The 60,468-nt window shown below is 33.8% G+C and overlaps 2 protein-coding genes across 3 annotated transcripts; one reads left to right on the forward strand and one right to left on the reverse strand.

The window, feature by feature from the left end:
* Window positions 1-15,668: 15,668 nt before the first annotated feature.
* LOC127705484 (uncharacterized) lies at window positions 15,669-24,539 on the reverse strand. Its single transcript, XM_052209802.1, has 8 exons — window positions 24,522-24,539; window positions 23,292-23,424; window positions 21,060-21,137; window positions 19,923-20,098; window positions 18,375-18,462; window positions 17,069-17,182; window positions 16,123-16,241; window positions 15,669-15,762 (listed from the first exon to the last, which is right to left on the reverse strand). The coding sequence occupies exons 1-8, from the start codon at window positions 24,537-24,539 to the stop codon at window positions 15,742-15,744; spliced, it is 747 nt and encodes a 248-aa protein (XP_052065762.1). The 3' UTR covers window positions 15,669-15,741.
* A 17,260-nt stretch (window positions 24,540-41,799) lies between these two features.
* Window positions 41,800-46,773, forward strand: LOC127706476 (60S ribosomal protein L15-like). Of its 2 annotated transcripts, none has more exons than XM_052211130.1 (4): window positions 41,800-41,845; window positions 42,968-43,146; window positions 44,097-44,233; window positions 46,344-46,773. In XM_052211130.1, the coding sequence occupies exons 2-4, from the start codon at window positions 42,975-42,977 to the stop codon at window positions 46,647-46,649; spliced, it is 615 nt and encodes a 204-aa protein (XP_052067090.1). In that variant the 5' UTR covers window positions 41,800-41,845; window positions 42,968-42,974; the 3' UTR covers window positions 46,650-46,773. The 2 variants fall into 2 exon arrangements, with proteins under 2 accessions (XP_052067090.1, XP_052067089.1); XM_052211129.1 differs by having other exon boundaries at window positions 41,826-41,918.
* The last annotated feature ends 13,695 nt before the right edge of the window (window positions 46,774-60,468 follow it).

Raw genomic sequence — 60,468 nt, forward strand, 5'->3', positions numbered from 1 at the left:
GTAAACACGGATTTCGGTGAACAAAACTGGTAGGAACAGGTTAGAGATAAACAGGTGAATGTGGAATCGTTTTAAGATATACAGATCTTTCTCTAGTATTTTCAGTTTTGTCCGCCAAACGTTTTTCATGTTTCTCAGGTTGAACTAATCGCTGTTTCTTCGGGCAAAAAATTGCTCTACACACGGATATTAATAAAACTATCACCAATACAGCAAAGCATATTCCAAACGTTATACCCAAAGCAAGGGCTGGTGTGCTGGAAAAGAAAACAATTTCTTACAATATTTTCTAATCCGATCATCATTGAATTTACTTTTTCTAGGAGGCGATAATATGTTTATTTTTTTTTTTGTAATACAAGGAGCAAAAAACAAAAAGAACAAAAGATAAACAACAGTATATATACACAAAACACAACATAGAAAGCAAAAGACTGGGCAACACGAACCCCATCAAAAACCGGGGTGTGTGGGGATAGGGTGATTTCAAGTGTTCCGGAAGGGTAAGCAGATCCTGCCCCACAAGGGGAACCCCTTAAGAAGGATTTTGGTCATAACCTTTGTTGTCGGTAGCGATTTGTTTTTCTAAAACCGGTATTTGAAGTCTTTAAAGCTGAAATGTGTCACCAAGCTGCTTTGACTTTTGATCGATGCATTTTCTGATCGGTGTATAGTGTTATATTCGAACTTTGTGTGATTTACTTACTGATAGACGTAGTTATATTCGACTTGTGCGTGGTGTAAATGCTGATAGACGTAGTTATATTAGACTTGTGCGTGATGTAATTACTGATAGACGTAGTTATATTAGAATTTTGTGTGATGTACTTACTGATAGACGTAGTTATATTAGACTTTTGTGTGATGTACTAATTATAATAAGTGATAGACGTAGTTATTATATTCGACTTGTGTGTGATGTAATTACTGATAGACGTAGTTATATTAGAATTTTGTGTGATGTAATTACTAATAGACGTAGTTATATTCGACTTGTGTGTGATGTAATTACTGATAGACGTAGTTATAGTAGACTTTTGTGTGATGTAATTACTAATAGACGTAGTTATAGTAGACTTTTGTGTGATGTAATTACTGATAGACGTAGTTATAGTAGACTTTTGTGTGATGTAATTACTAATAGACGTAGTTATATTCGACTTGTGTGTGATGTAATTACTGATAGACGTAGTTATAGTAGACTTTTGTGTGATGTAATTACTAATAGACGTAGTTATTATATTCGACTTGTGTGTGATGTAATTACTGATAGACGTAGTTATATTAGAATTTTGTGTGATGTAATTACTAATAGACGTAGTTATATTCGACTTGTGTGTGATGTAATTACTGATAGACGTAGTTATATTAGACTTGTGTGTGATGAAATTACTAATAGACGTATTTATATTCGACTTGTGCGTGATTTATTTACTGATAGATGTAGTTATGTTCGATCTTAGCGCGATTAGAGTACTGATAGGCGTAGTTAGTGTCAATAAATAAAGATACTGTCCATTAAATAATGTTTGACATTGCTCGCTTCACTTAAAATATTGAAAACATATATGCATGATGGTCTGATGGGGGTCCTTCAACTCTGTATTCTTTAATTTTTTAAATCCCATTTTTCTCTATTCTTTATAGATTTTGCCTATGTTTCTCTATTTTTCATATTTAAGCATCCCCATTATTCTCTATTCTTTATTTTTTTATATTTAAGCATCCCCATTATTCTCTATTCTTTATTTTTTATATTTAAGCATCCCCGTTATTCTCTATTCTTTATTTTTTGCCTGTTTTTCTCGATTCTGTAAACCCCCGTCAGACCCTCATACACATAGGGGATAATAAAAAATAGAATGAATATCCCCCAACATTATCTATGAAGTGAAATATGCAAAAACTAATTTGGTGTCCCTTTTATAATATTTCGCACATGAATAAAATATCATTTTTAAACAAAAAGCTGTATACGGAATTTTGAGAAATCACAATTTTAAGCAAAAAAAAATAATTTTATTCTATACATTTTTAGGGACTATTTGATTCTGATTGATTGTATATCTAGAAATGTATTTTCTACTTATATTCAATTTTCGATATTCAAATGCATACACAATTTAGTAAAATTTCGAAATATCGCCCAATGACGTTTACTTCGTCTAAAGTAAAGTCAGTTTATTAGATGTTACTCAGAGGCGGATTTAGAGGGTTTTCCAGGGGGCCTGCCCCCCTTTTTTGTATAATAGTTTATGTACTGAAGAGTCTACAGTGCAATAGCTAAAGTAATTCCATGTCTGTTCCCTAGCTGCGGAACCATAGCTCTTAGGTCCTTATGATATTTTTGACAATTTGCATATCTATGGTCCGCAAATTGTCAAAAAAATAATATATAATTTGTTTATGTAGTTATTCATTATGTTTTAGTTTTTGTATTTTCCTGGTGACAATTAACCTGTATGATAATTTGAGATAATACGTCATGCATTTAAAGCTAAGTTTGGTGATTATTTGATATGCATAGCATTGGCACATATAGATATTAGTTATGGGGTAAGAGCGAAGGTGTGCTAGTGACCTAATACGATATATATGGGTTCAGTAAATTCCATATGGGGTGAGAGCGAAGGTGTGCTAGTGACCTAATACGATATCTATGGGGTCAGTAAATTCCATATGGGGTGAGAGCGAAGGTGTGCTAGTGACCTAATACGATATATATGGGGTCAGTAAATTCCATATGGGGCGAGAGCGAAGGTGTGCTAGTGACCTAATACGATATATATGGGGTCAGTAAATTCCATATGGGCCACGGTAAGAGCGAAGGTGTGCTAGTGACCTAATACGATATATATGGGGTCAGTAAATTCCATATGGGGTGAGAGCGAAGGTGTGCTAGTGACCTAATACGATGTATATGGGGTCAGTAAATTCCATATGGGGTGAGAGCGAAGCTCGAATGTTTTAGTGACCTTATACGATATAAATGGGGTCAGTAAATTCCATATGGGGTGAGAGCGAAGGTATTCGTTCACTAGCACACCTCGTAACGAATTTATCTTACCGACTATCTTCACATATGGTATTTAGACTAGCGGCCGCCTATCAAAGTGATAAAGTCTTCAATACTTAGTTTTAACATGTTTAAGAACCTACTTCCATTTGTCTATACAAAAAACAAATGCAAACAATAACAACGTATTAGCCTTAAATTTGTTTTATGAATGTATTTCCATCGTTCATTATCAGTTTCTTCGTCTGTTTAAACCTTTCAGATTTCATTTTTGTTTTGAAAGGGAAGTAACTCCTTACTAACCCTATATGGTTGCTAACCCTATATGGTAACTAACCATATATTTTTTAGGACACCCTATATCAAATATATATAGTCACCACGTTTAGTCCATTAACCAATCATGTCCCCATAAATCTATAGGAGGTAAGATAATATGAACCTATTTAATATATATATAACTTTATTTCCTCTATGATAGAGATTTGGTGTACATGAAATATATAAATCAGAAAATTAAAAAACAAAGAATTTAAATTACTGTTTCAAGTTAATGAAGAGTAAACATGAGCACTGTCAATAACGAACAAATCTTCTATCGATTGTGGAAACCTCTGCAGATTTTTTCCACATGACGAACACAAATCTTAGAGAAAAAAGTTAATTCGTCATTTCCTAATTCTTATGACGTATTGCATGAGAGAATTGTCGTTGTGAATTCATGTGCCGAAAGACTGTCCATAAAACACTGAACTTAATGGGATTAACGTTAATAATGTCCTGCCATATATCATCTCTTTTGTTTTGTATAAAATCGAATGACACCAGTAAATGTTCAACAATATTCAAGAAGAACTTGCCACATTTGTCACAAAGTAAATGTTCATCTTCATAATGTACTACAGAACATAAGTCAATAACATACTTGGCAGAGGCATGAAGTTCAGGAAACTGTTTAGCAATTGTCCATGCTTTATGCGGTTCGATTGCAGAATGAATATGTCTAAACATATAAAAGTCGTTGTTGCATGAAATTCGGTATAACCACCATGTTTCTTCAGTTGCTTTTATATTCCGGTTTACAATAACTGACCTAGGTTTTTTTGATGGAAAAAAGAACCAGTATTTGCAAAATTCACAATATAATCTGTAATATTATATTTTTCGGCTGCTTTATAGATGTCAGATATAAAACCAAGTTGTTCTGGAATGCATTTATGTTTGAATTCCATTAGTCTACTTATCATTATTCGTTTTGGTAACGCAGAAGACTTCAACCTACATAGTCTACCAAACAATAAAAGTTTACACCTGTTGATAATGTTTTCAATTGAAAGCCAACCAAGAAGACTTGTACATTTGTCAGAACGGGTCCGTTTTGGAAGTCCTTGGATGATTTTGCACACAAATTTGTGAGATCTTTCTAAGATAGTAAGTTCTGTTTGAGTCAAATTGTCCCATAACTCACACCCATATAGGGCTTGACTGTAACATATTTCAAGAATAATCTTGGAACACGTTAAAGGGTTTAAAATTGATGGATGAATTCCAGTTTTTAGAACTGAAAGAGCAGTTGCTCCCAACACTCTGCACGCATTCAATTTCTGGTCCATTGATATAAACTTACAGATCAGAAGAATACCGACATGTTTGGCAGACGTCAAGAGTGGTATAATGTCATTTTATAAAGTAATATTGCTAGAAACTCTCTTTTTCTTCTTTGAATAAATGTAAGATGTTGCTTTTGGTCGGAGAAAACTGGAATGCCCAATCCTCGCTATATGTCTGACAAATGTTAAGAAGATGTTGCATTCCCTTTTCTGTTGTTGAGAGTAAAGCAATGTCGTCGGCCTGAACCGAGCTACTTACACTTATATCTAGAAGAACGCATCCCCATTTAGAATCTTCAATGTCACATAAAAGATCGTTTATATGCACTAAATATAACAGAGCTGATAGGACGCCACCTTGAAGAACGCCGCGTTTTAGTTCAAACCAACGAGATAGTCTATTATTGAATAAAACACAACTGTGCATGTCATTGTATATTTTATCTATAAGCAGCCATAAATCACCGATAACTCCATATTTATGCAGTTTATATAACAATGCATCTTGTCATACGGTATCAAAAGCTTTCGTGTTATCTAACAGAACAACAATTACGTCACTGTTACGTGCGATATTCTTGTAAGTTAAATAAAGCGTGAATACTTGATAATTCCTTTTGATATGCCACCTGAGATTTATGTGGAAACTTTGTGTGTAGGAAGTCGATGATACAGAGATTTTTCGAATATCTTGGCCATACAACTTGATAACGATATACCGCGGTACGAATTGGGATCAGTTTTCTTTTATTTCAACCTTTGAATAACAGTATAATTACACTAGTTTTCCAGTCTAGAGGAGTATAACGTATTTGTATAATAAGATTGAATAGATTACATAAGTGTTTTTGCAATGCTTTACCAACATATTTTACATGCTCATTAATGAAAAGGGAAAATATCAGGGACTAGCATTGGCCTTCCTCGACACGATAGACCTTGTCCCAGATGCTCAAGCTCTAAAGTTGAAGATGAAATGCATTTCCATCTTCATTGTACTTCACTTAATAATGAGAGAAGCACACTTTTACTGTGTCCTAGGGAATAGTTGGCTAACTTTGATAAATTTACTACCAATGATCAGATTATTTTATAACTGAATAATGAAAAAAATCGATTGCTTGTTTGAAATGTGTGCTTTTTTTTGAAATAATGAAAAATCCTCATAATCTATTCCATTGTCTTTAATATTTTTTTCTTAGAGCATTTGGACAAGTTTTGATAGAAGATACAAATAGACAATAAAAATTGAAGAGAGATATAAAGAAAAGCGAAAAATAAAGACACGACAAAGAACAGGCTACAAAACACAAGATAAATAAACCAACGACACGACAAACAACAGGCTACAGAACACAAGATAAAAAAACCAACGATACGACAAACAACAGGCTACATAACACAAATAAAAAAAACAACGATACGACAAAGAACAGGCTACAAAACACAAGATAAAAAAAACCTACGACACGACAAACAACAGGCTACATAACACAAATAAAAAAAACCTACGACACGACAAACAACAGGCTACAAAACACAAATAAAAAAAAAACAACGATACGACAAAGAACAGGCTACAAAACACAAATAAAAAAAACCTACGACACGACAAACAACAGGCTACAAAACACAAATAAGAAAAAACTACGATACGACAAACAACAGGCTACAAAACACAAATAAAAAAAAACCTACGACACGACAAACAACAGGCTACAAAACACAAGATAAAAAACCTACGACACGACAAACAACAGGCTACAAAACACAAGATAAAAAAACCTACGACACGACAAACAACAGGCTACATAACACAAATAAAAAAAAACCAACGACACGACAAACAACAGGCTACAAAACACAAGATAAAAAACCCTACGACACGACAAACAACAGGCTACATAACACAAATAAAAAAAAACCTACGACACGACAAACAACAGGCTACAAAACACAAGATACAAAAACCAACGACACGACAAACAACAGGCTACATTACACAAATAAATAAAAAACCAACGACACGACAAACAACAGGCTACAAAACACAAGATAAAAAAACCAACGACACGACAAACAACAGGCTACAAAACACAAATAAAAAAAACAACGACACGACAAACATCAGGCTACATAACACAAATAAAAATAAACCAACGACTAAACAAACAACAAGCTACAAAACACAAGATAAAAAAACCTACGACACGACAAACAACAGGCTACATAACACAAATAAAAAAAAAACAACGACACGACAAACAACAGGCTACAAAACACAAGATAAAAAAACCTACGACACGACAAACAACAGGCTACATAACACAAATAAACAAAAACCTACGACACGACAAACAACAGGCTACATAACACAAATAAAAAAAAACCAACGACACGACAAACAACAGGCTACAAAACACAAGATAAAAAAACGTACGACACGACAAACAACAGGCTACAAAACACAAATAAAAAAAAACAACGATACGACAAACAACAGGCTACAAAACACAAGATAAAAAAACCTACGACACGACAAACAACAGGCTACATAACGACAAACAACAAGCTACAAAACACAAGATAAAAAAACCTACAACACGACAAACAACAGGCTACATAACACAAATAAAAATAAACCAACGACTAAACAAACAACAGGCTACAAAACACAAGATAAAAAACCTACGACACGACAAACAACAGGCTACATAACACAAATAAAAAAAAAACAACGACACGACAAACAACAGGCTACAAAACACAAGATAAAAAAACCTACGACACGACAAACAACAGGCTACATAACACAAATAAATAAAAACCTACGACACGACAAACAACAGGCTACATAACACAAATAAAAAAAAACCAACGACACGACAAACAACAGGCTACAAAACACAAGATAAAAAAACCTACGACACGACAAACAACAGGCTACATAACACAAATAAACAAAAAACCAACGACACGACAAACAACAGGCTACGAAACACAAGATAAAAAAAACCTACGACACGACAAACAACAGGCTACAAAACAGAAATAAAAAAAAACAACGATACGACAAACAACAGGCTACAAAACACAAGATAAAAAAACCTACGACGTGACAAACAACAGGCTACAAAACACAAATAAAAAAAACAACGATACGACAAACAACAGGCTACAAAACACAAGATAAAAAAACCTACGACACGACAAACAACAGGCTACAAAACACAAATAAAAAAAACAACGATACGACAAACAACAGGCTACAAAACACAAGATAAAAAAAACCAACGACACGACAAACAACAGGCTACATAACACAAATAAAAAAAACCCAACGACACGACAAACAACAGGCTACAAAACACAAGATAAAAAAAACCTACGACACGACAAACAACAGGCTACATAACACAAATAAAAAAAACCTACGACACGACAAACAACAGGCTACAAAACACAAATAAAAATAACCAACGACACGACAAACAACAGGCTACAAAACACAAATAAAAAAAAACAACGACACGACAAACAACAGGCTACATAACACAAATAAAAAAAAACCTACGACACGACAAACAACAGGCTACATAACACAAATAAACAAAAAACCAACGACACGACAAACAACAGGCTACGAAACACAAGATAAAAAAACCTACGACACGACAAACAACAGGCTACAAAACAGAAATAAAAAAAAACAACGATACGACAAACAACAGGCTACAAAACACAAGATAAAAAAACCTACGACGTGACAAACAACAGGCTACAAAACACAAATAAAAAAAACAACGATACGACAAACAACAGACTACAAAACACAAGATAAAAAAACCTACGACACGACAAACAACAGGCTACAAAACACAAATAAAAAAAACAACGATACGACAAACAACAGGCTACAAAACACAAGATAAAAAAAACCAACGACACGACAAACAACAGGCTACATAACACAAATAAAAAAAAACCAACGACACGACAAACAACAGGCTACAAAACACAAGATAAAAAAAACCTACGACACGACAAACAACAGGCTACATAACACAAATAAAAAAAAACCTACGACACGACAAACAACAGGCTACAAAACACAAATAAAAATAACCAACGACACGACAAACAACAGGCTACAAAACACAAATAAAAAAAAACAACGACACGACAAACAACAGGCTACATAACACAAAAAAAAAAACCTACGACACGACAAACAACAGGCTACAAAACACAAGATAAAAAAACCTACGACACGACAAACAACAGGCTACATAACACAAATAAAAAAAACCCAACGACACGACAAACAACAGGCTACAAAACACAAGATAAAAAAACCAACGACACGACAAACAACAGGCTACAAAACACAAGATAAAAAACCTACGACACGACAAACAACAGGCTACATAACACAAATAAAAAAAACCAACGACACGACAAACAACAGGCTACAAAACACAAGATAAAAAAACCTACGACACGACAAACAACAGGCTACATAACACAAATAAAAAAAAACCAACGACACGACAAACAACAGGCTACAAAACACAAGATAAAAAAACCTACGACACGACAAACAATAGGCTACATAACACAAATAAAAAAAAACCAACGACACAACAAACAACAGGCTACAAAACACAAGATAAAAAAAACCTACGACACGACAAACAACAGGCTACAAAACACAAATAAAAAAAAACCAACGACACGACAAACAACAGGCTACAAAACACAAGATAAAAAAAACCTACGACACGACAAACAACAGGCTACAAAACACAAGATAAAAAAACCAACGACACGACAAACAACAGGCTACAAAACACAAGATAAAAAAAAACAATACAACGACACGACAAAGAACAGGCTACAAAACTTAAGATAAAAAAAAAACCAAAGACTAGGCAACACGAAACCAACAAAAAACTCTTCAGTATATATTAGGTGTTCCAGAATTGTAGACAGATCCTGCTCCACATCTGTCAGCTAACTCTACGCAAAAATCACCTAATACCATTTCAATTTTAAGACCAAAATGTGCACGCCAAAAAAATGTGTAAAAGTTACAAAAAGATGAAAGTACTTGAACTGATCGAAATATTAGAAACACAATTATGGTACAAAATGGATTCTTCAGAATTTTCCTTTACACATTTTATACGGTATTGTTATTTTGTTAAACCGTTTTAAAACATTACTTCAGTCGTCATTTTCAGTTAAAATAATTTAATTGGTTAGAAATATGGAAGATACGCGTAGGTCGAAGAAATACTGATAACGACAAGGCAAAAAACGAAAAAACAACGTAAAGATGAACAAGTCCACAACAGAACCCCATTACAACCGTGGGTAAACTCAGATGTCCCAAAAGGATAGGCACTTCCTGCTCCACATGTGGCATCCATCGTGTTGCACATGCAAGTAAAAGAGGACGAGATAATTCATTGTGGTTTCGACAGTTGGAACAAATCCGACGTGGTCATCTGTGACAGATACTCCATATCGGTAAACCAACTAGTGGTGCTTTCGAAGAGATGACTTAACAAGAGGCTGAATTGCTCACTTGGTAAAAACTATGTCATTTAATATTTATTTTCTGTCCTTTATTGCACTCAGTTTAAAGGCTATTAATCCTATTACTAGTGTGACAATTTGACCATGTTGACTTACTTGCAGGTCTTATTTTGCTGATCTTTTTTTTATTTTTAAATTTTCTCTCCAACTCCAATAATGGTTTTTGACAAACAAAGATGCAAAGAATGGACACAATCATCATTGAGGTGAAATAGCTTCTATAAGGAGTTTGTTGACAGTTTCGGCCATGATGATGATTTGAAAATCGTCTTGAGCTCAACAAGTTTGCAATTTTTACTGTTTATCCCTATCTATTCAAGTTCGAGCAAAAACAGCATAAATGGAAAAAAAACATCTTTCAAAGGCATAAAAGGAGTTAGTTGACAATTTCAGCCATGTTGACCTATTTGTTGATCTAATTGTCCTAAACACCTTTGCCTTTACAATTTCTCTCTATTTATAATGATTTATGAAAAAAAAAATTAAAATTAAAAAACAACATCTTTCAACGGCAATAATTCCTGTAAGCAGTCAATTTAAAAAAAACAATTTCGATAAAGATGACTTATATGTATATGTAGATCTTATTTTGCTGAAACCTTTTACCATTTAGAATTTCTCTTTACCTATAAATGTTTCTGGAAAAAAACGCATAAAATGAACAAAATTAGTCTTTCAAGGGCAATCATGTTAGTTCCGAAGCACTACCACCTGAAATGATGATACCCTCAGGGACTATCAATATAAAAATAAAATAGATGTGGTATGATTGTCAATGATACAACTCTCAAAAAGAGACCAACTGATATAGAAATTTGCAACTATTGGTAAAAACAATAGATAAACCAAGACTGAAAAGCAAGCTGTAAAGCTATCAGTCGACAATCAGGGCAAAGAAAAAACATTTCCTTTAATACAATAAAGTCCGAGAAAATGCTTTTATAAAATGTAAATGTGTCTGCAAATACTTCTCTTTCCACACATATTAATACAATAGTCAACTAGATGACTGGTTTATTTATGGTTACATGTATTTTTTATGTTTTTTTATTAACGTATTTTTAAGCAAGACGTATCCCCTTTGACCATGTTTGAAGTCAACCTGCACAAATTCCTGCATAAATTAACCAAAATCAACTTAAAACTCACCGCTATACTGAAAAGTATTTTTTTGTTTCAGAAAGAGAAGCAAAAGGTACCAAAGGATAATCAAACTCATAGGTCGAAACTGGCCGTACTGTTGCCTATACTTGCTTTCATCAGCTTCATCTGAACTTTGGTGGATAGTTGGCTCATTGGCAATAATACCACATCTCCTTATTATCATACCATGACATCCACATCATTGGTCTATAGTGGACAGTTGTCTCACTGGCAATAATACCACATCTCCTTATTATCATACCATGACATCCACATCATTGGTCTAAAGTGGATAGTTGGCTCATTGGCAATAATACCACATCTCCTTATTCTTTTATTGACCATGCAATGGCAAAAATGAAAAACGATCAAAAAAAAATAATAGTATACATGTTGCCTTTGTTGGTCTTGTATCATTTTTAATTTCAGTTTCTTGTGTATAATTTGGAGTTTAGTATGACGTCCATTATCACTGAACTAGTATACATATTTGTTTAGGGGCCAGCTGAAGGACGCCTCCGGGTGCGGGAGTTTCTCGCTGCATTGAAGACCCATTGGTGGTCTTCGGCTGTTGTCTGCTCTATGGTCGGGTTGTTGTCTCTTTGACACATTCCCCATTTCCATTCTCAATTTTATGTACATAGTAGTCCTTTGTTAATTTATGTATCATTGTCATTTTTCTTAGTTTCTTTTGTTACCTATTCTGACATCGGACTCGGACTTCTTTTAAACTGAGTTTTACTGTGCGTATTGCTATGCGTTTCTTTATTCTACATTGGCTAGAGGTATAGGGGGAGGGTTGAGATCTCACAAAACATGTTTCACATTTTTGCGCCTGTCCCAAGTCAGGAGCCTCTGGCCTTTGTTAATCTTGTATGTTTTTAAATTTTAGTTCATTTATATGTTTTGGAGTTTAGGGTGATGTCCATTTTCACTGAACTAGTACACAATTTTATTTAGGGGCCAGCTGAGGACCACCTCCGGGTGCGGGATTTTCTCACTGCGTTGAAGACCCATTGGTGGCCTTTTTGGTCTTTGGTCGGGTTGTTGTCTCTTTGACATATTCCCCATTTCCATTCTCAATTTTACAAAACACAACATAGAAAGCTAAAGACTGAGCAACACGAACCCCACCAAAAAACGGGAGTAATATCCGGTGCTCCGGAAGATTACGCGTATCCTGCTCCACATGTGGCACCCGTCGTGTTGCTCATGTAGTAAGTACAACCATGTGATAAGTCTAATTCGGTAGGTCACTTTTGAGGAAATGAGGACGGAATTATGGTTACGACAATTAGAACGTATCCGTCGTCAACTGTGAAAAAGATATTTCAACTAATTTGTGATGGCGTCCGTAAAATTTTTGAAGGGGGGTGATTTCGACTTGGAACTCTTGGTTTAATAGCTTCCTTGTATTAAGCAACAAACCTTTATCACGGAAATTTTTCTTGTAAATGACATCTCCACGATGAAGCAATGGTCTTCAATCAGATTTGATTGCAGCATTTGACATATTTTAGTTGACTTTTTTGCAAATAAGGAAATGAAGCAGTTTGTCCTTCAACAAATGACATCCAATTCATGAGAATTCTTTCAAATGAATGACTTGGCCTGATGAGAACTGAAAATAAATAACTTATCACAAGGAAGGATGACAACGAATTTTCTGCAACACGAAATGCATGAAACAAACGTGTACAATTGAGAAAATAAATGTTTTAGCGGAAAAAAATCAGCATTCCCAACAAAGGATAAAAAAGATAAATGATCAATCGGGGGGGGGGGGGGGGGGGGGGGGGGGGGGGGGGGATTGGGGGGGAGGGGGGTTGTCCTGTGTCCGGATCCCCCTATAATATATTAAATGTATTAAATGGTCGTCCCCAATGATAAATTTTAAGAAAATAAATTATACCCATACATCCACTCACAGTGCTGTACAGAAGAATCCCTTCATCATGATTCAAACTAATGCCATAAAAAACTACTATTTTGCACAAGTCTATCTAGATCTATCTACAACGAATGGTTGAAACATTTTCTTTTCTTTTAAAGTTTTATTGAGATATGAGTTGTTCGAACTGTCTTAGTATTTGGTGAATATCAACTTTGTCCTCATAAAGTATGTGTGTTTTATTGAGAAAAAAATATATATTCTTAGACTAGAATGATGTCTTATGTGCACAGTTTATTTTTACCAAAACCTGAAACAGTTCGAACAATACTAACTTAGTTTAATAAAACTTCTGCGTGTATTTGTCGCATTTTTACTTTGTAAATAAAGGCAACAGTAGTATACCGCTGTTCGAAATTCATAAATCGATTGAGAAAAAACAAATCCGGGTTACAAACCAAAACTGAGGGAAACACATCAAATATAAGAGAGAACAAAGACACAACAGAAACACTAAAATGCAACATACACAGAAACGAACTATAAGATAACAATAGCCATTTTCCTGACTTGGTACAGGACATTTTTAAGAAAAAATGGTGGGTTGAACCTGGTTTTGTGGCTAGCCAAACCTCCCGCTTTAATGGCAATGTTAAATATAACACTAAAATGACAACATTACATGACAGGACTACAATACAAATAAATGAAAGAACAAACAGGACAGAGAAACACACAAATAAACAATACAATAGAACATTACGACAGGCTAATAGTTATCAAAGGTGCCAGGCCTTAACTCAATAACCTAAAGATGAAGACTGAAGAGCATTGGTGACCCAAAATTCCAAAAAGTTGTGCCAAATACGGCTAGGTTATCTGCCTGGGATAAGATATTCTAATATCCTATTTTAAATTAGGGAGCTACCATTTAATTTTTATGGGGGGGGGGGGGCTAGGATGAAAAATTTTGTCCTGCATTTTTTTTTAGTTGTAATCTCTGTCCTGCCTTTTTATTTTTCACTCCATTCGGTCCTGCCTTTTTTTTTATTAGTTTATCCTGACTTTTTTTACATAAATTGTCATCCTGCCTTTTTATTTTGCCAAGTTGCTCATCCTGCCTTTTTTTTTCACTCAAAACTCCTGTCCTGCCTTTTTTTTTTCAAATTTCATCCTAGCCCCCCCCCCCCCCCCCCCCCCCCCCCCCATAAAAATCAAATGGTAGCTCCCTTAATAAGTCTTATGAGGGTTTGGATTGAGGGGGGGGGGGGTGTTCATTTCTTTATTCTTTAATATTTTAGACTATTTTTTCTTTTCTTTATTTGATATGCCCATTATTCTCTTTTCTTGATATTTGAGCACACCATTCTCTATTCTTTATTTTTTTTATTTTTTTTTTTGTCTATTTTTTTTCTGTTCTTGATTTTTTCCTCTTTATTCTGCACTTTTTGTCCGTTATTCTCTATTCTGATAACCCCATACAGACGGCCCTCATAGATAGGAACATTGTTTGATATTGTATGCTATTTTCGAGTCAAGTCATTTCCTGAACTGTTAATTGTTATTGTAACAGTTACAAGTTTCATGTACCTAGAGTTACTCCGCTGATCGAAATTATAAGGAGACTTGAGTTCTATCAAAAAACAGTACCCATTTGCCTATCCCAAGCAAAGAGCATTGTCAGTGACTTTATATGTTACACCTAGGTTTTGGCGCAAAGACGTCATACAAATGAAAACTTACAAACTGAAGGTTATTACGTTACTTCTACGATTCAAATTTGCAAAAATCACATTAAAACGGCGATTTTGAGGTAGGTGTTGTTTTATTTTCGATAATATCGTAGTAATCGAACATTTGTTGATCCAAGCAATTCAAAATGGCGGGTCCCTCCTTAGTTACGACATGTCAACTGTGGATTTGATGGTAACTTTTAGCCAATGAAAAAAATTGTTACATTAAAATTCGCTAGAATGACTTATGTTACACCTAGGTATTATATTGCTTGTCTGGTTTGGGGTTTTTGGTTTGGGGTTTTTGTTTGGGTTTTTTTTTTGGGAGGGGGGGTGTAGTGGATGAGGTTAATTTCGTTTCGATGACAGACCATAATTAGTCACTTAAATGTTGTATGTTCTCATTAATGACGAGTGTTTGTTTCACTTTAGATGTTTTCTGTTATTTTTGTCGAGGGGTCGTCTCATTGAATCTTCCCCTCGTCCTCTTGTATTCAAATTAATTTGATGCTATATATTTCTTTTATGGTGAAACGTACTATCTACTAGTATGTTGGTCTTTTACAAGATATCCAACTTTCAATTGGATTTTTAAAGCGGGGTAAATTTAACATCTGCAGAGCATCACACGGACCAACTAAAGAAGAACTGAAAACAATTACAGTTGTTGGGTTATTTATTTCACACCTCCGTCTTTGCCTGAAAACAATCCATCCAAGCTGACTAAACAAGAATCGAAATAGGCTCCTAACCACCAGCATTGCATACCTGAAAACAAATTATAATGCATTATAAGTAAATTATGACCAATAATAATTTACACTACTTTTTAAAATGCTATTGAAAGCTGACTTTAAGGGATTTACTGCGAAGAAATCAGAACGATAAAAAATAAAATTTTAAAAGTTAAAAAATGTCAACTCGAGGTTGAAAGAATTTTTGAAAATGACCCTACCTCTATGATTAAATGGTTGATTGGTTATAATTGTATGTTCCAAGCTATATCCGTCGATATATCTTTTTAATGAAAAAATGCTTTAAAGCGTCGAATTTACGTTTGGTCAATCTAAGTTGAAACTAAGAGTACAACACATAGATGTTGACTTTCAATGCTATATTTTTACTTACTACTGGTAACTCGCAAATATAGCTTTCTAAATCAGCACAAGCATCAGCGTCCCAACCCCAAACACCGTCACTGTTAAGTTCTATTTCTACACAGCTACCACGCATGTCCGGTTCATTTTCTAAAAACAGAAATAAAAATACAAATTATCTTAAATATTTTAAGATGTTTGTAGTTGAAAATTATTTATATTATGTCCAAAAGCTGATGTTTTACAAAAATCTATAAACACGAAAATCGGATATTAAATTAGATATTGAATTCTTAGGTATGTAAGGCCTACAGTTCTTTTATTGTTGAGACTGGTTACCTGAAAATTGCAATATAGAGAATATTTAATGACAAGGTAGACAGTTATGATGACACCACCGTCCAGACCCTCGTGTATTTCCGTTTGTGATACACCTCTCTGTGTGTGTGTGTGTGTGTGTGTTTGTAAACCTTTGTTAAGTTACTTCCCTTTGAAAGGGGGACTGTTACCTTGTAAAACAAAGGAGAAGATACCAATCACAAACCATAAGTCCGACAGAAATAGTAGTCAAGAGACAATCTAACAAACAATATTGAGAATTGTGAATCCTACCAACAATCGAGGATTAAAATAAGGGTAAAACGGGCTCAGAGAAAACAAACGGGTCATGCACGCTCTAGTGTTGCTTATGGGAATTAAAAATCCGGTGATGTCGTAAAAGAGGGAAATGAAAAGAAGTTGTGATAACGACAAATTGAACATATCTCCCAGCTTTGAACAATTGTGACAAAAATAGATTTCCTGAACGGTCAACTGAATCAAGATGGCGTCTGTGAAATGTTTGAAAAAATGACTTCAACTTTACTGTTATGAACCTTAAGCTTTGTAAACTATGACAATCCGTTTTCATATCATTCCACCATATTCTTGTATTAAATATCTGTTCAAGCTCAGAGTTCAATTGTCGTTATACTAACCTACTCCAAATGGTAGAGCGTTGAAATCAAACTTTTTGTTGTTTACTTTAAACATAAAGTTCCCGGAACTCCTTAAATCGTTGGCATCAGTCCAAACATCCACATCGTTGTCACCTGGATGTAAATAAATGTAAATTACATGATTTAAATAAAAATTGAATGCTTTTTTTGTAATTTAACATTGTTGTAAGAGACCAGGGTTATTATAGAGCAAATTGTTATTCAACATGCTGTCTCGTGTTGTTTCAGAGACCAGGGTAATTTCAAAGCCACTTGTTATTCCACAGCCTCGTGTTATTTCAGAGACCAGGGTTATTTCAGAGCCAATTTTTATTCAACATGCAGCCTCATGTTATTTCAGAGCCACTTGTTATTCAACAGCCTCATGTTATTTCAGAGCCAATTTTTATTCAACATGCAGCCTCGTGTTGTTTCAGAGCCACTTGTTATTCCACAGCCTCGTGTTATTTCAGAGCCAATTGTTATTCAACATGCAGCCTCGTGTTGTTTCAGAGCCACTTGTTATTCCACAGCCTCGTGTTATTTCAGAGCCAATTGTTATTCAACATGCAGCCTCGTGTTGTTTCAGAGCCACTTGTTATTCCACAGCCTCGTGTTATTTCAGAGTCCAGGGTTTTTTCAGAGCCAATTGTTATTCAACATGCAGCCTCGTGTTATTTCAGAGACCAGGGTTATTTCAGAGCCAATTGTTATTCCATAGCCTTGTTTTTTTTTCATGAGACACGTGTGACCGTTGATAATCACATTATCGCTGCTTTAATTGTAAAGGAAAAGTAGACATTAGGCCATTTTAACAAATGGCGGAAGATACCAAAAAAGGACTCCATTGAGAAGTAAAAAATATAGAATATAAAAAGTACAAGTTCATAGCTTGATTGAACATTTCATGGTCTTGTGTAACGATGAATACATTCATATAAGTCATTAGCGCAGGTTACTGACACTGGACATATATGTCCTTAGGCATCTACCAATTATCTTTTGGCTACATATTATATAATATCTTTATTCCTATACAGCTAATACATTGCATCGGTACAGAGATTGTACCAGGGATGGGAGGCATGGTTTTTTTAAAGTAGATTTCAAATCTTTTCAGAAAGATAAATGGTCAGTGCCATGTATAGCCTGATCAGATGCCATCATGGTTACCGCTTAATCTAAATTATTCATAGAGGATTTACGAAATGTATGAAAGTTAATATATCAAACTGATTAAATGAGTTTACCTCCCTTTACTAATGCCCAACTTTTATTAAAAAGAAAAAAACGAAGACACACTTACCGATGCCAAATTTCCGTCGGAGAGCTTCAATCTCAGCTAGACTATCAGGTACTAAGAGATGAGCTCCATTAGTACTGGTACATACGGCCTGAAATTTAAAAGGAGTTCAATTCAACTCATTCAAAGCGTAACAGACTAAAATATACTTTATACTTTCTCTCGTTTGAATTAATTTACATTGAACCCTGTCAGGGCCTTTTATAGCTTACTAGTTACTATACATTATAGGTTTTGCTCATAGTTGAAGACCGTACGGTGACTTAAGGATGTTCGCTACTCTGTTTCAAAATAACAAGCTTTTTATAAGAATGTTATAAATTGGTAGTATATGAATGAAGAAACTTAAAAAACAGAAAAAATGAAGGGTCCGTGTGCTTATTTTCGAGATATAAGCCATTGAAAATTTGGCGGGAAATAATTCTCCCCAGGTTTTTCCTACATTTTATATTAGCACCCTTTTCTTTCAAAAACATTGACAAAATAAGGATTTTATAAGATTTTCACAGATGACATTTTAAACTATAATATATAATCAAATTATGGAAAGAAAGAAGGGGTTAGTGTGCAAAATTTTTAATGGCACTACATGGATAAAACCAGAGGATTCCCAATATCTGGCAAAATAATAAAAAAAACTAGAGGAGCAAACATCCTTAAAGTTGGTAACGTTCACATCATTTGGTCTCTGCATGGTAGGTATAGTTGCATCACTGGTAATCACTGCATCGTTAATATACTTACCTCTGTATTGGTTCAATTCACTTCCCGTCCTGAATTTGAAGTTTTTTGACGCTGGTCGATTTGCAAGCAACAATCAATTCATAAAAAAATATCAACAAACAATTTAATCTATATAACTTTCAACTGGTAGAAAGTCTAGGTTCTTTCTTTACAACGAAGTACGGCCAATGGAAGATAGGACAAGAGCGTCTTGATGAACATATTGTTTTAAAACATATAGTTATAATATTTGTTGATGTTTGTGTAATGCAATTTGTAATTTGTCACAAACTGTCTAATTCATATTTTTTAACCTAAAGATTACAAAAATAGTTAGAGCATGCAAAGATACCGTTTGGATTTCATTATCAGAGTGTTAAATATGTGTTGAATGCTACTTTCAGCAACCTTGATTATATTATGGCGGCTATTTTGTAGGGGACTCGGTGGCCGAGTGGTCTAAGTAGTCGAACTACTGTATTACTAGCCAGGTCGTCGGTTCGTAATCCGCACGTGGTTCTCTCCGGGCACTCCGGCTTCATCAACCAATTAAAACTGACCGCCACGAAATAGCACAATAGTGCTGAAAGTGGCGTTAATCAACAACCAATCAATCAATTAATGATTTGGTGGAGGGAGCCAAGGCAACCTGGAGAAAAATCACCAATCTTCGGTAAGGAAAAGTGACCATCTTTGTGAATGAGGATCTGAGTGGACAGGCTATTTTAGATCACTGTAAAGGAACTATGTGGACCACTCGGCCATCGTCCCCTCCTCTCAAAAATAACCCCACCCAAACAAGTATCAACAGAAAGAAATATCTTATACATCAGCAGAATGCCAACTCTTTGCATCGTTTTTTCCACCAAACAAGTAACAGTTCGGACTGATTTGTTTGTCATCAAGCTTCGAATAACCAACTGGACACGTTACTGCTGGACATCCTGCACCTCCACCTCCACCTCCACCTGCAACTGCACCTCCACCTCCACCTGCAACTGCACCTGTTGTAAATAAAGTAAAAGTTATATGTCAATATACTCCGTTTTAAATTACCATTGAAATATAATTTTCTTTCTTTTCGTTGCTTAATTGTTTTTTTATTAGGAATACCAACAGAAAGGTTGAACATGATTTTATTATTTGGAATGTTTATAAAAAAATCTTTTTAACGAATTGTTTGTTTTATGTGTTTTGGGTTTCAGTCTCAGAAAACGTATGTTCACAGTTGCATTTTCATAATTCAGTGTAATTTTTAAATGCTATTTTAGGGTAGACACAACAATTAAGTTACAACATGGGTTATAGATATTCTGATTCAAATATAGTGATTAGGGACAGAATGTGTACAATGAAAAGATATGAATTCCAACATTAAAGTAAAAAAAAAACATGTTAATATACCTCGATAAAAACATTTGCAAAGTACAGATTCCCCTCTATCAAAATATTAGTATAAAATACTTGTACTAGTAACTGATTGTACAAATGAAGTATATAATGGTGGGCGCCACTAGTGGAGCAGAAACAACGGTTTATCCCTCTATTTCAATTAGGAGAGGAAGTTTTTCTTGGAGGGATTCATGCTGCTTACACATTTGTTTTAGAGGTGTTTTGTGGACTATTGTTTGTCTGGTTGTCTTTGACAACGGTGTAATATTAGTATAATATTGACTTATATATTGATTTATTTTTGACCCTGTTGTTTTCCAAGTGTCCTCTTATTTTGACAGGTATTTGTTTCCAAATTAATTAAAATACAGATCATGTATCCGCGCGTCGCTTACATGGATCTGAAAACGAACCATTCTACTTTCTGTTTGAACGATCTTTCGGGGTCCTCAGGTTTTATCGTAATAATACACACCTTTAAAAATTTGGAGGAAGACATTTTATTGGTTGATAAAAAAGTTATTAGAACAGTAAGTAGGGTGGAGTGTTATCAGATCCAACATATTTACTTACGTGAAGAAGACCCTAACAACGATGGAACAATCGACAGTAATACAAAAAGTCCAAGAATCCCTGATAAACCTGATAAACCTAAGTAAACAATAAATATATAGATGATAGAGTTGTTTATGTAACATTGTAAATCATTTTAATATGACGTTCTTATTACGCTTTGTATACAAAGAGGTGTTCTAATTATCACAACATTTGTTTGACACATGCGCACAAACTGACTGTTTACATTCTCGTTATTTTCATTTTTCTCCTCATAGAATATATATATATATATATATTCTAATAGCTTACATAAAATTTAATCATATATTGTTATTAAAACATCATATATTTAACGCTCAGTATATTTCGACAAATATAATGCCTACCAATGTTAAAATGAGCATAGAGCATGGCATGAAGGATTTATTTCTTAATTGTCGTATCCAATTCTAAGCATATTTCATATCAATTAACCATAGCAAAACATGTATTTGATTGTTCACTTGTGTTTAGTTGAAGTTTTAGATACATTTGTATTGCAACATGTATTTACAATGCGTTAAAAAAATGGCATTGGTAGTTCTCCGTAAATGTGTAGTGTTCAATCGTTAAAAAGTTGAAACAATGATGTGTTATGATATCAATTATGTGATCGGTAGTGTTTATAAGAACCAACAAGAACATTAATGGCATTCTCAATATGCTTAAACATTACAAATAAAAGTAATGTTTTAAAATTCACAAGTATGCGTAAAATATTTGGCTTGATGATTTAAAGCATATTTGATTCTATGTGCGTATACCACAGACATTTAAAGCAGACCCTAAGACTTTTAATGAATTTATCAATACCTGATTCAAGTCAATTATCAACAATTATGTGTGTGCAACTTATTAACAAAAAATTGAGAATGAAAATGGGAAATGTGTCAAAGAGACAACAACCCGACCAAAGAGCAGAAAACAGCCCAAAGCCCAAAGCCACCAATGGGTCTTCAGCGATAAAATCCCACACCCGGAGGGGGGTTCAACTGGCCCCTTAACAAAAATGTGTACTAGTTCAGTGAAAATGGACGTCACACTAAACTCAGAAACATATAAATGAACTAAAATTTATAAAAACATACAAGACTAACAAAGGCCTGTACAGGTTTTAAGTTTGACATGTTTAAACGTGATAAGTTTTAAACGACGGAGGAACATATGAAAGCATTTGTTTTAAATCATTTTTAAGCTTGTGACTGATATTTATCGATAATTATATCTTACTGATATTAATCGATATTTATATTTTACTGATATATACCGATTATTATAAATTACATGTATTGTTATTATTAAAATCATTTTTAATCGTTTTGCTCAATCTTTAGTTTTTTGTGTAGTGTTTTGTAAAACGTTGTTTTCTTTTCGCTGTTTTTTCGGGTTTTATTTCGACTAAGTCTTACTGTTTTGGATTTCCCCTTTAGTATCTCACTGTATAATAGAGCAACAAGATTTGTGATTGTTGCTATTGATAGAATCTAACGCTTATGCAGAAAAGAAGTCATAATTAAGGGTCCTCGTGGGATTTAAAAAAAAAACAGAAATGATGTGCAAACAATTTGAACAGAGAGCAGAAAAAATTAGAAATAAAGAAAAAAAATTATGTACAAAAGATAGAAAATAAAGAATAAAGATAAATAAGTTAAAAAGTTAAGAAAAGATACTTGTAATATTGGAGTGTTTAAATATAAAGATGGGAGAATAATTACCATAAAAGAGAAAAAAAAAGAGAAAAATGACCTTCGTTATTTTAAAGTGTGCACCACATTTTTTATGTTTTTTTCGAATAGACAGAAAAAATATATTTCTTATAATTTAATTCTAAATTCCATTTTAAACCGGAGTAAACCATGAAAAAACGTTGATGACGTCACGGTCACATGACAAAATTATGTCTATGAGCAGGGTTGCGTTCAATATCGTAGCGGCTACGTAGTGCTACGTAGATTTATGACTATTGAACGAGTAGCTAGCCTAGCTGCTATCAATATCTATGTAGCAGCTAGGCTAGCTACACGTTCAATAATCATAAATCTACGTAGCCCTTTGTAGCCGCTACGATATTGAACGCAACCCTGATAAACAAAACAACGTCAGCCAATCAGAAGACGCGTTACATCCAAAATTAAATTATAAAGAGATGAACACCCCAAAAGCAATAATCTCATAGTTATCAATGATGTGTTTTTTAATATTGTTTACCTTCATCTGTAGTCTCTTCATTATCTCTCAACAGGAAAATTTGTGTGGTTGCTGGCGCTGGATCATATAGGGCAAAACCGCTGACATAAGAAGTCTTTAGAAGGAGTATTACTGACAGGAAGATCAGTCGATGCTTTGAAAAGGAACAAAAACATAAATGTCAGTTTTGCGAATATGAAAACAATTTCTGATTTTCAGTTTTATTTTGTCGCATTCGGCACACCTCGGCAGACCTAACAATCTAACTAAAAGTAGGGTAGCGGAATCTGCAGAATGTTGCCGATTGCCATTGTCGTCGGTTATACACCTAGCAAAGTCATTGATACACTGCGTTTAAAAATGCCATTGAAATGCATTCATTGATTACATGTTAACTGAAAGTCTAATGAAACGAGTTTCTGGTGATTATGATGAATTTTAAGAAAACTATAGAACCAATGTTGACGATCTTAAATTTTCAGTAAGAAAATTTTATGATATAGTGCAAATAAAAATGTTCTTAAGAGAGGCAACAGATACCAAAGGGACAAACTCATAAGTCGAAAATAAACTGACAACGCCATGGAATAAACATAAAGAAAAACGACAAAATTTAAAGACAAACAATAGTATACAAAACATAATATAGAAAACAAAAGACTGAGCCTTTTTGCAGTTACATAACTAGTATTGAAAACGTAACTTAGACAAATAGCCATTGAACAGCAATGTGTAGTAGTCTCTGAAAGAAGGTAAATCAAGAAAGTTCTTCGGACGCACTAAATATATGAAGTGTTTTTTTTATTCTCTAGTTTGCCTGTTGCAGAGACAAATGTCTGACGTTACCAAATATGCCCTTATTTTCAAGTGCTGCGCTCATTGTGTTGTCATTGTTTTATTAGATCTTGCACCAACCCACCAACCGTTTAGCTTTTGTGGGAGTCATTTTCTCATTATTAACAATGTTTTTCGACTTTGATAAAACAAAGTTTTTAACTGGAAACATTTTTTTTTACTTACTTTCTAAAACATTTGTTTTTCAAGAAATTAAAAATCAAGTTATTTATATAAAGAAAAACCAAAATATAACTTTATCTATGACACAATATATTTACCCCTTCCCCACAAAAGATGAATGGTCACTGCTTAAATATTCCACACTGAAAATTTAACTATAACAACAAATAGAAACCTAAAAAAATGAGTGATAAAAGACAGTGTATGCATATAAAATATAATAAGATAACCCACCTGGAAAGACCGAATCATTCTGCAACAGACAGCAACGCAGAAATCATCGGGTGTCATCTTATTTTATACCTATATATTTTTTAAAATATTTCTTTAAAAACCCTTCGGCGGGTAGTCGCATGTCTTCCGTTTTCTTAATTTATTATTTACTAATATAGATGTAAAACGCAAAAGACACCTGTATATTTTTATAATAGTTTTTATTATCTTTAAAAAAAAATGTTTATGTCAGGATACTCAAATCAAATTATTTGTTTCTTTTTTTTTTTAATTATCAAGTCATCAATTACATGAAGACTATTCAAAGGAAACATAACAATATTATTTTTTGGAAGAGAAGATGTTGAAGAACAAGTCATTTCCTCGCCCGTCTTTTAAAAACAAAAAGAAGTTCTAAAATAAAGAAGCTACCATTTGATTTTTATAGTTTATCCTGACACTTTTTTACATAAATTGTCATCCTGCCCTTTTTTTTGCCAAGTTGCTCATCCTGCCTTTTTTTTTTAACTCAAAACTCCTGTCCTGCCTTTTTTTCAAATTTCATCCTAGCCCCCCCCCCCCCCCCCCCCCCGATAAAAACCAAATGGTAGCTCCCTAAGGGGAGGCGATAAAATCACCGAGATCTTAAAACTACAAACCTTTGTAAAATCGACAACAGCATGACCAAAAGAAAACAGACAAACCAACAACTAAATGTCCTAAAAACACTACACAAAAAGAAAAAGAATGAGCAACACGAGCCCCGAAAAATCCAGGGGTCAGCAGAACAGGGTCCAATTCCCGGTAGGGATAGGGACGTTATATCTGATACCCATTTTGTCATGGAGTACTCTCTGTCCCCTAAATAAAGTGCTTGCAATATATATCATTATAAATCAGAAGATGTGGTATGAGTGCCAATGAGACAACTCTCCATCCAAGTCACAATGTATAAAAAGTTAACAATTATAGGTCAAAGTACGGCCTTCAACACGGAGCCTTGGCTCACACCGAACAGCAAGCCATAAAGGCGCCAAAATGACTAGTGTAAAACAATTCAAACAGAAAAACAACCGGTCTAATTTATACAAGAGTGCACACGCGGAAATGTCTCGCCTTCTTTACTAACCATTGATTTTATGTTGATAGTCCTAAATATAAAGCTTTACTACAACTATCACATAAACTTAACATGATCAAAGAAAATGAGGTCAAGGTCAGATAAACCAAGCTGGAAATACATGTACACCTTACAATCATTCATACACCAAATATGCTTTAAAGATAGTTGACCTATTGCACATAGTATCCAAGAAACAAACTAAACCAGGAAAACTTAACATTGATTGAACCATGAAAATGAGGTCAAGGTCAGATGAACCCTGCCAGACACACATGTTCACCTTAAAATCATTAAAAGCTTTAAATATAGTCGACCTATTGCATATAGTATCTATGAAACAAACTTACCCAGGAAAACTTAAGATTGACCAATGAACCATGAAAATGAGATCATGGTCAGATGATAATTTCAAGACAGACATATACACCTTACAATCATTCATACACCAAATACAGTTGACCTATTGCTTATAGTATTAGAAAAACAGACCAAAAAACAAAAACTTAACATTGAGCAATGAACCGTAAAAATGAGGTCAAGGTCAAATAAAACATGCCAGACTGACATATACATCATTAAATATTTTCATACACCAAATATAGTTGACCTATTGCATACAGTATTAGAAAAACAGACCAAAACACAAAAACGTAACTTTAACCCCTGAACCATGAAAATGAGGTCAAGGTCAGATGACACCCGCCAGTTGGACATGTACACCTAACAATCATTCCATAACCAAATATAGTAGACCTATTGCTTATAGTATCTGAGATATGGACTTGAACACGAAAACTTATCCTTGTTCACTGATCCATGAAATGAGGTCGAGGTCAAGTGAAAAATGTCTGACGGGCACAAAAACCTTGCAAGGTACACACATACCAAATGAAGTTATCCTATTAATCATAAAAAATGAGAGAAATTAAGAATACTAAAAATCTTAACTTTTTTCAAGTATTCACTGAACCATGAAAATGAGGTCAAGGACAATGGACATATGACAGACAGAAACTTCATAACATAAGGCATCTATATACAAAGTATGAAGGATCCAAATCTTCTATGTCCTGAAATATTAAGCTTTTAAGAAGTTAGTTAACACCGCCGCCGCCGCCGGATCACTATCCCTATGTAGAGCTTTCTGCGACAGAAGTCGCAGGCTCGACAATAAAAAATGAGAAACGAGAAACACTTATGAACCACACCAACAAACGACAACCACTGATCAACAACATGGTCCTGACTTAGGATAGGTGCATAAAAATGCAGCGGGTTTTAAACGTTTTAACAGGCGCCAACCTTCACCCTAACCCGAGACAGAAGTGTAACATTACAACATAAAAAGACACACTATAAAATATCAATTGAAATGGCTTAACTCGATCAAAAAGACATTTAAACAAAAACAAGTCAACATACACTGAACGAATGAGTTTGATCTATAGCACAATATAAATACAATAATAATGAAAAAAAAGATGCAGGAACCGTGTCAAAAAGACAACTCTAACCTGGGACAAAATGGCGTTAAATAAAACAACGTACACAGGTAAATTTAAATATAATAATTTTGTTGTTAGGAGTACGGAATACATTTTTTACAAAATTAATAAATTTGTTGTTCACAGTAAGAGTACAGAAGTGAAAAATTATCGTCATACTAAATACTTATCAAAGGTGGTACAAAAAATAGTGAGACGAGCTATAACACAAAATAAGTAAATATTGAATTACAGAAATGCATTACAAATTGTATCAACAGGTCAAATTAACACGAAAGTGTTTGAGAGTACTCGCAGTTACTGAAAGCTAGTTAAAAGCCGAAAACAATTAATAATAAAAAAACATATCATTGCATGAATAATGTAAGCAGGTGGTCGCTGCCAGCAAGACTACTGACCTTAGTTCTCATGCCGTATTGGCAGTTTAAATTCTCAGTTCTTTCATTCCTGTCGATCCATTTTGCATGACTTGAAGTGATATTGCGTTCTATTGTATTACTGACTTTCTACTCTTATCATATTGGAAATATATTATTTGATGGTTATTTATAAGGTAAAAGTAAACACCATGGGTATAAGGAGTTAAAAAATAGAGACAGAAGGTACATGTAATAAGGCGTTAATCATATCAGTCAAAAAAAGAACACCCAAAAACACAACAACAAAAAAAAACAAAAAAGACAAAAACCAGTATAAAAACATTGCAGGGAAAAATAACGGCTGAGCAACAAGAACTTCATAAAAACAGGGGGGGGGGTTATATCATGTGCTCCGGGAGGGTAAGCAGATCCTGATCAACATATTATAAGTTATCACTTTGTCAAGATCAATTAGGATTATGTTGTGATTAAGAACAGCAATGCAAGCGTTAATTGCTCCTTTGGTTTTGTATAGTGCGAGGAGGGATTTTGAATTGAAATAATACCATGCAATAAATCTTGTATCGTCTGCATATCTACATTTCTTGGATGTAATTGATCCGTTAACATTTTTATCTTTATGTTGCCGAAACTGCTTTCGTACTTCATGTAAACACATGTGTCAATTTCACTGAGACACAAATGAATATCCTGTCGAAGTTCCAAAAAGTTAAAATTGGGGAAAAAATAACAACAAATGTTTTGGTTGAAAATTATCTGGATTAACATTTTATCAAAGGAAATTGATGTGTAATCTGGGCCAATTAACTCCTTATCTACAAAAGAACTGTATGTAAAATAAATGAGTCAGCTGAATTTATATGTTTGTCCATTGTTCAACATTTTTTTTTAATTCAGCGCTTCATACTGTTGATGAAGGCATGTATTAAGACTTTAAATGGTATTTTTATGCGCGGTGTATATTTATTTGAATACTTCCCTTTTCCAAGAGACTAACATATCGCACTAATTTATTTGTCATTGGAATGACTGATTTATGTGAAAAGATGAACACGTGCGACTTTTGTAATCCAATCTTATGTACAATTTTTGGGGAAATCGTTTTACAAGTTTGTTTAATAACCCCGGAGATATCTCGATCTTGATTAATTATAACATAATATTATTATATAGACGACATAAGTATCGTGATAGATCCGTGTTTTTACTCGCTTGGCTCTTAAAGAATTAAACACTATATTTCTCTTCTTATTTTCTATTCTAAACTACATATATACATTTGCGCTACAAATCTATAACTCTTCGTTTATCATGTTTATGCTACACGTGCTGTTCTTATCTATAAAATCATGAATATTCAATAGCTATATGTAGGCGTGTCGAAATCGTAATGACCAGCCAGTACACAGCTATGATTTCATTAACCAGTATTAAAAAGTTAAATATAACAATCGTGATATTAATGGATAGAAAATCTAAGAAAAAAGCTTTTAGTTTGCGAGGTAAATAGATAGGCGTATGTGCCGAATGGAAATAATATTTAGTTATCTTGGTGTAATCAGGGGTGTACGGAATTTTACACCGGTGTTGACGCCCAACTTTAGGTATAGTTTAACAGCTTGAATGGGAGATGTTCAGAGATGACCATATTTCTGTACCCTAGTCAACCCTTGGAGTTCGATGAAAGATATATAATATAAATATATATATATATTTCTAAAATGGAAAAACTTTATCGAGCCTCCTCATGGGTTTTTTGATTATGTGATTACATGTGGCCGTATTTGATAACCAGACCAAATATTTCATGATTACTTGATAATCTAGCTTTGACTGTATTTTTAATTACTTGATTATCTTGTTTAAAAAAATAGTTAGTGATTAATATGTGGTTATATTGGCAAAACAATTGTGATTATGTGATTACTTGGACATCCCCATGAGGGGGCCTCTTTATCGCGTTTGAAATATTCATTGGAAATTTCTTGTCTGATCAGTTTTGAGCGGTTGTTCTTTTCGACATTCTGTTCGATGACTTGGGTTTATGTTGTTCAAACCTGCTGGAATATATTCTTTCGGCATATATATCCCGTGGGACATCACACAATAAAAGCTATACATCACTCAAAACATCTTTTTTTAATATAATTGTATTTTTATTGTGTCATAGATCAAATTTATTCGTTCAGTGTATGCATATTTGCTTGTTTTTTATATGTCTTTTAAGTCGAGTTAATCCATTTCAACTGATGTTTTATAGTGTGTCTTTTTATGTTGTTATGTTACACTACTGTTACAGGTTAGGGTGAAGGTTGGCGCCTGTTAAAACGTTCAAACCCGCTGCATTTGTATGCACCTTTCCTAGTCAGGATGCCGTTTTTCGGATGTTGTTGGTGTGGTTCATAAGTGTTTCTCTTTTCTCGTTTTTTTATATAGATTAAAGATTTGGTTTTCCTGTTTGAATTGTTTTACACTAGTCATTTTGGGACCCCATTGTAGCTTGCTGTTTGGTGTGAGCCAAGGCTCCGTGTTGAAGGCCGTTCTTTGGCCTATAATTGTTTACTTTTACACATTGTGACTTGGATGGAGAGTTGTCTCATTGGCACTCATACCACATCTTCTTCTTTATAGGCTTTAAAACTGTATCATTACTTCTGCGGGTTTCTCTCATTTCTGTCAGTGAATATATAATACACCTCTTTTTTTAATTTTTATTCATTAATATATATAAGTAATAGAACTAATGGTTTCAAACATAATTGCTCATTAAATTCATTGAGAATTGTTTTGGCCTAAATATCAAACTTTCATCAGAATCTAAGAACCAGGTATGTGCATATGTACGATACATATCTGGAAAGTAATTTCATACAAGGTTTCAATGTAAACTTTCATATCCACTGGCAGCCATTTTGTGCTTCTGATTGGCATCAAAGTAACAAAAAGTAAAATCACAAAAAATACTGAACTCCGAGGAAAATTCAAAAAGAAAAGTTCCTAATCAAATGGCAAAATCAAAAGCTCAAACACATCAAACGAATAGATAACAACAGTCATATTCCTGACTTGGTACAGGCATTTTCTTATGTAGAAAATGGTGGATTAAACCTGGTTTTAAAGCTAGCTAAACCTCTCACTTGTATGACAGTCGCAACAAATTCCATTATATTGACAACAATGTTTGAACAAAACAAACAGACATAATAGGTAAAAATGTCAAAAATAGGGGTACAGCTGTCAACATTGTGTTATAATCTTAATCACTATAAAAACAAACAAATATGAAACAAAGAAGCACAAAATGGCATATAGACCAAGCATATTAGCAAAAATTAAAGACAAGAATACACAAATTTACCATAGTACAATAACACATTGACGGGATGTATAAGTACAGAGCCACGTCATATATGTATCAAAGAAACAAAACTAGAGGCTCCAAGGAGCCTGTGTCGCACACCTGATATTTTTGTTTACAATTGATGTATGAAACAATGCAACAATAATATTTTTTTCAAAGGAATCTGTGTGGATCAAATTATTTATTTTTAGAAATCTAATCTTTCGTTTGATTTTAACTGCTATCAACCCATTTATCATTAAATTGAATTTGTCTATGTAGTTTCAGAGGAGAAGATTTTTGTAAAAGATTACAAAAAATTACGACAAATTGTTGAAAAATTTACTATAAAGGACAATAACTCCTGAAGGGGTCAATTGACCATTTTGGTCATGTTGACTTATTTGTAGAATTTACTTTACTGAACATTATTGCTGTTTACAGTTTTTCTCTATCTATAATAATATTCAAGATAATAACCAAAAACCAATTCGGGGGCAGCAACCCAACTACGGGTTGTCTGATTTGTCTGAAAATTTCAGGACAGATAGATCTTAACCTGATGAACATTGATTACCACTGTCAGACTTGCTCTAAATGCTTTAGTTTCAGAGATATCAGCCAAAGTCTGCATTTTACCCTATGTTTTATTTTTAGCCATGTCGCCATGTTGGTTGGTAGGCGGGGTCATCGGACCAATTTTTAAACTACATACCCTAATGATGATTGTGGCCAAGTTTGGTTAAAATTGTCTCAGTAGTTTTAGAGGAAAAGATTTTTGTAAAAGATTACAAAAATTTACAAAAAAATGCTAAAAATTGACTATAAAGGGCAATAATTCCTTAAGGGGTCAATTGACAATTTTAGTCTTGCTGACTTATTTGTAGATCTTACTTTGCTGAACATTATTGCTCTCTACAGTTTATCTCTATCTATAATAATATTCAAGATAATAACCAAAAACTGCAAAATTTCCTTAAAATTACCAATTCAGGGGCAACAACCCAACAACGGGTTGTCTGGTTTGTCTGAAAATTTCAGGGCAGATAGATCTTGACCTGATGAACAATTTTACGCCGTCAGATTTGCTCTATATGCATTTAGTGGGTGCGACACAACATCACGAGTGTTTGGGTTAGGAAAAGGAGAAATATTGAAAAAAGTTAAATCATCTGCTTACTTACAAGACCAAGCACGGCTTTTCCTAAAGAAATCAAGCAAAGCTCAGGTTGTCAAAGCTGGAGAAGAAGTTTTAGTCGATTTGTACGGCGGTGTTCAGTCAGTAGAAGGCTTAGATTTACTTCGATACAGGAAATTTGCGTCAAAGGTTGTTGTAGGGAACATTTTTGTTCAAGTACACTCTCTGCATCCAACATCTGATGCAGCTAAACTACATAGCATGAGAACCTTCTATCAAACACAAATTTGGATTGGAGAGGGACATGATTTAGATCCTTACCAATGGGGTTGGTATACATCAGAGAATAAACTAATGCCTGTTAGATGTATATTACCACCGGCACCCGAAAAACTGCTTAAAGTAATACGATGTTACTGCAAACAGAACTGTCAAGAAGTTGTTCGTGCCGAAAACATGGAATTGACTGTTCTGCTAGTTACGGCGAGTGTCGTGGCATTAACTGTTCAAATTCAAGCATAGTAACACAAAGCGATTTGGACGAAATGTAGAATTTATGTGTGATGTGTATAATGAAAAATGGCAACAAGACTATGATTTTAAACAACAAAAAAGTGTTCTATAAACAGGTTGACGGACTATTCATGTCACTTTTTGTATGAACTATAGTATGGACATTGTCTCATGAATGTGTAGCTGATATTGTTTTTCCTCTACAACTTCTGTTAAATATCTATATAATTAGAAAAACTGACTGTTAAATAAAAAGTATAATTGCATGAGGTTGTTTTTGAAAATTGAAGTATAAGTACTCCATTCACATTTCATGATTTTTTTAATGAAAATCTTAATTTTGACACGTATTATAATTTTTGGTCATGGATTTACTATTTAAAAAACATTTTAGAGGAAGGCAATTCAATTTACAGTACACATCAAAGTAATAATTTTATTGACTAATACATAATTAAAGCATTCCAGTTATTTGTAAGTTTTCAATGAAAATTTGCATTTCGACCCCAAATTATGGACCAAAAATTTAAAGTTTGTCATATAATGCCATTTATGTATATAACTCAATTAAAAAGGAACAATACAAAGCCAAAAAGCAAACATTTTCATTGATGTACTGCCAAATTGATTATTTAAAGCTTATTTCCAGTTTTGCTGGATTTTTCCATAAAAACTCCCATGTTTACCCCTAAATTACGTTTTTGACATACAAATGCACTTTCTTGCATATACTTTTTCTTTTTATATCAATGTCTATTGAATCACACACTGTTTTAATGATTTTACTACAAAATAAACTTGTTCTGGCTTATTTCCAGTTTTCATCGATTTTTCTATAAAAACCTGTATTTTACCCTAAAAATATAGTATTTCCGAACTTCAGATTTTGCAAGACTTTTGATATGTGATAGAGGCCATATTAACCTTTAAAATGAGACCAAATTTCTTTCTGTTGCAATTTGTTTAAGGTTGGGCCATTTTTATGGCAGATTGACTGGACTATTTGGTTTCAGAGATATAAGCCAAAATCTACATTTTACCCCTATGTTCTGTTTTTAGCCATGGCGGCCATCTTGGTTGGCGGGCCTGCTGATCGGACACATTTTTTAACTAGATACCCCAATGATGATTGTGGTCAAGTTTGGTTAAATTTGGCCCAGTAGTTTCAGATTAGAAGATTTTTGTAAAAGTTAATGGACGACGGACGCCAAGTGATAGGAAAAGCTCACTTGGACTTTTAGGCCAGGTGAGCTAAAAAGTCATATAGACTAAGCACATTAGCAAAAATGAAAGACGAGAATACAAAAATGTTTTCAATAACACAATAACGGGATATATAAGTACAAGGCCACGTCATATGTATCAAAGAAACACCAAAAGGCATAATATAGACAAAGCACATTAGTAAAAATGAAAGACAGGAATACGAGAATTATCATAGAACAATAACACAATGACGGGATGTACAAGTACCGAGCCACGTCAAATGGATATCACTTGATAATGATATTATGGAACACAGACACATATTTGTCCAGCTTGATATTAATTCATTCAGCCCTTAATCATTGTTCTAGATAAGTTTTGTTTTAAGTTAAGCCGATCAAAATTAGAAACGGCCATGACACTTGCTAGTCCCAAAAAGGTCGACAGGCGTCAAAGCATTTTTAAACTTGACGAACATATCAAATAGGCATAAGCATAAAATATTTAAAGAATCTAAGTTGTCTAACTTCTTAAAAATGCAACATGTACAAAAGGTTTAGCATCCCTATATGTCTCGTATTCTTCGATGAATAATTTGCAACTCACAGACGAGACAAAATCTATCAGACGAATATCAGTGGACACGAATCGTTAATCAAAGACTTTATGAATATATCAAAAAAAATCACCAGCAATCACTCTGTTTTCATGCTGATTAACATGTCACATCTCGACACCTCCACACATCGACACCTCCAGCGTATATGTCTCACCTCGACACCTCTAGCGTAAAACCGCCGTGTGAATATCATTTACTATTCAGATCTCGACACCTCCACACATCGACACCTCCAGCGTACATGTCGCACCTCGACACCTCTAACGTAAAATTGCCGTGTGAGTATCATGTACATGTCACATCTCGACACCTCCACACATCGACACCTCCAGCGTACGTGTCACACCTGGACACTTCTAGCGTAAAATTGCCGTGTGAGTATCATTTACATGTCACATCTCGACACCTCCACACATTGACACCTCCAGCGTACCATGATGTCACACCTGGACACTTCCAGCGTAAAATCGCCGTGTGAGTATTATTTACACGTCAAACTTCAACACCTCCAGCGTAAAATCGCCATGTGAGTATGATTAACATTTCACACTTCGACACCTCCAGCGTAAAAGCGCCGTGTAAGTATTATTATGATGCTGGTCCCATTTTGAGCCTCCTCATTGGGTTTTTGATTTCGTGATGACTTGGCCATTTGTATAGTGATTATTTGATTACCAGACCAAATATTTCATGATTATATGATAATCTAGGACTGTATTTTTGATTATATAATTAATGATTATGTGGTTATATTGGCAAAAAAAATGTGATTATGTGATTACTTGGACATACCCATGCACAGGAGCCTCATTTTTCGAAATGTTTGGAAATTGAATGTGAAGTTTACAAATGCAATATTATAAATATTTGAAAGCTCGAAATGAATTGAAGGGTATGAATCGAATACATAGGCATGAAGAGTAACTCTTCGTTCAATTTTTCTTTGAATGGACAAGCACCTTAAATAAGTAAAGCATCTCCTTTTCTGGACACTTCACAACAATTATATTTCTATTGGTGATAGAACATGGATTTTTGAATTGTGTAATATCCCCAATTCTGGAATGCTTATTTTGCTAAACATAACTCATCGATTGGGTGCAAACCATGCAAACAATTTAAGCATAGTACATGTGCTACTGAGTTAGTTTCTATAACAGGGTGATTGCTGGTGATTTTTTATTGATATATTTAACGATTCGTGTTCACTGATATTCGTCAGATAGATTTTTCAGCTAAAAAAACTTAAAGAATTGATGGAGATACAACACCATAAAACTCTTTTTCCCCGAACCTCCGGTGTCCAACTAGATGAATAAGCTATAACTATAATTCAGTGAGAGAACAGTATAATTCTGGTAAAAATAGACACGTAGAATGAGAACATCTTGTAGTGTGCCTGGTATACATGGTATAGTTGTATATGGAGTGAGCCATTGCACTTACCGGATATCAAACACCATTGTTATCAAAAGTGTACATATAACACTATTACTCAGTATTAGTCTCACACGACGAAATGCAATGGTTCTAATGTTATTTAAATCATGGAGATACATGGTAGTAGATTTTGACTGATCTGAGTCTGATTGTAATACTGGTAATGTGACCACGTTTTGCTTACGAGGGATCGTTTCTAGCAAAGCGTGGTTACATGATGTATATTGTAATACTGGTCATGTGACCAAGCTTTAATTGCTTACGAGGGATCATTTCTAGCAAAGCGTGGTCACATGATCAGCATTTTAATACTGGTCATGTGACCACGCTTTGCTTACGAGGGATCATTTCTAGCAAAGCGTGGTCACATGATCTGTATTGTAATACTGGTCATGTGACCACGCTTTAATTGCTTACGAGGGATCATTTCTAGCAAAGCGTGGACACAGGATCTGTATTGTAATACTGGTCATGTGACCACGCTTTAATTGCTTACGAGGGATCATTTCTAGCAAAGCGTGGCCACATGATCTGTATTGTAATACTGGTCATGTGACCACGCTTTAATTGCTTACGAGGGTTCATTTCTAGCAAAGCGTGGACACAGGATCTGTATTGTAATACTGGTCATGTGACCACGCTTTAATTGCTTACGAGGGTTCATTTCTAGCAAAGCGTGGACACAGGATCTGTATTGTAATACTGGTCATGTGACCACGCTTTAATTGCTTACGAGGGATCATTTCTAGTAAAGCGTGGTCACATGATCTGTATTGTAATACTGGTCATGTGACCACGCTTTGCTTACGAGGGATCATTTTAGCAAAGATTGGATACAGGATCTGTATTGTTATCAAGATAAAAAGAACAAGTTGCTTTCTTTAAGAAAAAAGAAATGCAATCGTGGACGGGTACTAAATGCCTGTTTGGCATGAACGATCAGATAATTGATATATACATAAAGAAGCATGAGTTTACCTCATTTTGTTTAAATAAAATGTAGAAAAATTGACATTGATTCTATGACAGGCAGAAAGAAGCAGGACTAACAGTGCCAATTCAGTATAGCTCATGTCCAGTTATCAATATAAAGATCCTGTTTTTGCAATCGCATGTTCGTTTTATACGGATATTGATTTTAATAATTTTTTACTAAGTTGTCGCCAAAAACGCTCTAGACCTCTGTTAGCTAGACCCTCTATATTTTTTTATTAGTTTTTATTGGCTTTGAACTATTTGTCAGTAACTGCGAGTACTCTCAGATCTGTACTTAGTGTCTTTTTGTTGTTGGGAAGTACAAGTACCCGTCCACGTCCACTCTGTGTTTTTGTTAGAAGTATTATATGTTTATCCATCTGATGAGTTAAGCTTTGTTTAACTGATTTTTATAGTTTGTTCTTATGTTGTACTATTACACCATTGTCCAAGGTTAGGGGAGAGTTGGGCGGCCGCTAACATGTTTAACCCCGCCATATTCTGTATGTGCCTGTCCCAATTCAGGAGCCTGTAATTCAGTGGTTGTTGTTTGTTGCTGCATGTGTTACATATTAATGTTTCGTTCATTATTTTGTAAATAAATTAGGCCGTTAGTTTTCTCGTTTGAATTGTTTTGTCATTTTGGGGCCTGTTATAACTGACTATGCGGTATGGGCTTTGTGCATTGTTGAAGGCCATACGGTGACCTATAGTTGTTAATCTGTGTCATTTGGTCTCTTGTGGAGAGTGGCTCATTGGCAATCATACCACATTTTTATATGAACTCCTTGAAAACAAATTAACGAAATTCCGTGAAACTTGCGCTGTTTCTTCTTTAGCTGGGACATGCATGAAGTTGTGCACCAGCTAACTTTTATTCTGATTTTATTTTGAGGGGGAGGTTGGTTTTGTCACATACCGAAAACAAAAGATTTGACTTTGCCATTTATGACTTTATGTTTTGGAGAGGTAGTCGACATACGTTGCATGTTAACCATAAACTTTAAATAGATTTATAGAGAATTATCGCCTCAACTCCACAGAAAATCACTCAGTGTCTGTAAATCTTTTCATATCTTTAGAATTATTTAAAGGATTAAAACGCATATTCATTTATGAACTGTGTCGATGTGACGTGTGTGTATTGAACACACTTTAAAGACGCCTTTACGTTTCGTTGTAGTTTCCAGGGTTAACTTGTATTTTTAGATAAGATTACGTATGTTTTCTTTAAATAGAAAAAAGAAGGAAGAAGTGGTATGTTTGCCAATGAGACAATTATCCACTAGATACAAAGTAACGTTAACAGCTATATGTCACCGTACGGCCTTCGACAATGAGCAAAACCCATACCGCATATATATATATAGTATTCTGTAAAAGGTCCCGAAATGACAATGTAAAACAGTTCATACGAGAAAAAATGTAGAGTGTTATGTAGTATAAATAAAATTCATTATCTTATCGCTGACTGTATCTATCATCATTCAGTCTCTATAAATGACATTTGTTATTTTATTTCTAATGTTATAATTAGTATTTCACCACTGGTATTGCATATGCATAATAATTTTTCCTGATACGACATCACAAACCTGAAGCCCAAACATTTAAATTTCTTTCAAAATTGCCAACGTACAGCTAAAAATATTTTTATAACTTAAATGTATATTAAAAAATAAAATGTCGTTGTAGCATCTTATATCTGCATTTTACACACCTCAACGATTCTTAAAGGGTCAGTTTGTTTTTCTTTAATCTATTTTATTTTTATTTGTTTTCCCAATATTTTACCAGTTAAATAATATGTGATTATAATAATTCCTTTTTTGTTATTTTAATTAAAATAGGAACAATTTTAGAAAACCTTGATTGTTCCCATCTTTCCTGGATGTAGTATTTCAATTGCTGCTTAAACGAACTTTACTCTTTGTACGCTAAAGGGCTCAGTTTGAAAAATACAATAAAATGCTCCGCTGGGCGCAGCTTGATACGACCGCAGAGGTCGAACCCTGAACAGTTGGGGCAAGTATGGACACAACATTCAAGCTTGGTACAGCTCTGAATTTGGATTGTGATTAAATATTTGACACAGCATAGGTTTCTGACACAGAATGAATGTGGTCTAAGAACTTAATTTTTTTTAATTAACCTATTATGGTCCAATATCCAAAATCTAAATACGTGGTTAGATTCAGCATATCAAAGAATCCAAAGAATTCAACTTTTGATGAAATCAAACAAAGTTTAATTTTGGACCCTTTGACCTCAATGTGGACCAATTTGATAACGGGGCCCAAAAATCAAAATACATGCTTAGATTCAGCATATCAAAGAACCCCATATATTCATTTTTTGTTGAAATCAAACAAAATTTAATTTTGGACTCCAACTTGGACCAACTTGAAAACTGGGCCCATAATAAAAAATCTAAACACATGTTTAGATTCAGCATATCAAAGAATCCCAAGATTTCAATTTTTGTTAAAATCAAATTTAGTTTAATTTTGGACCCTTTGGACCTTAATGTAGACCAATTTAAAAAACGGGACCCAAAATTAAAAATCTAAAGACACGGTTAGATTTGGCATATCAAAGAACCCCAATAATTCAATTTTTGATGAAATCAAACAAAGTTTAATTTTGGACCCTTTGGAGCTTAATGTAGACCAATTTAAAAAACGGGACCCAAAATAAAAAATATAAATACATGGTTAGATTCAGCATATCAAAGAACCCCATATATTCAATTTTTGTTGAAATCAAACAAAGTTTAATTTTGGACCCCAATTTGGACCAACTTGAAAACTGGCCCAAAATCAAAAATCTAAAAACATGTTTAGATTCAGCATATCAAAGAACCCCATATATTCATTTTTTGTTAAAATCAAACTAAGTTTAATTTTGAACCCTTTGGACCTTAATGTAGACCAATTTGAAAACTGGACCCAAAATTAAAAATCTAAATACACTGTCAGATTCGGCATAACAAATAAATAAATGGTCAAAGATTTTACAAATCTAATGCGTCATACTGTGCAATTAAAGATTACTTCTTGAAATTTTTCAATATTTGAAATTTGAAAAAAAAAAAAATTGAAGAATAATTCTTTTTAATTTCTGAAATCTGAAATGAGAAAAAATTCCCCCCACAATTTCTTTTTACCCCCCCCCCCCCTTTTCCCCCAAAAAATTCTTTCCCTCAAGATATGGTCATAATCTCAATTCAAATTACCAATGGAATTTGCAACCATAATTACCCATTTAAATTTACCATAGTGCTAACTTAATCTATTCTATAATAGAATTTAAAATATGGTGTCAAATCTTTCATATGGATTTTTTTGTAAAAAAAAAAAGATGCGACATTTGCAGATATTTTTACTGGTCTTCCTTTATAAATATGCATTTCTTTAAACATGATTTAAAAGCAGTGTAAGGGAAGTAATCAAAACGTTGTATTTGGATTACCTCCCTTACACTGTTTTAAATTGTCTCAATTGTTCATTAACCATTACTTTATACATAATTTAAAAGCAGTGTAAGGAGGTAATTCAAATGATGTATTTGATTTATCTCTCTTACACTGCTTTAAATTATGTTTTGTACTAAAGTATTTGTCCATTAACCAGGACAACCTTGTTTTTCCCCCTTTTTTGCCCCTAATTCCTAAACGGTTTGAGCCATAACCCCCAAAGCAAATCCAAACCATCCCTTTGTGGTATGGAAACTTGTGGTATAATTTCAGAGAGATCCATACACCGTTCCACAAGTTATTGTCTGGAAACTAGAAAATGCTTATTTTTGGCCCCTTTTAGACCCCTTTTTCCTTAACTGTTGGTACCATAACCCCCAAAATCAATCCCAACCTTTCTTTTGTGGTATTTAACCTTATGGTAAAATTTCATAGAGATCCATTCACTTAAACTAAAGTTATAGTGCGAAAACCAATGTGTCTTCGGACGATGACCACGACGCCGGACGACGATGACGACGACGACGACGACGCCAACGTCATACCAATATACGAATAAAAACGCCCTATCGTTTGACGGTCACTTTTTTCACTTAAAATCTACTTGATCTCCAATTGGAACACAGTTTGTGTTTAGGAAACCTTAACCTAATATATTTAATCAGCTATGTAGGATATCAATCGGTCGCGATTAACACTTCAACTAAGTTATTTCTATAGCAACTATTGGATGCTGATACATATTCATAATGTCTTATGCACAATAAACCAACTTTGGTGATTACTATTTCATTATTTATGCATAGCATTGGGCACATATAGATATATATGAACTTAAAATTGAGAATGGAAATGGGGAATGTGTCAAAGAGACAACAACCCGACCAAAGATCAGAAAACAGCCTAACATATGGACATATGTATATATAATAAAATACAACAATATTGAATAACATTTTAAAGATAATTGTTCAATTCATTCAACGATATATTCTGTAATGGCCACAAAGGTCCATTAACGTGGACTTTGGTCACCTATTGGTCGACCAGTGGGTGCTCTTTGGTAGCGGGATAATTTGTGCTCTGACACCAACTGAATCTGCATGGGCAGGTACTTGACTTCGTCGCAATGAATATTAAATTATCATAAAATATCTACTTAAAAAAATAATATAATTATACTGTCAATATATCCGATTCCCAGAATAAACCATAGAAATGAATATTAAATATTCTTTATAAATTGTTCAGCATCAATAATAAACGTAACATTAAGGTTATTTTCATAGTTCTTATGGTAAATTAAACTGTTCTTCAAAAGTAGGAACGAATCAAGTTGACCAAGCAACGTCTTGGGACGAATTGGTTTGTACGAATCGGAGTTGGAAGTTGGAACTAGCGTCATTCTTCCTTTTTTTTGTCTTATTAGTTTTATTCTTTATGTTTTGTCCTTTGTTCTGCACTTTTGTCCATCATTCTCTATGCTATTAAAGATCATTAAACCCACCAAGACCTCATCTCACGTACATCCAAGGACGAGATTTCCTAGGTACGAATGTAACGGTTACCTCCTTATAACCGGAAGTCGACTTACATCTTCCTTTTATTTCAGGACACGAACACAAGAAGAGGTGCGAAATATATCCATAAGCAATCGCGAACATCTGAACGCGATGATTTACATAGCCAGTTTTATTTAATAAAGTAAATGATTTACATTAACTAGGGCAATTGATTTTATATGCGAAGTGGTTTATAAGGCGATAAAATTATAAAATAAAAATGTATACTTTCTTGACTATTATCCACAGGGGTTTGTTACAATTTGCCGGGTGTACTATCCATACTTGCCCGTTTTTTTCAGGGTTAGTATGGATAGTAAACCCGGCAAATTGTAACAAACCCCTGTGGCTATCCGTAAGAAAAAAAATCCTCGCCTAACCGGACCAATTAAACTTACTAAATATATGTGCAGCTATTCCACCATCTTCTCCCTTTTCATTCCCTGTCATCAATACAAAGTTTTAAGACGTAATCGATGCGTGTCCTTGACATGTTCATAATTTGATGAAAAAATTATGCATACCACTGTCTGAGGGTACCTTCATGACGAATATTAACGGTAAAAAAAACTGCAAAGTGCAATATATCAACGGTAAATTATATTTGTGCATGACGATATGTACTTTCTTTAGGACGATAACATGTTCCCACACCTCGGGACTCGTATAACACAAACCCAAGCTAGAAATCCTATCTAACCACCTTGGTTTCTCTTAGTTAGGAGCCAAATGTAAGAGTGCAGGATTTTCATGGCAAAGTCACTGTCTCCTCCAGGACTTCTGTGGCACGGAGCAGCGCTTTTGCCAACTGACCTTTGATAGCACAGTCGATTGGGGCGCTGCATTGTAGCATATGGGTCCTAGGTTCAAATCAAGCTCTTCAGTTATACTATAAAATATGGAGGTATGGCCGTGGTGTCTCAAAAGCCTGACAATTCATGATACATTTAAGAATATTTTGACAAATCATGGTGAAATGATAACTAATTTGATGCTAACGGTAGCCTAAATGACTAATTGACAGCAAAGGCAGTTCCTGCCTTCCTAACTGTCATTGTAAAGATATTATAATCAGTTGCTGGTACTGCCATTTAAAATATTAAGCATCATATAATCTCTAAAATGAGTCATGGCACTGTTAAATTCTGTCCATTTTCCCCGTTTGTTTGTATTTACATATATATATTGCAGACTCAAGATGGGAGCCTACAAGTACATGCAGGAAATCTACAGGAAGAAGCAGAGTGATGTCATGAGATTTTTGCTTCGTATAAGATGCTGGCAATACCGTCAGCTGTCCTCAATCCACCGTGCTCCAAGGCCAACTCGTCCAGACAAGGCACGTCGTCTTGGATACAGAGCTAAACAAGGTTTATAAATGTGTTAAAATAGACTTAAATAATAATAAATTCTTTGTCTAAAGAGGGTAAACACAGTTAGTAGTCACAAGTCTTCCCTGAGCCCCTCGAATACAAATTTTAATGCAATCAAAAACAGATATAATTTACAAGTAATTCATTGTATTATGTAGACTTCATTGATTAGAGAGCAACCATTTAAGGTTCATCATAAGACATAACAAACGGAGTAAAATGGCTGTATTTAAACCTCAAAAGCTACTTGAGTACAGACTTGCCTGTCCAGTTGCAAAAGATTTAAGGCCTGGCATCCACTAGATATATAAAAGTTAAATGCATTTTGTGTTTTATAAAGATAAAATCTTTTTTTGGAATTTGATGTGCAGTAGTTTTTGAGGTGTAAATACAGCCATTTTTGTCCGTTTGTTATGATAAACCTTAACTTCAAGGGGGTTATGGTTTTTGTTCAACGTGAACAATTTTATTTAGTTTTTCAATCAAAATAATTTGTTCAAAACTAAACACCATAAGGTATGGGGAAAATCTGGATTCAGAATATATTTTTTTCATCAATTTGGGAACCAATATTTTTTTTAGGAAAAACCATAAAAATGAAAATTTTTAATAGTCTGAATCAATATTAACTAGTCTTGGGCATCGGTGCAGACTAGTGAAATGGCAAAAATATGTAAATCTTTACTATTTGACTTGGACTCTATATATTGTGTGCACTGGAAACAAAGTTGACTGTATTTTGTTAATCTTCACTGACACAAGTCATGGATGTGCTGTTTGAAATTTACTCATGATGTTCTTAAAATTAACCTATTTATTGACATTGTAATCAAATTGTGTCATTCAAGCTTGGTTTATATTTACATTTCCTGAAAGTTTTTCCTGTCTAGTTTCACAGATTTGAATGCGAATAGTCTGAAAGTATAATATTTGGTTTTCAATTGTAGGGTATGTTATATACAGAGTTCGTGTCCGCAGAGGAGGTCGTAAACGTCCAGTACCCAAAGGATGTACATATGGTAAACCCAAAACTCATGGAATCAATCAACTGAAGTTCCAAAGATCACACAGGTCTATTGCTGAGGTGTGTATAAAAAAGAATAACAACTGTCTTAATCCTGACTTGGCAGGGTTTTATAGCTAGTTAAATCTCTCACTTGTATGACCAGTCAGGGGACTTATTGAAATAAGTGATTTTTAAATCACTTATTTAAGTAGCAAATTCGAAGTTTTGTCACAAATTGTGATTTTGTAGTTTTATCAAAATTTTAAACACATAGCTTTAGATAATATCTTTTCAGTAGTAAAATTGACAAAAATGAACTTTTTGCCTCTTTTAGGCATCAAGGTTTGTGCCTTTGATGCAATCATTTAGCTGCAAATTCTATTTTACTTGAAAAAATGCTATAAAAATGGCTTTACATAATGAACTGATACTTTCTCAACAGATTTTTCCTGTAAAATTCAAGGTTTCATCTTATAGATTATGTAATAAAATTCTACTGTTCGCGATCAAAATTTCAATGTTCGGGGGTGTTGAAATTAGTGGGGGTTATTAAAATAATGATACTTAAAGAAGTGATTTTTTGGAAGGAAATTGAGGTATGATACTTGGAAAAAGTGATATTTATGTCATTATCCTAGATTTAGTACAAGGTCATCACCTGACATGACCCGGTCATCCTATCAACACAGATGTTGGTTCTGATAATTTTAGCAACATAATTAGTTCCTGGATCATTAGTATTCTATATTTAAAGCTACAATAAAATTAAATCACATAGTCTAGTGATTAATTTGTACTACTTAAATAGGTGATTATTAAAGAAAGACAACTCTTACTTCCAACCTTTATGTACATAATGTTACTTGAATCAGTGATTTAGAAAATCACTCATTTAAGTAAGTCCCCTGACTGATGACAGTCACAAAGAATTCCATTCTATTGACAGCAATGTGTGAGCTAAACACCATGCTATATATGTATTTTAACAGGAAGTTGATATTGGGCAATTAGATTTCAAGTTGCCAAATAGTTGGCCAGTAATAAAGAGAAGTACAATATGAGGGATTGCTTAAAAAAAAAATTCTGTTCAAGTTACTTCTACGTCATCTGGTTTCTGTAGAAGGGTTGTCACAATGGACTTCATAAACCTCTATTGGTAGGTCAATGATATTTTGTATGCAGTTCGTTTAGCTTTTGAAAAACTAATTTCCATAAAGATTATATAGCCACTCCCCTTCTAATTAACAATCTTCTCTTTGACACATTCTCCTTTTTTAATTGCTCGTCTTGCATATTTTACATGTTAAAGTTATGAAGTAATTTTTTGTGCATTTTACTATATAAATTACGTTCACGTGAAACTTCTCTACATGTAGATCTGTGTAAACAGTTAAATTCCAGTTTGTTCTTATGTTCTGCTGTTAAAACACTCCCAGGTTAAGGCTGTTGGAGCTTTCTAAAACATTTATAACCCTACAACAAGTCTGGACCCTGTCATTCAGTGTTTGTCAATGGTTGCTGTTTGTCATATTTGGTTTATTAGTCCCCTATTGAAGAAGTCGAATGGGACTTCAGGTTTGCAAATTGATTTGAACTTAGAAAATTCACTGAATCAATCAGTTTCTTTTTTTTGTTGTTCATGCTTGAAGTTATTGAATTGATGATTTGTATATAGTTTTATCATGACAAGTTACAGATCAAGTTTAAATTTTGGTCCGATCTATTGATTTTGTGCAGAATTATGGTCCTAAAAAATTCACTCAATCATTTTCCACTTTTTTTTCGTCATGCTTGAAGACGTTAACTGATATTTGTTATACAGTTTACACCATGACGAAGTTATAGATCAAATAAGCATTTTGTTCCAGTACAATGAATTTTTAACAGGTAGGGGACTATGTATGGCCAGGCAATACTCACAGTATGCCGTTTTGTTTGAATTGCTTCACATTTTGTCTGGTCAGGACTTGCATATTGGACAATTGTTAATGGTTTTTTAAACTGTTAATGGCTGTACTGTGACCTGCAGTTGCTTTCACAGTATATCCTCTTTTGGAAAACATGGAATGGTCTCATTTGCAATCATACCACAACTCTTTCAATCAACCCAACAAGTTTGATAGTTATTTTGGTAAACATTAATTATCTCTAAAGGTATACATTTAAAACTTTAAAATTTTATTTTTAGGAACGTGTTGGTCGTAAATGTGGAGCCCTCCGAGTATTGAGTTCTTACTGGGTGGCTCAAGATTCTTCCTACAAATATTATGAGATCATTTTGGTAGATCCGTTCCACAAGACCATCAGGAGAGATGCCAAGATTAACTGGCTTTGCAATCCTGTTCACAAACACAGAGAATTGAGAGGACTTACTTCAGCAGGAAAATCATCCCGTGGACTTGGAAAGGGACATTGCTTTACCAAAACAATTGGTGGATCCCGTCGTGCTGCTTGGAAACGCAACACTACTGTCAGTCTACGAAGGAAACGTTAAACTTTCCTTCAATATTTTTTTTTTTTCATTTTTTTTTCTGCCTTTGGCGATTTCTTGTTTCTGACAGTGATTGCTGAGGCTTGGATCACAAAATGACTCAATAAAAAAGGGAGTCTTGTTGTAACTTTTTGTTTATCTTTTTTTAAATAGATCAGAAATGTAGTCTCAACAAGTTATCTGTCAGTAGTCTTGTGTTGTATGGTATAATAGCTGTTTTCTTCATAGACTAACCTTGATGGTCACATGGTAACATGCTAGCTTCTATTAAACAGGTTCAATCCCCTGTCAGGTCAAACCAAAGACTTATAAATAGGTATGTGTTGCTTCTCTGCCTATCACAGGTACATTGGATTTAAGAGATAAGAGCAAAGATGGATGGTCTATTTATAGTTTGTGAGCAATATAAATCCATCTCTGAATACTACAAAGGGATGGTTAGGATTGACTTTGGGGGGTTATGGCGCAAACCAATTAGTAATTAGGGGCAAAAAAAGGGGAAAAACAACGGTTTTTCTGGTAAAAGGACAATTGAGACCATCTAAAAGCAGTGTAAGGGAGGTAATCCAAATCAGTTTGATTACCTCCCTTACACTGCTTGTAAATTATGTATTAAGAAATGATGATTTCTTGAGGTGATTAGCTGTCAATTTATTTTTAGCAGTTACTATTAATTAATATTAATTTAAGCCATGACTATGTATGTCATTTTATATTTTAAAACTTGTATGATGTATTTAAATGGGTAGTTATGGTTGCAAACTCCATTAGAAATTTGAATTGAGATACTGACCATATCTTGAGGGAAAGATTTTTTTTTGGGGAATAAGGGAAAGGGGGACAATTTTTCTCATTTCAGATTCAGAAATTATATTTTTTTTTGGGGTTAATATTCAAAAGCATAGTGTATTGCACAAAAGCAAAAAACCGGGGTAAAATTTTTTTTTTTTGGGGGGGGGGGTCAATTCGCAACAGCATAGTGTATTGCACAAAAGCAAAAAATTGAATATAAATTCAAATCATATAACCAATTTGAAGTTCTTTGACTACAGTTATTCTGTGTCAGAAACCTATTATATGTATGGGGGGGGGGGGGGGGAATGTACCCTCCACCCCTTTTCTAAATACCGTTTTGTTTAAAAATTGTGGTAAATATTCTGTGATATTTTCACTTATATAATGTGTTCTTATTCTTTTTCATCTGATATTACAATGAAAGTAGTTTATAAGTTTTGACCCTTTACTAAAAAAATATTTATAAAAAGGGGTAGTCCATCCCCCCAAATGCCTGTGTTCTAGTCCATTCACCAAGCAAAACTTCTAAAATTTATTGTTTCAGCTCGTAAGAAGTTGCTTATCTATAACTTTCTTGTATATAAACATGTCAAGGTGAGGATCACTTTTATGCAATGAGTAAACAGTAAAATAACTTTAACAGCTGTATACATGTTAAATCCTCAAATAACCATTACATAACTTGGTGTACATATATATACACATCTAAAAACCTCAACCAATACATAACCTGATATAGACTAGTCCAAATAATTATTTTGCCTAGGTATAGACATACTTGTAACCGGTCAAAGAATGCACACGCTGAAATTTCTCACCCTTTACTACCATTGACTATGTTGATGGCCCTAAATATAAAGTTTTACTACAAGTACTTGAAAATGAGGTTACGGTCAGATAAACCATGCCAGTAATATATGTACACCTTACAATCATTCCATACATTGAATATAGATAACCTACTGCTTCTAGTATATCAGAAACTGACCAAACCATGAAAACTTTATAATGACCCATGAATATGAGGGCAAGGTCGGATGAACACTGCCAGACAGACGGGTACACTTGACAATCATTCCAAAGATTAAATATAGTATCTAGGCAACATTAACCACGAAAACTTGTATACCAATGAACTATGAAAATGAGGTCAAGGTCAAATGATACCTCCAAGACGGACATAAACATTAATCATTCCATACACCAAAATTGACCTATAATTGCTTATAGTTTAAGAAAACCCCAAAACACAAAAACTCGTCAGCTGAGACCGAAGACATTTTTGTTCGCATGAATAACGAGTATAAATGCACGAAATCTCTATGAAATTTTAGCACAAGGTTCCATAACGCTAAAGGATGGATGGTTTTGATTGTTTTGTTTTTTGTTGTTGTTTTTTTTTTTTTGGGGGGGGGTGGGGGGTATTGTCCTAGAGGTTTTGTATTTGTGGGCGCAAAAAAGGTCAGTTTTACATGTTCAGAGAAAATAATTTGGTTTGCACAAGGATTTGTATTTCTATATCCTTGGTTTGCAGACGACAATAATCAATAATTTTAGTAAAAGTGTATGGATCTGAATGAGATTTTAGCACAATGTTCCATACAACAATATGAGGATTAGGATTGATTATCGGGGTTATTGTCAAAGCTGTTTTGTAATTACCGGTAGGGGCCAGAAAGGGGCCAAAACAATTATTTGTCTGGTTTAGAGACTATGACTTGGGTATTAGTGTATGGTTCTCTATCAAATTTTAGCACAAGGTTCCATACCACAATAGGAAGGTTTATAGTCATAGATAGATATAAGAAGATGTGGTATGAGTGCCAATGAGACAACTCTCCATCCAAGTCAAAATTTATAAAAGTAAACCATTATAGGTCAAAGTACGGTCTTCAACACTGAGCCTTGGCTCACACCGAACAGCAAGCTATAAAGGGCCCCAAAAATTACTAGTGTAAAACCATTCAAATGAGAAAACCAACGGTCTAATCTATATAAAAAAAAAAAAAAACGAGAAACGAGAAACACTTATGAACCACATCAACAAACGACAACTGGAGTTATAGTCATAGAGGCTGTTTAGCAATTCGGGCCTAAAAACAAGCATTTTTCCTGTTTCAGGATAACAAGGATTTGTATAGTAAGTCTTACTATACAAATCCTTGAGGACAATAATTTGTGTATAAGAGTATAGATTTCTATGAAATTTTACCACAAGGTTCCATACTTCAAAAGGAAAGTTGGGATTGATTTTTTGGGGGTCATGGCCCAAACAGTTTATTAATTAGGGGTCGAAAAGGGGTAAAAAACAACTGTTTTTCTGGTTTGCAGGCAAAAACGTTGAGTTAAAGTGTATGGATCTCTATCAAATTTTAGCACAAGGTTCCATACCACAATAGGAAGGCTGGGGTTTATTTTGGGGGTTATTATAGTAGCTGTTAAGGAATTAAGGGCAAAAAAGGGACTACCAAAAACAATTAAATAGTAACTTGAGCATAAGCGCATGGATCTCTATTAAATTTTAGCACAAGGTTCCATACCACAATAGGAAGGTTGGGATTTATTTTTGGGGTTTATTTTTGTAGATTTTTAGTAATAAGGGGCCAAAAAAAAGGGTAAAAACAAGCATTTTTCATGTATCAGGACAATAATTTGGGTATAAGAGTATAGATTCATATGAAACTTTACTACAAGGTTCCATATTTCAAAATGAAAGTTGGGATTGATTTTTTGGGGGGTCATGGCCCAAAATGTTTAATAATTAGGGGTTGAAAAGGGGTAAAAAACAACTGTTTTTCTGGTTTGCAGGCAATAACGTTGAGTTAAAGTGTATGGATCTCTATCAAATTTTAGCACAAGGTTCCATACCACAATAGGAAGGTTGGGGTTTATTTTGGGGGTTATTATAGTAGCTGTTTAGGAATTAAGGGCAAAAAAGGGACTACCAAAAACAATTAAATAATAACTTGAGCATAAGCGCATGGATCTCTATTAAATTTTAGCACAAGGTTCCATACCACAATAGGAAAGTTGGGCTTTATTTTTGGGGTTTATTTTTGTAGATTTTTAGTAATAAGGGACCAAAAAAGGGTAAAAAACAAGCATTTTTCATGTATCAGGACAATAATTTGGGTATAAGAGTATAGATTCCTATGAAACTTTACTACAAGGTTCCATACTTCAAAATGAAAGTTGGGATTGATTTTTTGGGGGGTCATGGCCCAAAATGTTTAATAATTAGGGATCGAAAAGGGGTAAAAAACAACTGTTTTTCTGGTTTGCAGGCAAAAACGTTGAGTTAAAGTGTATGGATCTCTATCAAATTTTAGCACAAGGTTCCATACCACAATAGGAAGGCTGGGGTTTATTTTGGGGGTTATTATAGTAGCTGTTAAGGAATTAAGGGCAAAAAAGGGACTACCAAAAACAATTAAATAGTAACTTGAGCATAAGCGCATGGATCTCTATTAAATTTTAGCACAAGGTTCCATACCACAATAGGAAGGTTGGGATTTATTTTTGGGGTTTATTTTTGTAGATTTTTAGTAATAAGGGGCCAAAAAAAAGGGTAAAAACAAGCATTTTTCATGTATCAGGACAATAATTTGGGTATAAGAGTATAGATTCATATGAAACTTTACTACAAGGTTCCATATTTCAAAATGAAAGTTGGGATTGATTTTTTGGGGGGTCATGGCCCAAAATGTTTAATAATTAGGGGTTGAAAAGGGGTAAAAAACAACTGTTTTTCTGGTTTGCAGGCAATAACGTTGAGTTAAAGTGTATGGATCTCTATCAAATTTTAGCACAAGGTTCCATACCACAATAGGAAGGTTGGGGTTTATTTTGGGGGTTATTATAGTAGCTGTTTAGGAATTAAGGGCAAAAAAGGGACTACCAAAAACAATTAAATAATAACTTGAGCATAAGCGCATGGATCTCTATTAAATTTTAGCACAAGGTTCCATACCACAATAGGAAAGTTGGGCTTTATTTTTGGGGTTTATTTTTGTAGATTTTTAGTAATAAGGGACCAAAAAAGGGTAAAAAACAAGCATTTTTCATGTATCAGGACAATAATTTGGGTATAAGAGTATAGATTCCTATGAAACTTTACTACAAGGTTCCATACTTCAAAATGAAAGTTGGGATTGATTTTTTGGGGGGTCATGGCCCAAAATGTTTAATAATTAGGGATCGAAAAGGGGTAAAAAACAACTGTTTTTCTGGTTTGCAGGCAATAACGTTGAGTTAAAGTGTATGGATCTCTTTCAAATTTTAGCACAAGGTTCCATACCACAATAGGAAGGTTTGGGGTTTATTTTGGGGGGTTATTAATGTACCTATTTAGGAATAAGTGGAAAAAAAGGGGCTAACAAAACAATTATATTTGTTCACAGATAATAACAAGCATAAGTGAATGGATCTCTATTAAATTTTAGGACAAGGTTCCTTACCACAATAGGAAGGTTGGGATTGATTTTTAAGGGGTTATTGTCGTAGCTGTTTAGTATTAAATTAGGGGCAAGAAAGGGATAATAAACAAGCATTTTTCATGTATCAGGACAATAATTTGTGTATAAAAGATCTCTATGAAATTTTACCACAAGGTTCCATACTTCACAAAGAAAGATGGGGTTGATTTTGGGTGTCATGGTCCAAACCGTTTAAAAAAAAACTAGGATTTTTTGATTTCTAGACAATAACTTGAGTATAAGTCTATGTATTGCTTTATAATTGTGCAACAAGGTGTTAGGCCATAAAACAAAGTTTGAGATTGATTTTTTGGGGTTATGACTGTAACGGTTTAGTTAAAAGGGACCAAAAATAATTCTCTTGTAATACTTTGTATAAATTGCTTTTTTTCTTTAGAACTTTCAATGGGGTTTAATTCAAAGTCTTGAATTCTTGGAGTTCTTTAATATGCTGAATGTTTGAGTTGATCCATATTGGGGTCCAAAGGGTCAAAATTAAACTTTGTTTGATTTCTTCAAAAATTGAATTATTGGTGTTCTTTGATATGCTGAATCTAACCATGTATTTAGATTTTTAATTTTGAGGCCTTCTTCAAATTGGTCCACATTAATGTCCAAAGGTCCAAAATAAAACTTGGTTTGATTTAAAAAAAAATCAAAGCATCATGGATGTTGTGATCCAGCCAATTTTGTAGATTGTCTGACCATGCATACTTTCAATATTTCTTTTGTTATTTTCATTTCCATAATCTCACTGTAAAATTTCTTTTCTATTGCCCAAAGATGGAGAATTTTGCAATATTGATGCAAATTATTTTGGTATTTCAATTGAAGACACTGTCAGGTTTTTTAACATCTTCTTTTTTGTTTAGAAACCTTTGCAATTCAATGATTTTGACAAGAATGTTAAGGGATATTTTCAAATGTGTAGCATATTTTTTATATGCCATTTAAATAATAATTGGCTTAAAAATTTCACGAAAGAGGCATTGGAACAAAAATAAATGACAAATTTATCTAAATTGGAGTTCATTCTTCATTAAGGAAAAATACATTTCCTGCATTCAAATATACAATCATGTACAAATACCTATTGCTAAGATAATTTCAATTACTGTTAAATTGAAATACAATGGGGAATATGCAAATAAATTTATTGCAGAAAATGCTCAGGCAAGAGTTATGCAATTGTGTTTATTACTTCAACCAAATTACTGATAATTATAACTTAAAAAGACCTTAATTATTAACTTATGTCAGATGATTATGACACTGATTTTACAACTATTGAGGTCAAGATTTTGTGTATTCAGTTAGATGTGTAATTAAATGAATACACAAATTCTTGATCGCAATACTAGTATGATTATTAACTGTCATGATATATTATATAACTGTGGTCAATTAAGACTGCATTTGAGTGGAGTTTAATCAAACTAATACTTACACTTACTTTGAGCGTAATTGTTTGAAAATCGTGGCAGCTGTCCATCATACTGGTATTGTATCAATAATCTCATTTGCCTAATGCAAGAATGGGAATAATAGCATTTAAAAATGTGTGGGAATCAACTCTGATATCAATCAATACACATCTTGAACCAAATTTTATTCAATGGCTTACAGGAATATAAGATACTGATAAAACACTTTCATTATTCTTACCAACTGCTTAAATTTGATAAATCACATTTTCCACATTAATTAATAAATGGCAATATAATATAAATTTTTATTTACAAAGGAACTATATGCATGTGTATATCTAAAATAAAGAAGTTGTTCGCCCAACCTTTTCTTAATTTAAGGACAAATAACATATTAAAAGTTGACAGTTGATGATTAAAATGGTGTATAAATTTTCTTCAAGTCATAGAAACACTTAATTATTTTCATGACATGTCTGCAACTTAGAATTTGCACCATTTCCAAATCCAGAGGGATCACATAGATCCAGCATGGCTGAATCAACAAGAGTGCACATGCTGAAATGTCTCGCCAGTCTAACTTATCATTGAATTTATGTTGCAATTCTGTAACATGAAGATTTTACTACAGGTATCACATAAACTTTACATTATGAATGTTCTATGATAATGAGGTCATGGTAAGATGAACCAGGCCAGACAGACATGTACACCTTACAATCATTCCATACACCAAATATAGTTGACCTGTTGCTAATAGTATCTGATAAACTGACAAAATTACGAAAATTTATCATTGACCAATGAATCATGAAAATGAGGTCAAGATCAGATTATACCCATCAGACAGACATGTACACCTTACAATTGTCCCATACACTAAAAATATAGCTGACCTATTGCTATTAGTATTTGGAAAACCATAGATATAATAGCCTATGGGAAAACCAACCAGAACACAAAACCTTAACATTGACCAATGAACCATGAAAATGAGGTCAAGATCACATGAAACCTGCCAGACCGACATGTACCTCTTACAATCATTCCATACACCACATATAGTTGACCTACTGCTTATAGTATCTGAGAAACGGAACTAATCATGTAAATTTAACCTTGATCGCCGATCCATGAAATGAGGTCGAGGTCAGGTGAACCCTGTCTGAAGGACATTTGGCTATGCAAGGAACTTCATATAGTTATCCTACTACTCATAATAAGTGAGAAATACACATGACAAAAAAACTATTTTTTTTACAGGCAGTCGCTGAACCATGAAAACAAGATCAAGGACAGTGAACATTTGACAGATATAAGGTATCTGCATACAAGGTATGACGCATCCAGGTCTTCTACCTTCTGAAATATGAAGCTTTACACCGCCATGGATAGTAATACCTATGTCATGCATACTGCGACTCGTAGCAGGAGAGACAAAAATGAATTCTTGGGGTTCTTTGATATGCTGAATCTAAGCCTGTATTTAGATTTTTGATTTTTTGGCACAGTATTCAAGTTGGACCAAATTGGGGTCCAAAATAATTTGATTGTTTGATTACATCAAAAATTGAATTAGTGGTGTTTTTTTATGAGCCCAATCTAACAGTGTTTTAGATTTTTGACTTGGGGCCTGTTTTTCAAACTGGTCCACATTAAGGTCCAAAGTATCCAAAATTAAACTTAATTTGATTTAAACAAATTTGAATTCTTGGGATTCTTTGATATGCTGAATCTAAGCATATACTTTTTTTTTTATTTTGGGCAGTTTTCAAGTTGATTCAAATTGGGGTCCAAAATTAAACTGTTTGGTTTTAACAAAAAAATGAATATGTGGGGTTCTTTGATATGCTGAATTTAAGTGTGTATTTAGATTTTTGGTCCTCAAATTGGTTGAATATATAAATATTGTTTGAAATTTACTGTTCATTATTAGATATTTTGAAAAGAGGTAAGTTTTATAGATTTTTTTTTTAAAGACACTGTATTAATGATGAATGATATTTTCGAAATTGTTTTTTTTATTTTTTTTTGTAAATGTTTTGAAGAACTTCATGGTAGGTTTGTTTGTTATTCTGTATAAATTAATTTTCTGAATGTTATATATATATATTTTTTATGAAGCAAACCACTTTAAAAACTTAGCTAGTATTGACCATTAACAAATAAATAAATTAAACAGTTGGTGCACAATATATTAAGGTCCACTAATAAATAAATGAATTAAATTCTTGGTGTACTTGGATATGCTGAATCTAATCGTGTATTTAGATTTTGGATATTGGACCATAAAAGGTAAAATCCAATTTCAAATTTTTATGTTCTTTGACCACATTCCTTCTGTGACAGAAACCTATGTGTCAAGTATTTAATCACAATCCAAATTCAGAGCTGTTTGAAGCTTGAATGTAGTGTCCATACATGCCCCAACTGTTCAGGGTTTGATCTCTGTGGTCGTATCCAGCTGTGCCTAGCAGATCATTTTATTAAACTTATTTTAATCACACTTTGAAAGACAAATTATCACCATAATGAATCTCCATGGAAAAGGTTATCAAAAGGCAAAGCAGTCATAAACAATTTTCCTTTGGTTTTGGTCCAGTGTGATTATATTTTGATGACAATTTGGAAGTCTTGAATTTGACCTCAAATGAACTAATTTCAAGTACCTGAACAGTCTAGTTCATGAATTGAAAAATAAAAAAAAAATTGATCAGAAATCTTGCCATATAATATAAAACAAGCATTCTGAGAGTATTGCATGGCAATACATAGTCTCCTACCAGATAAAAAATCATTATACTGGAACAAAATGCTAACTTGTTCTATAACTTGTCATGGTGTAAACAAAAGTAAATATCATGTCAATATCTTCAAGCATGACTAAAAACAGTGTGGAAAACTGATTATATGCGTGAATTTTTCAAGTCCAAGGACCATAACTCTGCACAAAATTATTAGACTGAAACAAAAATTTGAAGATCTGTAACTTGTCATGATAAAACTATATATATACCAATTATCAATCAATATCTTATAAGCATGATGAAAAAACATCAGATATGATTAATAGTTCTCTAAAATTAGATATGATCATGTAATACAGTGTATATCTATTTTCAAATTATAATCAAATATAATTAATAGTTCCAAATATTTTTTCTTTCATTTGTCACAAACTAATATAGATTTGTAACTTATCTATAAAATGTCAACAACTTTTATCTACACAATGTAATGTATTGAAATATATACATTAATAAAAAATAGATTATTATCTAATTAAAGGATTTCTCTTCATAAATTTTTTTTTATGTATAGCATTCAGAAAATTAGTTTATACAAAATAACAAACAAACCTGCCAAAAAATTCTTCAAATAATTTAACAAAGAATGTCTTTTAAAAAATGAGTGATCTCCCTTTGTACAGAAATATGGTTTAACATAGTACTCGAACATAAGATCTGGTCCAGAGTTATGGTCCATAACTCTGGACTAAATCATCAGACCAGAACAAAATTCCAACTTGATCTATAACTTATCATGATAAAACTATATACCAAATATCAAATCAATATCTTCAAGAAAGAAGAAAAAAAGTGTGGAAAGCTGATTTTCCGGACTGACAGATGGACAGACGGAGGGACAGACAGACGGACAGAGTGCAAACCTAAAGTCCCCTTCAACTTCGTCGGTAGGGGACTAAAAATTCCATAAAGTTAAATTTTTCTAGCAAAAAAAAAAGTAAAATTCAGCGTCTACTGGTGTTCAAAACTACAAAAAATAAATGGGGAATGTGTCCATGAGACACAGATGATGCTCCTGTTTGCATATAATGTTATAAAGGGACATAACTCAAGAACGGTAAAAGTGACACTACCCAAGTTTGTACTTGATCTGTGTTTTGTGGTAATAAGCATTGTGTATAAGTTTTATAACATTTGGTTGAGGCAAACTTAAGTAAGAGAACACAAGAGTGCACACGCTGAAATGTCTCACCTTCTTTACTAATCATTGATATTATGTTGATAGTCCTAAATTTAAAGCTTTATTAAGCATGTACAGCTAACAATTCTTCCATACAACAAATATAGTTGACCTATTGCTTATAGTTTATGAAAAACAGACCAAAACACAAAAAACTTAACACTGAGCAATGAACCTTGAAAATGAGGTCAAGGTCAAATAAAACCTGCGTGACTGAAAAATAGATCATAAAATATTTCCATACACCAAATATAGTTGAACTATTGCATATAGTATTAGAAAAAAAGACCAAAACTCAAAAACTTAACTTTGACCACTGAACCATGAAAATGAGGTCAAGGTCAGATGACACCTGCCAGCTAGACATGTACACCTTACAATCATTCCATACACCAAATATAGTAGACCTATTGCATACAGTATAAGAATAAAATGCTCTGCTGGGGCGCAGCTTGATACGACCGCAGCTGTCAAACCCTGAACAGTGGGGGCAAGTATGGACACAACATTCAAGCTTGATACAGCACTGAATTTGGATTGTAATTAAATATTTGACAGAGCATAGGTTTCTGACACAGAATGAAAGTGGTCTAAGAACTTATAATTTTTTTATTTACCTATTCATACATGTGATGGACTGTGAAACTCAGATCAGGAGATTGGGAAATTTTGGTCAGGAGATTAGGACTCAGATCAGGAGGTTTTTAATCGACATAAATTTTGTCGTAAATGTAACCGTGTGCTGTAAAAATGGTCTTTTAAAGTGTGTTTTCTTCAACTTTCCATCCAATTTATTATGTTTATAGTACCCTTGTACTTATAAAGTTTCTCCATCTTTATATTCTACATGTTCAATCTAACATTTTTTTTTTCAGTATGTTCTTTAAATTTTTTAATTCATATTCTATAAAACAATCATTGCAACCAGAACATTTGTTTAACTATCTGCAAATAGCTTTTGTTTGCATACTCAGAAAATCATTCTAACTGTAAAACAAGGGTCATAGTTATTATATAAATTTCAATTTACCATCCTTTTATGATTATTTGTTCAATTTATATTTTATTTATATTCTTTTAAAAATTTTCATTATTAAAAGGAAAGTAACTTAAAACAGGATAAATCAAGGGAAGTAACCCAATAAATACACAGTTTTTGTTACACAACGGCAGTTAGCCTGAGGTAAAAAATCGTTGATTACCAGTATGTTTGACACCCAAGCTGACAAGTGAAGCCATATAATTATGCATGTTATTTGATTTACAGGTAAAATATAACTTCAGGTAATGTGAGTTACACCAGATGCCTGAGATGATATGTTGGGCAGAAATTTTTCATTCATGAAAAATTTCATACACAAGATTATTTCCTCTTCAACGGGAGGTCGGGAGGAGACTCCTGAAAACGGGATTATTGTACTCCTGTCGGGAGGTTCACATGTATGCTATTCAAACCATATCATTATTATTTGCTTTTATATATAAATCAGAAATAACCAATTTAAAATGGAAAATTTTAAAGAAAAAAAAGGAAAAAAAAATCCCCCCCCCCAAATTTTTTGAAGCCCCTTATGATTCATCACCCCCACACTCAATCCCAGCTTTCCCTTTGTGGTATGGTACCTTGCAGTACAATTTTAGAGAGATCCATTCACTTGAACACAAGTTATTATCCTGAAACTAGAAAAATGCTTGTTTTTTTGCCCTTTTATAGCCCCTAATTACTAAAATTTTGAGGGAATTACCCCCAAAATTAATCCCAGCCTTCCCTTTGTGGTATGGTATCTTGCAGTACAATTTCAGAGAGATCCATACACTTGAACGTTATTGTCTGGAAACTAGAAAAATGCTAATTTTTTGCCCCTTTTTGGCCCCTTATTCCTAAACTTTTTGGGAAATTACCCCCAAACTCAATTCCAGCTTTCTCTTTGTGATATGGAACCTTGTAGTACAATTTCATAAAGATCCATACACTTACAAACAAGTTATTGTCATGAAACTAGAAAAATGCTTGTTTTTTGCCCCTTTTTGGCCCCGAATTCCCAAAATTTGGAGGAAATTACCCCCAAAAATCAATCCCAGTATTCCCTTTGTGATATGGAACCTTGTGATACAATGTCAGAGAGATCCATACACTTACACACAAGTTATTGTCATGAAACTAGAAAAATGCTTGTTTTTTGCCCCTTTTTGGCCCCTAATTCCTAAAATTTGGAGGCAATTACCCCCAAAATCAATCCCAGCATTCCCTTTGTGATATGGAACCTTGTGGTACAATGTCAGAGAGATCCATATACTTACACACAAGTTATGTCTGGAAGTTACAAAAATGCTTATTTTTGGCCCCTAATTCCTTAACTGTTAGTACCATAACCCCCAAAATCAATCCCCACCTTCCTTTTGTGGTATTGAACCTTATGGTAAAATTTCATTGAGATCCATTCACTTAAACTAAAGTTAGAGTGTGAAAACTAATGTGTCTTCGGACGACGACGACGATGCCAACGTCATACCAATATACGACCACAAAAATTTTTTTGCGGTCGTATAAAAACAGACCAAAACACAAAAACTTAACTATAACCACTGAACCATGAAAATGAGGTCAAGGTCAGATGACACCTGCCAGTTGGACATGTACACCTTACAGTCCTTCCATACACCGAATATACTAGACCTATTGCTTATAGTATCTGAGATATGGACTTGACCACCAAAACTTAACCTTGTTCACTGACTAATGAAATGAGGTCGAGGTCAAGTGAAAACTGTCTGACGGGCATGAGGACCTTGCAAGGTACGCACATACCAATATAGTTATCCTATTACTTATAATAAGAGAGAATTTAACATTACAAAAAATCTTAACTTTTTTTCAAGTAGTCACTGAACCATGAAAATGAGGTCAAGGACATTGGACATGTGACTGACGGAAACTTCGTAACATGAGGCATCCATATACAAAGTATGAAGCATCCAGACCTTCCACCTTCTAAAATATAAAGCTTTTAAGAAGTTAGCTAACGCCGCCGCCGCCGTAGCCGCCGGATCACTATCCCTATGTCGAGCTTTCTGCAACAAAAGTCGCAGGCTCGACAAAAAACGAAAAATTCAGCAATTTTTCCATTGGTAAAGGGG

This window comes from Mytilus californianus, unplaced genomic scaffold (genome assembly GCF_021869535.1).
Source record: "Mytilus californianus isolate M0D057914Y unplaced genomic scaffold, xbMytCali1.0.p SCAF_6, whole genome shotgun sequence".
In the NCBI taxonomy this organism is placed as follows: domain Eukaryota; kingdom Metazoa; phylum Mollusca; class Bivalvia; order Mytilida; family Mytilidae; genus Mytilus; species Mytilus californianus.

Excerpts from the sequence above, each read along its gene's own strand:
- LOC127705484 (XM_052209802.1), bottom strand. Across the intron at positions 21,138-23,291 it reads TGAAGAGACTACAGATGAAG|GTTTATCAGGTTTATCAGGG; the intron begins GTAAACAATATT and ends TTGTTTACTTAG. Across the intron at positions 17,183-18,374 it reads CCGACGGAAATTTGGCATCG|GTGACAACGATGTGGATGTT; the intron begins GTAAGTGTGTCT and ends ATTTACATCCAG.
- LOC127706476 (XM_052211130.1), top strand. The coding sequence starts at position 42,975 with ATGGGAGCCTACAAGTACATGCAGGAAATCTACAGGAAGAAGCAGAGT. Across the intron at positions 43,147-44,096 it reads TGGATACAGAGCTAAACAAG|GGTATGTTATATACAGAGTT; the intron begins GTTTATAAATGT and ends TTTCAATTGTAG. Across the intron at positions 44,234-46,343 it reads CACACAGGTCTATTGCTGAG|GAACGTGTTGGTCGTAAATG; the intron begins GTGTGTATAAAA and ends TTTTATTTTTAG.